The sequence below is a fragment of the Emys orbicularis genome, chromosome 18 (assembly GCF_028017835.1).
Source record: "Emys orbicularis isolate rEmyOrb1 chromosome 18, rEmyOrb1.hap1, whole genome shotgun sequence".
Taxonomy (NCBI): Eukaryota; Metazoa; Chordata; order Testudines; family Emydidae; genus Emys; species Emys orbicularis.
Genome location: NC_088700.1, coordinates 6,203,808 through 6,275,896, shown reverse-complemented (window position 1 = coordinate 6,275,896; position 72,089 = coordinate 6,203,808). Strand labels below are relative to the sequence as shown.

General features: G+C 43.8%; 1 protein-coding gene across 1 annotated transcript; it reads left to right on the top strand.

The window, feature by feature from the left end:
- Positions 1-40,784: 40,784 nt before the first annotated feature.
- UBAC1 (UBA domain containing 1) lies at positions 40,785-70,942 on the top strand. The gene is made up of 10 exons (XM_065418922.1): positions 40,785-40,922; positions 50,740-50,860; positions 55,325-55,398; positions 58,334-58,441; positions 60,247-60,349; positions 61,808-61,916; positions 63,445-63,676; positions 67,033-67,119; positions 68,165-68,303; positions 70,827-70,942. Exons 1-10 carry the CDS (start codon positions 40,785-40,787, stop codon positions 70,940-70,942), a joined length of 1,227 nt encoding a protein of 408 aa, XP_065274994.1.
- The last annotated feature ends 1,147 nt before the right edge of the window (positions 70,943-72,089 follow it).

Below are 72,089 nucleotides of genomic sequence, written 5' to 3'. Positions count from 1 at the left end.
AAACACCCACAGATCCGCGCAGCGTCAGCACTTTCTGCCAAGATCCTCTAATCCTTCGACAGCTTTCTTTGCAGCTTGGCTGGCGTGAGCTGCTGGAGCCGGACTAGCACCAACACGGGCTCCTGATTCTTCTGGCAGCGATGAACAGTGCAGAGATCAGGCTGGCTGGAAGAATGGTCGGGGGGGGGGAAGGGGTGTTTACTGGGGAGACCAATCCCTCCCACCCACTCATGCCCTTCAGGAATCCTGTGCAAGGTCACGAATGCAGATGGGTTTGAAGTCCTGGTACTGGGTCACTTGCTAAGCTGGGCCAACCAGAAAGAAGCTGCATGTCCCAGGAATGAGCAAGGAGCCAGACTCTGGGCAGGTGCCACGCTGTCCGCTGGAGAGTTCATTTGTCTTAAGGAGGAAGAAGCACACAGAAGTCCCAGTGCATTGTGGCCCAGTGGAGTTAGTTCTCTGAGGGTCTGTAACTCTAGGCTGTGCAAGTCCCTGGCCTCCCAGTCCTTTGCTGTCTGTGCTGCTTACTCCCACAGCCAGCATCAAACCAGCAGGGCCAGGGCTAAGTGCTTCCCCTTCCACCTCTCCCTACTTCTATCCAACACTCCTGCTCAGCAGCCCACCCCTCTCTGCGCTGTCTTCACCTCATTTCTGCCCGGGCATGTGTAACAAGGAGATGCAGATGGAGCAAGCTTTGGAACTGGACTGTCCGTGAGTGCCCATGAAATCCTTGTGCTAAGGCATAAGAACATAAGAACGGCCATACTGGGTCAGACCAAAGGTCCATCTAGCCCAGTATCCTGTCTGCCGACAGCGCCCAATGCCAGGTGCTCCAGAGGGAATGAACAGAACAGGTAATCATCAAGTAATCCATCCCCTGTCGCTCGTTCCCAGCTTCTGGCAAACAGAGGCTAGGGACACCATCCCCGTCCATCCTGGCTAATAGCCATTGATGGACCTATCCTCCATGAACGTATCTAGTTCTTTTTTTAACCCTGTTATAGCCTTGGCCTTCACAACATCCTCTGGCATAGAGTTCCACAGGTTGACTGTGCATTGTGTGAAAAAATACTTCCTTTTGTGTGGGGATGTAAAGTTCCATGAGAGGGTAAGGGTCACGATGGGACACTTGCCTGGCAATAAATCATGGCCTTATGTAAGGCCCCCTGGTGGTTATATAAGATGAGGCCTTATGTAAGGCCCCCTGGTGGTTATATAAGATGAGGCCTTATGTAAGGAACAATTGAACCAATCGGTGTGGGGCTATACATGTGGTGAGCACATGATTCTCCTTCTTGTCCAATCGGTGGATGGGTGATTGTAGCCTAATTGTGTTGTGTAATGTTTAGAAAGACTATAAAAGAAAGCTTGTAATAAACAGATTCAGAGTTCAGCTTGCAACCACATTGGTCGTGTGCTTTGTCCGCGCCGCATGAGACCCCACAAATGGTGACCCCGACGTGATTCGGCTTGGACATCGAGGCAGCCGATTAAAGCCTAAGAAAGAAAAGGAAGGTACTGAAGATGAAAATGAGGAAACTTCCAAAAGCAATAATGCAGAGAGGAAGAAGAAGAAGAAAAAGCATGAGAGGAATAATACAGCTCGGGTGGAAAGAAATGGAAATGGTAATCATAATGAAGAAGAAAAACAAACACATATAAAGAAACAAAAACGTAAACATACAGAAGAACCTTACACCAGAACAAAAAGAATGAAATATATAAAAACATCTGAAAAGTGAGAATGCAGCCATGGAAACTGAAGAAATTGGGGATGCAGATAAAGACTGTCCAAATTCTCCTATCACGTGTGCAAACACAGCCGACTGAAGCGTTCGGTGAGAAAAGGCGGAGGTGGCAGCCGCGGCAGGAGGTACCGGAGGATACCGGCTCCTGGTCGTCCGAGAGAGACGTTCGTGAGCTCACAGGTGAGCGGCTGCATTCCATAAAATGGGCTCTGCTTTGTCTGCAGAGGAGGAGATGGTGCATGATTTTATTACGCATCGCTGAAAAAAAAAAAGGGAGAGAAGCTTCCCTCTGACGCGTTGTCCCGATTGCTGAAATGGGGACAAAGACGCGGGTTTTTGTTATACCAGCAACTTATGAAGTGTATCTTGTAACAAATTTAATGGGTGCTGACTTGAATAACATTGTAAAGTGCCAGAAGCTAACAGATGACCATATACAGTTTCACCAACCTGTTTGCCCCGAAGCCTCCGGCATACTCATCTGATGTTTCCACCCTGCGACATGCTTCGAACAATATCCCGGGCGGCTCAGGCCCCCCGGACCCCGTAAGGCGTTGGCACGAACTTATTAGGGAAGCCCATATAGATGGGAAATTTGCGCCCGAGGCTTATCCAGTAGTGACACCGGACCTGCACTTATTGTTTGTCACAGCCTAGACACCTAATAATGCTGTACTTCCTTATTTAAGAAAAAGGGGGGAGGTGTGGGGATGTAAAGTTCCATAAGAGGGTAAGGGTCACGATGGGACACTTGCCTGGCAATAAATCATGGCCTTATGTAAGGCCCCCTGGTGGTTATATAAGATGAGGCCTTATGTAAGGAACAATTGAACCAATCGGTGTGGGGCTATACATGTGGTGAGCACATGATTCTCCTTCTTGTCCAATCGGTGGATGGGTGATTGTAGCCTAATTGTGTTGTGTAATGTTTAGAAAGACTATAAAAGAAAGCTTGTAATAAACAGATTCAGAGTTCAGCTTGCAACCACATTCGTCGTGTGCTTTGTCCGCGCCGCATTAGACCCCACACTTTTGTTTGTTTTAAACATTACATTTCAGTTGATGACCCCTAGTTTTTGTATTATGAGGAGGAGTAAACAACACTTCCTTATTTACTTTCTCCACACCAGTCATGATTTTATAGACCTCTATCATATCCCCCCTTAGTCATTTCTTTTCCAAGCTGAAAAATCCCAGACTTATTAATATCTCCTCATATGGCAGCCGTTCCATACCCCTATTAATTTTTGTTGGCCTTTTCTGAACCTTTTCCAATTCCAATATCTTTTTTGAGATTGGGCAACCTATGGATTTATGGATAGAGGCAATATGATATTTTCTGTCTTATTATCTATCCCTTTCTTAATGATTCCCAACATTCTGTTCACTTTTTTGACTGCCACTGCACATCGCATGGATGTTTTCAGAGAACTATCCACAATGACTCCATCTCTTTCTTGAGTGGGAACAGCTAATTTAGATCCCATCATTTTATATGTATAGTTGAGATTATGTTTTCCAATGTGCATTACTTTGCATTTATCAACATTGAATTTCATCTGCCATTTTGTTGCCCAATCACCCAGTTTTGAGAGATCCTTTTGTAGCTCTTTGCAGTCTGCTTGGGACTTAACTATCTTGAGTAGTTTTGTATTAGCTGCAAATTTTGCCACCTCACTCTTTACCCCTTTTTCCAGATCATTTATGGATACGTTGAACAGGACTCGTCCCAGTACAGACCTCTGGTGGACACCACTATTTATCTCTCTCCATTCGGAAAACTGAGCATTTATTCCTACCTTTTGTTTCCTATCTTTTAACCCATCACCAATCCATGAGAGGACCTTCCTTCTTACCCCATGACAGCTTACTTTGCTTAAGAGCCTTTGGTGAGGGACCTTGTCAAAGGCTTTCTGAAAATCTAAGTACACTATATCCACTGGATCCCCCTTGTCCACATGCTTGTTGACCCCCTCAGAGAATTCTAGTAGATTGGTGAGGCATGATTTCCGTTTACAAAAAACATGTTGACTCTTCCCCAACAAATTATGTTCATCTATGTGTCTGACAATTTTGTGCTTTACTATAGTTTCAGCAAGTTTGCCCGGTACTGAAGTCAGGCTTACTGGCCTGTAATTGCCAGGATCACCTCTGGAGCCCTTTTTAAAAATTGGTGTCACATTAGCTAACCTCCGGTCATTTGGTACAGAAGCTGATTTAAATGATAGGTTGCAGACTACAGTTAGTAATTCTGCAATTTCACATTTGAGTTCCTTCAGAACTCTTGGGTGAATGCCATCTGGTCCTGGTGTCTTATTACCATTTAGTTTATCAATTTGTTCCAAAACCTCCTCTAATGACACCTCAATCTGGGACAGTTCCTCAGATTTGTCACCTAAAAAGAATGGCTCACATTTGGAGATCTCCCTCACATCCTCAGCCGTGAAGACCGATGCAAAGAATTCATTTAGTTTCTCTGCAATGGTCATACTGTGCTTGAGTATCTCAATATAATATATGGAGATATACACCTATCTCATAGAACTGGGAGGGACCCATAAAGGTCATCAAGTCCAGCCCCCTGCCTTCACTAGCAGGACCAAGTACTGATTTTGCCCCAGATCCCTAAGTGACCCCCTCAAGGATTGAACTTACAACCCTGGGTTTAGCAGGCCAATGCTCAAAGGACTGAGCTATTCCCCCTTCTTGATCATCCAGTGGCCCCATTGATTGTTTAGCAGGCTTCCTGCTTCTGATGTACTTAAAAAAAAATTGCTATTACTTTTTGAGTCTTTGGCAGCAGCCCTTTCAGTGCGTCTCCCTAGGTGGTGGGTAGCTGTGCCTAAGATCGCCGCGGGGTATCTTTAAAGGTGTTTGTATGTGGTGCCTGTGACTGGAGACAGAGTGTCAGAAGCTGCCAGCATGCCAGTGTCGGCTCTGTCTTACTCTTGCGTACTTAGTCCTGATACCATTTATTGGCACCACAATTCTATTGCATGCAGTGGGCCAGATCCACCCTACTGACATGGGGGGGGGGCGGGGGCGGGGATTTGCACCTCTTGCTATCCATAGGGAACGCTGCATCAGTGAGAGCATCACCCTGAGGTTCCACACAGTTTAAAATTTGCTTCAAGCTCCATCAGCGTCCTGCTGGTGGAGGCTGCCCTCTAAAACCGCTCATCTCCATCCCGGCCCCACCTTCTCCCAGCCAGTCTGGGCCCATCCCTCCCAGGCCAGGATGGCTCATGCTGGCCAGATGGCTCATGCTGGCCAGCTGCAGAGGAGGTTACACAATACACAATTTAAGCGAATTTACCATCATGAACCAGGGAATGCATCCGTGTCTGCAAATCGCTCACCATATTTGCTGTGTGTCCAGTATCCAGCTGGCAGGTTATGGCACATGCCACTTGCCAAGAGCAAAGAAAACCTCTCCAGCTGCATCACTAAACCCATTAGTGGTCAGAGGCAAAGTGGAATGAAATATTGCATTTTACTGTCTAGTTATAACCACACGGGGCAATTTTTCAAGGGGCTGAGGGAGTCTGACTTTAATGCGATAATAGTTCTTCACAAGGAGAGCTCAGAATGTATCACATGGTCACGGGAACCTAAAGGGACGTTTAAAACATAACCTAGGAAGCCACGTTAAGGTAAAGCAGCTGCATAGTACAGGTTTCAGAGTAGCAGCCGTGTTAGTCTGTATCCGCAAAAAGAACAGGAGGACTTGTGGCACCTTAGAGACTAACACATTTATTTGAGCATAAGCTTTCATGGGCTACAGCCCACTTCTTCGGATGCATAGAATGGAACATACAGTACGAAATACAATATATATACATACAGAGAACATGAAAAGGTGGAAGTTGCCATACCAACTCTAAGAGGCTAATGAATTAAGATGAGCTATTATCAGCAGGAGAAAAGTTTTTTTTTTAAATTAATTAGCCTCTTACAGTTGGTATGGCAACTTCCACCTTTTCATGTTCTCTGTATGTATATATATTTCTTACTGTATGTTCCATTCTATGCATCCGATGAAGTGGGCTGTAGCCCACGAAAGCTTATGCTCAGATAAATTTGTTAACCTCCACGGTACTATGCAGGAGTACTTGTGGCACCTTAGAGACTAAGTCAGCAAGTTAGATGGGCCACTGTGACTTGCCTTAATAGCATGCGTGCACTTTATTTAAGGGCACTTCCGAAAGCTCCCCCGTATGTGGTGAATGCTCACTTGAATCCAGCTGAGGTTATAGCACCCCCTGCTGGAAGGTTCCCATACAGCCTGGGGCAGCAGAGCAGCCACCCTGAGGTGTATCGATCTATCAGACTCACTTCCAGGTACTAGCCAGCTGAGAAGGGCGTCCATACTAGGACTTGAGGTCAATCTATTTATCTGTGGGGTTGTTCTTTCATTTGTCTGAGCAAAGCAGCTCCCCCAGGCTAGAGCGGACCACGCTGGGATTTTATTAGATCCATGTTGCACCATGCGTTTGTTCGGTAAAACCATTAAAAGCCTGCGGACATCTCCTTAAAGATCCTAGAGTCAATGGGTGAAATCCTGCCCCTGTTGAACTCAATAGCACAACTCCCAATGATTTCAGAAGGGCCAGGATTTTACCCACAGGAAAAGGTGGGACTGGTCCCTTCAGAACATTTCCAGGGCCTAGGTTTGAATAACTCCAGCAAGAGAGATTCTGCTTCTGCTTTGTGAGACTATCCTCGCAGAACGCCTGTATGATAAAACTTGGTTATTACATGGCATTTTTCATCCAAAGAATGCAAAGCACTTTACAGAGGTAAGTCAGGATTATTATCTCCTCTTCACAGGTGTGGAAACTGAGGCACAGAGTGGCGTGACTTGCCCAAGGACACATGGTAGGTTAGTGGCAGGGCTGGGACTAGATCCCAGCTCTCCTGATTCCCATTCCAGTGCCCCAACTACTGGACCTCGTGTTCAGTAGCAAGTCTTCTTTGCTCAAGTCCATCATGTTACCCTCTAGCTATTCCTTCTGAGCCCACAGTCTACAACTTGGTCTTATTCTTGAGTTGCAGACTGCTACCATATCCACTCTTAGCTGTCACTTAGCCAGGTAATATATGTTTAGCCTTTCCTCAGCAGGTCTGTATCTGCAAGCTCTTAACTATTTTTTTTATCCTAGGTGGGCAGTTATTTAAAATTTTATTAGAAAATGTTTAAAAATAGATGATACAGAGTGTTGAAACTTCAGTTATTAGTCATTGGGGGTAACATACAGAGTATAGGGGGATGTTAGTATTTTGATATTGGATAGCACATAACACATACAGTCTGCAATATCCCCAATGGGGGGGGGGGGGGATAAGGTGGATGAATCAAGGTACAGTCAGCAAGCAGTGAGGGTACATCACTCATACAGGAATTACAGGCAATCATAGGTATAAATAAGCGGGCCGGGTAATGAGGATAGGATGACCCTCATATGGTGGAGTTCAGTTCGGTTCGATGGGTTCAGGGGATAAGGTTCAACAAAGGAAGTCTTCAGGTCTCTTCCTCATTGTGGGTGCGTACTACAATCAAAAATCAGAATCATGAGCTCAGCTGGAAAACCCAGAAAAGCCACATGGACAAGAGACTGTAGGTAAGTGTCAGTCTTCCACATATTGCACTGGCCTTGCTGAATTTGAAAATACCATGTTGCTTTTCCTGCTGCATGGCACAAGGATGATGCACACATGATTAACATGATGCTGGTACTTAAATTCATGCTTATTTTAAAAGTGCCTACAGAATTTTAAAAAAAATTAACCCCCTCCCCAAATTCCTTTATCCACTTATCACACTAAAACTAAACTAAGATACTATCATTCTTGAAAGGCCCCTATTGTATTTACCTGTTATGCATTGATTAATGAGCTTCCAAGTCATTCAGTAATTTGTTTGTACAGGTGTTAGAATGCTTTGTTTATAGCTGACAAAGAAGATCCAAACCCAAAGTTTCTGGCTTTAGGTCTATTAGTTTTAATTCTGTATTTTACAGGGGGTAGGAGGAGAGGGGGGGTAGGAATTGATTTGCTTGATTTAGTGGTATTAATGAAGCATCTGACCATAGATCTCCGGCAGTGATATTAAACTTGCCGTGATAATTCCCCAGACTCCAAACTTTTCAAATGAGTTTTTTGCCATTTAAAATTAATAATTGTTCTGTCTAGAACAAGGATAATTAAATGCCTGCTCATCCTCATTATCGTCAGCCTTGTGATTTGTTGTTTTCTCTGTAATAAAATTAACCAGTTTAACTAATGGATGCCAAAACTTGATCATTAGATCTGAGCAAATAATTTGCAAAAACGAATTTACCCATTGGCTTTGCCGGTTTTTTTTTACTTGCTTAGGGCTAAATTGAGGCTTAGCCATAAGCCCCAGATAAAGGGCAGCGCATTGTTGTTCTGCTCCAGGACCAGGCCAGGAACCAGATTGTGACTCCAAGAACTCAATGACAGGAGTGTGGATGCTGATTCCAAAAACTCCATAGTGCAGCATATGTCACGTCACTACATGGCATGTCCCTTTTCGTGCCTGACCCAACTCCCACTGAAGCCAATAGAAAGATTCCCATTGACTTTAATAGACGTTGGACCTGGCCCCTCGATTGACGTCAGTTGCTCACGTCCATTCCGTATACCACTGTCCATCTAGGGTTTTTTTTTTTTTTACACAACACATTATTCACCTATGGAATTATTATAAAGGGTATTTTCCCCTCCTTACAAGGAGGAAGTTTGTTAAACAAAGTTGCAGCCGGCTGGTTTTACTGTGGTGGGCTGATTGGATGATGGAGGTAAACTGCAAGCACTGGCTCTAATCTAATGGAGGCAAGAGATAGAACAACTAATACTTCCACATCAATGCCAATATTTAGGAACAAAGTCATATTTCTTAACCACTGTGCTTGCATTTATGTTTGGAGAAGAACCATTCAAAATCTGACAGTGACCTTGGATTGATATCGCACCTTTCATCCAAATAGATTTTCATCCAAAGTCCTTTACAGATGAGGGCCCCGATTCAGCAAAGCACTAAAGCACATGCTTAGCTTTAAGCTTAAAGTCAATGAGGTGTAAGCACATGCTGCTTAAATGCATTGCTGAGTAGGGGCCTGTTTCTCAACCTTTTTGTGCTGGTGACCCACTTTGGACTTAAAAAAAAAATTGTGACCGCCTTATATTAAGACTTGAAAAAATGTTGACCCCCAACCTTAAATATCATTAAGTAAATTAGGAATAATACTGGCCCATCAGTGTTAATAAACTAATATTTCAAACCTATGCAAATATAGTGAGTAATTGCAGTTCCTATACATTTTTATGTTAGCAGAGATTGTGTCATTAATAGTAGTAGTCTTCCCGCAATCATGTGAGCTCACTGCTGCTTCCTGTCCAGACAATGTTTGTTGTTTTTCGCTGCTAGCAAATAGTGTATGTGCATTTTTCTTCTTGCACAATGGATACACTTTTAGAGAGAGCTCAAGCAAGTACTTCACAGAATGAAGGCGCGAGGAAGGCAAAATGCAGCAAATACGACTGCTGCTATTTAATGGACGGCCTTACAACAATCGAAAATAAACCTTGTTGTGTTGTGTGCCGTGAAGTGCTAAGTGCCGAAAGCATGAAACCTTCGAAATTCATTCGGCATTTGGAAAGGAAACATCCGCAGTTAAAGAACAAGCCTCTTGAGCTCTTTAAGAGACATTTGAACAGCTTGAATAGCTGTCGAATACAAGTAATGTCAGTAAGAATGCTCATGAAGCTTCAGATCTCGTGTTGCCCAAACATGTAAGGCACATACAATAGCTGAGAATCTCAGACTTCCTGCAGCACAAGACATGGTTACATGCATGGTTGGCCAGGAAGAGGCCAATAAGCTTCAAGCTATTCCTTTATCAAATGATACAGTTTTGAGGCGTATGAATGAAATGGCTGCTGACGTTCATGAGCAGTTGAAAGCAAAGCTACAAATGGTGTGAATTCCTAGCTGTTCAGTTAGAACAGGCTCACCACAGTTCTTAGCTTTCGTTCGATATAATTCAGAGGCTCCAGTTGAGGAAAACATGCTCTTCTGTAAAGCGCGGCCTAGCCACATGACTGGTGAATGGGTGTTTAACATGTTTGTTGAAGCTGCCGAATATTTTGAAATCGATTGGGGAAAATGCATTGCTATCTGCAGTGACCGTGCCAAAGCAAGGACAGGCAAGAACAGCGGGCTTGTTGCAAGTTTAGAAACAATTATGCCGCCTGCAATGTGGATCTATTGCTTCTTACATCAGCAAGCACTCGCTGCAAAAGGAATGCCTTCTGGGTTGCGTCAGGTCCTCGATGAGTCTGTAGAATTTGTGAATTACATAAAACGCAGCTTGCCTGTTTGCAGCTTTCTGTGATGAAATGGTGACTTCATAAAAGTCTTCTCTTGCACATTGAAGTGAGGTGGCTCTCCCGGGGAAAAGTGTTAAGCAGACTTTTTCAATTGGGAGCTGAAAAACTTACGTTCCTACCGCATCAAGGGTCTCCTTTTGCTAAATTGTTCAGCGACCCATCATGGCTCTTCAGCTGGCTTACTTAGCAGACGTCTTCAGTCATCTGAATGAGTAGAAGATGAGTTTTCAAGGATGACACAAAAACATAACGGTGTTGGGAGAGCCTTTGGAAAGAAGCTTGGAGCCTGGTCCGCTCGGCTTCAGAGCGGAAACTTTGAGTCATTTCCTCTGAGTTGCAAGTTCATGAAATTGATTGACAAGAGGGAGAAACAATTAAAAACCATTATGATTGAACATATATTTGAACTTAAAAAGCAGCTCCGGGATTACTTCCCGCCTGACAACGAAGAATTGGGCAAGAGGTAGCTAATTAATCTGTTTGCCAAACTTACAGGAAGCCTGCAAGATAAACTGATCGAGCTTTCATCTGATAAAACACTTCAGTGTTCATTTCGTTCAGAAGGCAGGTGCACATTTTGGATGGCACAGAAGCATTAGTATCCTGAAGCTTTGAAAGTTTTGATCCCCTTCACAACTTGTGGGATTCTCATAGATGGTTGCAATGAAATACGTTATCTGTGGAGAGTAACCCACTGCTGAGTGTTTCTTCAGTTCAATCCAACATAAAAAAAATTAGCTGGTACAAAACAAGCACAAGTGTCTCATTGAGGGACTCTGTAAGACTCGTAATTTGTAGCTAATTAATCTGTTTGCCAAACTTACAGGAAGCCTGCAAGATAAACTGATCGAGCTTTCATCTGATAAAACACTTCAGTGTTCATTTCGTTCAGAAGGCAGGTGCACATTTTGGATGGCACAGAAGCATTAGTATCCTGAAGCTTTGAAAGTTTTGATCCCCTTCACAACTTGTGGGATTCTCATAGATGGTTGCAATGAAATACGTTATCTGTGGAGAGTAACCCACTGCTGAGTGTTTCTTCAGTTCAATCCAACATAAAAAAAATTAGCTGGTACAAAACAAGCACAAGTGTCTCATTGAGGGACTCTGTAAGACTCGTAATTTGTAAAAAGTGAACCCATAGTTTGTTTCTGTGTAAAAATAAACTTTGATCTGGTACACAGATGTGCCTTCACTTGTGACCCCCCCCCAACCCGTCCCACGACCCCCCAACACCCAGGTTGAGAGACACTAGCCCTAATCCAAAACTCATTGAAACAATGGAAAGATTCCTATGGACTTCAGTGATCTCTGGATCAGTCCATATGGGTCAGTGGGTCTCCATGTGGGGGTAAAGATCTGCATGCGTGTATCTACTATAGCATCGGAGCCCATATATCTAAGTCTCTATCTACAGAGATTACTGCAGTGTTAACAAGCAGGCAATAAAGATGGGTATCCTGCAAATCCATTATTGTTTCTCATGATAGTGTTTCACATCTTCATGCCCACTCATCCTTGCATATTATTTGCTGCTGTTATCAACATGAATGAACTCTCGAGCCATTACAGCTATAATTAGCACGGTACATGCCAACAGGCCGCGTGTAATAGAATACGCCGCACTAGCTGGGGACTGCACAGCGATTACAGCGTTGCAAAGCCCAGCACTTTCTGCTCACTGGGGGTTGTATTGTTTTCAGTTAATGTTTAAAAAGTGCTTTGCCGATGAAAAGTGCTCTCGGTCAGATCCTGATACCCTTACATGGAGAAGCATTTTAATCCCCAAGTAGATCTGTTCACTTCAGTGGGACAACTGGTGAACTAAGGTTCTAATCACCAGGAGCAATGGTAAAGTATCACAATCGACCCCTGTATAAGTGCTAATAATAATTATTATTTTAACCATTACTATCCAGATAGTCAAACTCAGGCTTGAGAGAGGAAGGACAGTCCAGCGGTTAGGGCACTAGCCAGGGACTTGGGATACCCTGGTTTAATTCCCTGCTCTGTCACAGACTCTGTGTGTGACAGTGAGCAAGTCACTTAGACTCTCTGTGCCTCAGTTTCCCACCTGTAAACTGCTGATAATAGCACTGCCCACCTCACATCGGTGTTGTGAGGATAAATACATTAAAGATTGAGCAGTGCTTAGATATTCCAGTGATGAGGACCAGATAAATATCTAAGATAGACAGGTTTCATGGATGAATTCATCCTTGCTGTAACTCCATCAAATTCAACAGAGTTACAGCAGAGATGAATCTGGTGCCTTTGATCTAGAAAGTGTTTAAACTTGCTTAACTACCCCCTAGAGTGTAAACACCTCCACTGCACACTGCAGAGCCCTGTTGCATGGTCTCTGTGTGGTATTTTCACTGAGGTCAAGAGGGTCTCCTTGAGCGGAGTGAGCATGGAATATGCATTAGGAATCAGTGCTGTGAACTGGAGAGGAGAAATGTGTCTGTAATGAAGATTTGAAAGTATAAAATCATGGAGTAAATTGTCCAAAGGGGAGGGTCACCCTTCAGCATTCTGTTTATCACACTGACATCCTCACACTGAGAACTGCACGGCAGATCTCCTGTGCACCAGGAGAGAGAAGCATTCTGCTGGATTTATGAGTTCCTAGCTTTTCATAGCATGCAGCAATTAGAAGGAAGGAGAGATTAAATTAGCACTCCTGAATCACTCTCACTGGATATGATTGAACTAAATAAGATTAGTGAAATAATTCTATCCACTTTAGGGTTCTGTGGTTACTCTTCGTTCATGCACAGTGTGCTAAAAACAGGGGACATATTTTATACTTATCCACCAAAAATCCCTGGCGTAACTCACTGATTTCAGTGGAGTTACCCTAAGGATGAATTTGTCCCACTTATGACCTGGTATCAATCAGCATGGGCTTTCATAGGGCCAGCAAAAGACACCTCCTTAATCCGTGGACTGTCCCTCTGCCAACTCGCAATGTCATGTGCAAGCAATGAAGGTGCAAGTGCTCTTCAAAAAATTATCTGAAGGATTATTATATTGTGAAGTGTAAGGCTTCTAAAGACAGGGTCACTGCCATTCACCCCCAGGTAGAACCTATATCCTCCTAGCATCACATCCTCCACAGAGATGAATAAGCAACATATTGTTAAATTTTGGTGTGTCTCAGTTACAGATGATGTTCTTCTGCTTAGCAATTAGTTAGCTCTGATGATTCTCTGAGCAATCAGTGCTGCTGTTCACTTCTCTTTCTTGACGATTTTTGCAAGCAGTCCTGCAACCAGCCAACCTCTGGTTTCCATTTGAATTGCATCATGAATTTTGCATTGCGTCTGACACTTCAGCCAGGAAGACTGACATAAGGAAGGCAAACCTAGCCCACAGTGATCAAAATGGCAGAAATTAACCAGAGGAGCAACATGCCCTAGGCACAGTCACTGAACAGGACTGAGATGCCTACAGCACAGCCAGATAATGTTTTCCAGTAGCAAACTCCTGGGTAAGTAAAGAAAAACTTAGCAAGAGAACTTTTTAAAAAGGCCACAGGTAAAACACAATTGGTTTACGGAAACTATCTTGTATGTTTCAAAGTTTTTCGAAATTTCACCTACTGGGCCTGACTTTTCCTGCAGTACCAGGGTGTAATCTGTACTTGACTTCATCGGAGTTAGTCCTGATTTACACCCGTTTAAATGAATCCATCAGTGAATCACTATGAATATGAAGCAAGGGCTATAGATTTAGTTTTGTATCTTTCAAGAGTTGGCCTATGGTATCTTTGATGAAGTGTTACCAGATTAGTAACCAAAGCTAGCAAGTCACTTCCTCACTTTTCTTGAGATACTTAAATTTTAAAAATTTATAATTCTATGTATTTAATTATTTTATATATAATTTCTAAGAAAAGAGATTCCCTAAAAGGACTTTTCACACATGGGGAGCATGAGATCAGTTGCTCATCAGCTGACCCTTTGTAGGGTTATCAATAGATTAGGAATGCTCACGAGAAGTGACAATTACTCTTAAATAAATTCCAAAAGACGATATGTAAATACTCTAAACTTGGCAAATATCTAGGGGAGGGGGACATTAAAATAATGAGCTAACAAAAGAAATTTGGTCAGGCACAGTCTTTTAACAGGAATGGACTTTAAAATTGTGGTTATTAGCACTGTTTCATTGCATAAGCAGTTAAAGAAGCTTCAGAAGGTGATGCAATTAATTTTTAAGTTTATATTACACATTAGAACACAAGGGGCCATTAACAAGGCAGTGATATTAAATTTAATGTACTTGGAAAATTGGACAGTGTGTCTCTCCCTACTGAGTATATTCCCAGGTGGCAGACAGGGGAAATAACGATAGAGGTATATCTCATCATGTCAAACAGGAGTAATGGCCATTAGTCTATGTTTGAGGGACAGGCGAACATAACTTTGTAGGGAAGATATTAGTCATCCACGAACAGTAGGTGCACATATGGGAAATTGTTAAAATACCATCAGATGGATGAGAATTCCCAGGCACCATAAAAAATAGAAGGTGGAGCAATGGGCCAATTGCATCATTGGACAACCATGCAAGGAGAGGAAAGTAAGAGATACAAAGACATCCCACTGAAATATTGCAATCTCCTCGGGTGTTCCTTCACTAATGGGAAAAAAGAGGAGTTCTCACCTCCTGTTACCTAACACGAGGCAAAGCCCTAATAATGACAAGGCAGTTTGTAGCTTTCACAAGTGGAAGCAGGTGGAGGTAAAGCCTATGGGGGACCCTGGGTTTACTTCAGTCTGCCAACTCACAGTAAATTCCAACTGCCTTGTCTTCACTTGGATTTTATGTTGTGTTAGTTACCATGTGTTAACTAATATGAGCTAAGAACACAGCTTTTTTCACAGTGAAGACAAGGCCCTAATCACATAATGAGACTTCAGGTCTGAAGCAGACAAGAACAAAAGATACGTGGTTGTGAGTGGGCTTGTTAGAATAGCGGAAGGATCAACAGGGAGCAGAAGGACTGAGGTAATCTCCTGCAAGAAGACAGAAAGCAGAACATGGAGATGCAGAAGATCTCATGCTGAAATAATCCTGGTAGCTTTCTGACTGCTGCTACTTATTCTGGCGCCTGTGCTAGAAATCACCTCCCTTAAGCAAACCCCCTGCTTTAAATACAGCACCCTAAAATGTTCTCTGTGCTCCCCAATGTTTGATCATTAAACACCAACTCAACCAGGCAACACATTTTTCTTCCCTGATCCCTTGTTTGAGTGATGGTTGCAGACAACTTTTGCTGCATTGAACAAGTAGGTTCATTGATCGGTTAGTTCAGCCCTGCATGGGATCAAGGGGAGGTGGGATGCAGGATCCAGTCAAATCGAACAGTTGAGACGTGAAACCACCCATCCATGAGATGAAAGGTAACTTAGAAAGTCCTTTGAAAAGCAGACCAGAAGGGTGGTCTCGTGTAGACCAATGGCTGTGAGCAGAGTATCGGAGGAAGTGTAGCAGGATTATGGAAAAGACAATATTTAATGAGCTGAGTGCAATAGTGAGAGATGTGGGGGAGAGAGAGAGAGATTGCTAAAAACACAGCTATGCACGGCTCTTAGGGAAAAGATAAAGGAGGATGTCTGAAAGTAGAGCATCAATATAATTCAGACCCTCCTGAGGGAATATATAGTTACACAAAGAGAAAGCGGCTGGTAATGAGCTAGTGTGGCTCTCCCTCCAGGAAAGTGACAGAACACAACCTGTTGATCGTTGATCCGCATCCAGAGGGGGGTAGCAGGGTTCACTGACTGTCGGGAGCAGGGATCTCAGTCTCAGGTCAGGTGTGGGGAAAGAGATGGAAGGTGTTGGCCATGCAAGCAGAAAGGAAAAGGCTGTAAAGGTGTCACGGAAGGCCCCTGGATCAGGTGGGCGGTATGGCTCACATGTGGAGGGGATGGGCATGGCGAGCTGCTGTTCTCCATTCCAGATGTGGGTTCTTTTCCCTGGAACTGAATGCATATATGGCCATAAGAATCTTCCTCTGCAGAGTGCTGGAGGAGAGGGCTCATCTGTCTATGGACAAGGTTTGGACGATCCAAACTCCCTGCACCCAGGGATTTGTGCAGGAGGCAAGGCATCTGTTAGCTGCTGTTCTCCATTCCAGATGTGGGTTCTTTTCCCTGGAACTGAATGCATATATGGCCATAAGAATCTTCCTCTGCAGACTCTTTGTGCAGAACTCTGGAGAACAATGGGAGCTCCAGAATGTAGCCCCGGACTTGCCAATCATTTTGCGATCATTGCAGAGGGGACATGTTGGCCAACTGCTCTACAAACATTTGTTGCACTAGTGCTTGCAAACCTGCAAGACGAGGTGGACTCTGTCAACCAAAGGGAAGGGATGACTCCAGTGCCTAGAGTACCATAGAGACAAGTGTAATCACTCAGAACTGGAGTGGTGCGGGAGCCAGTGCCCTGGAGTTTCCCACGGGTGCTTTTTTCAAGGGGATGAAAAATCTCTCTTTGCCTCAGGCCACTTAGTAGTTCTCACACAGGTAGATGAAAGTGTTGAACTCAGGGATGGCCAGCCGAATTCTATGTTTGCTCACACTCCTGTAAATCCTGAGTAACTCCGCGGGTATCAACTGAGGTACTCCAGATTCGCAGAGGAGTGGGAATGACAATGGAATCTGGCCTTGAGACTCCACAGTTCCGTGCCCCCACTCTAGAAGGCTAACAGGTGACATTGTGTTAAGGGGAATAATGACAAGAACCGAACCTCTCAGCCCCAAGTCTGCACCGCAGCAAATGAGATTCAGATGAATATAAGGAGAGTCTGAAGTGTCTCCTACCTATAACTTTAAATTAAAAAAGCAATGTACTGTTTATTGGTTCTTCCAAGTGTCTCTGGAGTGGCAGGCTCATAAAGATCATATTATAGTAGAAGTCATTATGCAAAGAGTTTACTATATATACATTTCTAAATGCTTCAGCAAACAGCAGCCTACTTACAAGCAGAGAAGGATAACTGGTTCGTTTGGGGTAACAAATGATCCTTGATTTGATTTTAAATGCAATGACAGCAAAATTTATTTCTTATTTAATCACTTTCCTGAGCTGTTGAGGATGCGATGGTATTAAACTGCACAATGCAGTATATGACTACTGAATCAGTTGAAATAGGCATAAGAATATATTATGTTTATAGGGTAGAAAAAGATTGTACAGCAATGCATATAACGAAAATGGGTATTTTTGTCATTTATACAGTAGCTTATATCATTATTTCTTCCTGCTTCCAATTTTTCGGTAATAAAAATACAGGGGATGTGATTCTCTTTGCATTACAGACAAACCATCTTGATTCTTTATTAAATATTTTTATTAATCCGAAGTACCACAAAGCTTTTGAACAGATAAATCAGGCTCTGAATAGTCATTTCCCCTCTGCTATGGCTCTATAAAGTGGATTCATTTATGAGTGCGCAATACCAGAAAAGAAGGCTTCCATATTCATGAATATACTCCCCTATGTTCTTTTTTTTTATATCCCTGTGTACTATGCAGAAGTGCTAGTGCTAACGAGATAGCTGTTCCCCAAAATAATATAGATCTTGGTAATCTGTTCCATAATCCCTCCCTGGTTTTGGGTCCAGTTTAATTAGGAATTACTGTACAGATATCATTCAAACAGCCCTTACTTTGAGAATGCAGTTGCTTTTTATGGGCTTCCATGGCTGGAAATATTGCTCTGTCTTTCAATGCAGCAATCCTGAGTACTGATGGGAATGAAAAACCTTTGTCTTCTGACTGAACATCAGAGACAGTCTAATCTACATAGCCTTGTGCTGCAAAGGAGCCTCGGTAATGCGGGGCCATATCCTGCACCGATTTTCACCCCCTCGCTACTTCACTGGAGCAAAGAGGTAAGTAAGTCAGCACTGAAACGGCCCTTCAGGGACGTGTTAATGCTGGAGTCATTCCAGTAGGGACTACAGCCCCATTCAGTTCCACCGTGGGCTGTGTTGTACTCAACTGTATATATCATAAGCAGAAAGGTGGCCAATAAAGGGTCCCTCATCATCTGGAAGGATGTTTTCTTCAGGCCGCCGATCCCATCTCTATAGCCCTGCCCTATGGCGTGTGGCACACAGGTATTTTATTAGAGATGATCCAAAGCATTTGTGCAGGATTCCGAGACGTTGACACAGAGTGGGTGAGTAGGTGCAGTGTGTTTCCACAGAATCATGTGCAGCGGAGATGGGAAACATTCATGGGCTCAGCTAATCCATCCACGTAAGCAGTGCACGATTGTTCCCTCTGTTGTCTTCTTTCCTGCTGTCTGCAGGTTGGAGTGACTGCAGTAATTTGCAGATGGATTTATTTGCAGAGAAATCGCTTGTATCCTGATGTAGGGGCAACCTTCCCAAGGAATATTTTTTGAAACTATCTGCCTTGTGGTGCCATTTGGTATAGTCCAAAGGCACAATGTTCAGAAACAGCCTCATAAAAGAGGTACAGGGGGTAAAAGATCTATCTCTCCGGGAGGCTTGGCTTAGCAGTATCCAGGAAGATGTATGAATTCCATCTGAAGTAGGAAATTCACACCCCCCCACCAGCACTCTCCTCAATTTTAAACACTAAGGGCTAAAACAAACTTCAGGTAAGGGTAACAGTGAATCTCAGAAAGGAATTTGCCTTTGAGCACAGCTTTAAATGACCCAAGCAATGGAACTTTCACCACTTTCATTTGTGTACCACTATTCAGCCTAATACCACTTGGCATTCGGACACTTCCTCTGATGCTCACCCTAAATTCTGCATGTATCACTACTAATTTCCTGCTAAGGGCATTGGACATAGTTTTGGCTATACGGGTCCCTTTAAATACCATGCAGAAGGCACTTAATCTTACAAACATTACTTAGCATAAAAGAGACTGTGTCTTGGTGGAAGTTTTAGGCTCCACTGTCCTGATCTCATTTCCCTTTCACATTGCCCTCTGCCTTTGCTTGTTCTCACCAGCCACACCTGTGTCATAGGTTCACCATATTTCCATGAGTTGCCTCCTAAGTTACAAGACTGCCCAGGGAGGAGAGCTGGGCAAAAATTTTTGGATGAATATTTTATGCACTGAAAAATTCTGTTGCAGGTCAACCAAAACTATTCGTGAATCTGGGTTGAATTTCACTGAAGAGTTTCCACTGGAAAAAAATGGGAAAAAGTATTTAAAATGTTTAAAAAACGTTTTGACTTTTCATTTTGAAATGACTTTTCATTTCAAAACGTAGCTAGATTTTCTTTTAAAAGAACCCAACAAAATAAAGGGTAAATAAACATCTGAAACAAACTGAAAAAAACTAGTTTTGGGTCAAATGAAACATTTTGTTTGACCCCAAATGAATTTGTTTTGGATTGGCCGCAGAATTGAAAAATCAGTGAAAATTCACTCCGCTCTACTAGGGAGTTCTTTCAATGAAAGTTTAACTCAGCAGCACTCAGCCTTTAACAGCTGCTGAGTCATTAGTCATCAAAGAAAGCTGCAGAGAGTCACAAAGTAATTAAACCTATTTAAAATACAGCCAGGTGTGTAAACAAGTTTATTCTATTTTAACAGTTAATACCCAAATTAAATGGACTCAATGAAGGTTACAGTAGAATCGATGTTATTTAGGCTCCTTGGGAGACCTGGCATTTTGGAGTCTGGCTCTGTTAATGTTTACACAAACCACTAATCTGTCTGATTTCTTTTCACTTGCTGTTTTCCCCTGAGGCAGCTGCCATATTGACATCCATGTCAGAAAGACGCAGAACTTATTGGTTTTGCTTCATAACGGGTGCAATGCTCCTCGCTGACTTGTGAAGGTTTCCGCGATCTCTGCACCAAGGGGATTTGAGTTCAACTTACAATTTTAATGCAGCAGCTGACTAACACGTGTTTGCTTTTTAGAAACAAGAATTGCAGAGTTCAGCTAAAGACAGCATTCCTCAGGGAACTCTCGACTGCAGCTGGCGGGATGGCCGTCCCCTCTCACCAAGTGTGATAAGCTCAGCCAGTCTAAGGCTTTGTCTACACTGGCACTTCATCGGCAAAACTTTTGTCGTTCAGGGGTGTTAAAAAAACACACCCCCCCCGAACAACAGAAGTTTTACTGATGAAAAGCACCAGTGTGAACAGCGCTTTGTCGGCAGGAGCGCTCTCCTGCGGACAAAGCCGCTGCCGCTCGTGGGGTGTGTGTGTGTGTGGCATTTTTTTGTTGGCAGGAGAGTGCCTTTTAGCGGCATGGCTGTAGCGGCACGGCCATATAGCTAAAAGCCTCGTCGTGTACCATAGCCTAAGACCCCAAAGCTGCACCATGTTACTTATACTGCCTGGGGCCTTTTGCAATGAACCTGAAATTATGCAACGTAATTTAGGGTAACACAGACAGACCCTGGTCGTCGGCGGGTGGGATCAAACCTGGGATCTGTGGAGCTTAGTGCATGAGCCTCTACTGCATGAGCTAAAAGCCAGCTGAGTATTAGCTAAGGTGTAGAGCAGACTCGTTTTCTCTCTCTCTCTCTCTCTCTCTCTCTCTCTCTCTCTCAGTGGTTTCAGTGCCACTAGATGGGACAGAACACCACACCCAGAAGGGGTGTGGGTTACATTAGCACCTTGAACTTCATGCTTCTCCATATAGAAGAGTGCTGGAAAATATGCTTGTGTGGTGGATTTAGCCATATGACTCTCTTTCTGTTCACTGCACCTTTACATTTCTACTGTCTGCAGAAAGCCATTCGGTTTTTGTACAGCACCTAGCGTAATGGGGTCCCGGTCCATGACTGGTGCTTCTAGGTGCTCCCACAATACAAATTAATTATAATAATATTGTGTTTAGATGCCACCTACTATGGAGGAGTCAGACATGGTGCAGTCTCTTACAGAGAACTCCTGTTCACTCTTAATTTGCTTTTCTCTTAACATAAAATAAAGGGGAATATAGAAAAGAAAGCATCTGGATGGCAAAACATAACAGGCCGGCTCCACAGCTGATTTAAACTGGCATCTTTCCACTGATTTTGTTAGAGTTTTGCTGATCTCACACCAGCTGCGGCTCAAAACCAGCATCTTCCAGTTTCAACTAAAGGTGTGTAGAGTTGAAAAGAGCTTGAACGGACTCCAGCTGGTTCAAGTTTGGTGAGAAAGCCCAAAACTAGATGTGCAGCCATATTCTGATAACACAATTGAGAAGCACCATACTCCATGAAGGGGTCCATTCATTTCAGTCAGGAGGAAGGTACTGAGAGGCTACATATAGCACCAGATCAAGAACCACTGGTTGAAAATCACTGGGTTTGTTACAGAAAGGAAGCAGTGCTATGCTATGGTGCATCTTCATGTGTGTTGTGGGATTCAGCATTCAGCACTGGGGAGATAACTGATAGGCCAGCAAATAAATATACATTCTACCACCATAAAATCACAGCTGTCCCCGGACATGAATTTTTCTCTAGTTTTAGTGCTGGCATAAAACTAAATTATGATGCTTGTCAGCATTAACACAAATGTTCATCTCCGTCCTCCCCATCAAAAGCACGTCAGCCAATGGTTCTGCTTTATTGGCTGGTGAGACCTAAGAGAATAGAACATGAGGAGGAGAGTTGGATCAACCCATATGTTTTTGAAATCATGGGAGAGAAAAGGTTCTTAGCCATGTAATTGTAGAATGCTACTTTGTCTCTTATAGCCTGGTGTCTACTGGAAGCATTGGTACCTGTATTTCTACCCGTAATGAATTCCCATCCATTGTATGGGAATAGGTATGTCAGCTGTAGCAATGTGAGCATTGTTTATGCTGGATATTTTCCCAATGCAACATTGTAACCATCCTTGAATACTCATAAATGGATGAACTGAGCAGCATGATGGTTCTGTACATCAGAGGTAAGTATGGCTACCTCCAGCCTAGAGATTCGTTTACAGTCCCTTTCACTCCAAGCTTTCAAAGCGCTTTGAAAACATCAATCAATGGGAGATTCATCTCCCCATAGAAAGGTGGGTGAGTATCATTATCCCCATTTTACAGATGGGAAAACAGAGGCACAATGAAATTAAGCTCAGATTTTCCAAATTTCCCTTTAACTCTGGTGCCTCAACTCTTGGGGTCCCAACTTTAGAGACTGAGGGTCTGATTTGCACAGGTGTTGAGCTGCCACAGCTCCCACTGACTCAGCAGGAACTGCAGGGGCTCATTCCCTGTTAGTATATAGACGTGTTTGTTAGCTTGAGATAGAATTTGGGGTTTGATTTTTGATACATTTATATCCTTACTAATATGTGTGAACAAAGACACTGTGTGTTGCTTCTGCCTAACAAGATGGGCTTTATAGCACAATGAGAAGAGATAAGGAAGAGAGTTAGCGTTGCTGGGTGTGATGGGAGTTTAATACACGAGTGTGCACTGCCTCAACTCCTGTCTCAAGGCAAGGTCAAGCAACAAGTTGGGAGGTGCAAAGGGGGATGGAGGGGAGGCATAAGAAACACTAGAAAATCAGAGAAAAGGTGACCCTGGTTGGTACATAACCTCACTCCTTAGCCCTTCCATGGGGCACAAAAGAGGTGGTACTGAAGCCCCCAGGCTCACGACCCTCCAAAAGAGAACATGACCATAAATTGTAAGGGGTGGTGCCAGGGGCATGCACTACAGGTATGATTATGCCTGCTAAGAAAGAGGAGAGGGACAGGGAAAGCTCTGAGGCGTACTGAGCTATGGACATGCTTGCGATTAACCCCAATAAACATCACATTGCCTGCACTTCAGACTCTGGTCTTCTGCTTTCTGCCTGCGTGACAAGAACCAAGGGAGGGCGAGGGGAAAGCCATAACGTTCCCCCCTGAAATCAGTCCCTGGTTTTCTAAAACAAGTTACACTCCTGGGTTGCTGAAGTTGCGTGCACCGCACTCCAATGGAGGGCAAGCTGTGCAGTCCACTAGGTTTCCACCCATTGAATGGAGAAACTTTTGTCCACCCCTCTAAGGGTTCCATATGATTTCCACTGGCAGGTGCAGTTTTGAAGAGACACTCAGCACATTCTTCCCAGTCATTGCTGTTCCTGTCTGGTCTGTGCTGCACAAGGGAGGTGACAGCTGCTTTCAGATATAGCCCTGCCTTCAGCCCTCTCTCAGGGGCTGTAGGGACTCCTTGCTTCTGCTGGGATAGACCCAAGAAAGAATCTAGCCTGCTGCGTGAAAGGCAACAAGAGATCTTTGGATGAAAGATGCTGTTGTTAAGGCAAATTGTTATTAGTGTAAAGTGCCCTCCATTCCTTTTTCAGGACAAAAAATGTTATTTAAATACCTGCTTGGAAAGGACCAAAAGCATTTTCTACCTTTTCAAAATAACATTCAAGGAAATCGGCAGCTAGCGATTGTAATTGAGATGGATGACAAGGTGTCTGACTTCCCCCAAAGCATTTCAAGCAACGTACTTGAGAAGAATATGAAGTGCTGCTGCTCTCTAAAGATCGCCACACTGTGGCTAAATTATTAATGACTAGGAACGATTTCATATTTAATCTACAGACTATTAATTACACCACAGAAGAGCAACACACCATCCCGAAAGCCCCTCTCACAAACTGAATAATTTAGTGATGGCCCATATTTTAACCTGATGTCAAGGAAGACAGTGACACACACCCCTTCCATGAATAAACTGATGGCATTTTGGATGGAGATTAATGTCCCAAAGGTAAATGATTTTGAGGACTTTAAAGCATTCTCAAGAGCTGGTGGTGCCCAGTTCCCAGGTGAGCTCTGGCTTCAAAACAGCTATTGTCTAACTGGTCTCTTGAAGTGGATCTCAGAGAAGTTCATCAGGAGGCATAGATGGACTCTTGGGTTATCGAGTCATTTCCTCTTGGCCAGCACAGGAGAAGCTCTCCAATGGCAGAGATTGGAGCAGCTTTGCTCATATCCGTGGTGCCGGGTTAGTTTATGCCAGCTGGGAATTTAGCCAAGTCTGTTCCTGATGCTGTGTATGAGTCAAGTGATGGGCTAGGGAGACTGCTCTGCAGGTTGATTTAGTGAAGGAAAAGACCCAGTGGGCCCAAACCGGGGAGGTACTCCATGTCTCCCTTGCAAAGCCATGAATATCCTCAGTTCCCATTGAAGTCAATGGGGAATTGAGACTGCTCAATATCTTGCAGGAGCTGTTCAGTGTCTAGCAGGGCTCAGGGCCATTGCTGGCTGACAATCAAGGGAGCGGACTGGGTGTGCACTGCCAAGTGGGAAATCTGGATTCAAGTGGCGGCCTTGTGGCTTTGTGCCCCAGACCAGCAGGTCTCTAAATCAGCTGTTCTCATACCGTGGTCCCGGGACATCTTGCTGGTGGTCTGCAGAGAGCTGGTCACATAGTGCTGGCTCTCCTCCTTGCTTCCAGCTCCCGAATTGTACCGATGGGCAGCTAAAAACACGCAAAATACTCTCCTAGCATCGCTTCTCCGCAAGAGCAATGGCTGCCGTCACCACGGGGACGGCACGCAGTCACCAGTGGGAGGGGCGGCGGTCTGAGCTATCAGTTCTACTAGCTTATCAAGCCGCTGACTCCTGCTTCCACTCTGCCGATGGCCCTCGTCTGTCTGGGGGTTTGGATCACCTGCTCGTCCGCTTCTCCCTCCAGCCTCTCTGTGCTCTCTCCCATGCTGCCCCTCTCCGCCCCCATCCCTGGTTCTCCAAACCTGTCTTCACTGGCGTGCCCGCAGGTCACTCCTGTCTGGCACCGGTGAGCGGGGCCAGTGGCTCTTCTGTTCATTCTGTTGCTGTACCCAGCCTTCCCACCCTGTTTGCCTGATTTGTCCCCCTGTCTGTCAGGTAGATGGGAACACCCTGCAGCCAGGACTGTCTTCTTTGTTACATGACTGTGCAGCACCCTGATCCTTGACAGGGGTTCCTCGGTGCTCCCCCAAATAACAACCTATAGACTAGGCTGCCTAATAAAGACCCACTTGGCCCACACATCATGTTTCCCTCATGGGTTTGACAGCTGCCTGTGACCAGCAGCCTGAGAAGAGACTGCAGCAGGGAGGTGGGGGAAGGGTGCTAAGTATCTCCGGTTGCTGTCAGCTAAAGAGAGAGAGAGAGCAACCCACTCAGTGATCTGCAGCAGGTCAACAGCTTGGCAAAGCACCAACTGCACAGGGTGTTCCAGCTGAGCGGAGCTGTATTTATATGCAGAGAGGCTACTGGAGCAGTGGAGAGCGAGGGCTGAGTGTTCACAAGCACTCCCTCAAAACACAGGCTTTGCTCACCTCATCTCAGTAGCCGGCATGGGGCTGCTCTTTGGGTAGCCTGAGACGGGCAAAGCCAGTCCAGATTCATGGTGCATTTGCAATAAACAGTGAAACGGGAGGTGTGGGGGTGGTGGTTCTGTATTGCTTTGATCTGTGCTGCCCCAGAGCTGGTTCAAGCACCCGTTGGGCATTGCAAAGACCAGGCCGCGCTCTAGCTTACATTGTAGCTCTCAGAACTACAGTCAGAGAGTTTAAGGCCAGCTAGGCTGAGCTCCTGTATATCACAGGCCACTGCCCCCACCCAGCACCCTCACGCTAAACCCAACAACCAGAGAGAGACCCAAGTATCAGCCCGCAGGAGACTAGCCTATGACGTGCCACAGGCAGAGAAGAGGAGGAGCCGAGAGGCACCAGGGAGCCTGAGACCCCAGCAATGGCAGGGAAATGATGAAGTGAGAGAGACCCAGATAATCCTGGTGAGTGTCCCCCCACTCTCCCGCTGCTGTAGAAGGCGAAAAACCCCCAAGGTCCCTGCCAATCTGACGTGGGGGGGAATATTCCTGCCCAACCCACCCAGGACGATCAGACCCTGCGCTTGTGAGCAAGAGCCAGGCAACCTAGTGCCTGAGAGAGAGAATGCTCAGGGCCATCTTAGAGCTCTGGCCCACCCCACCCAATGGCCCATATCCAGCCAGGCATGGGCATCCCTGATGCTTCAGAGGAAGGAGATAAAAAATCTCTCCCAGAATACACAGCGCGGGGGGTGGGGGGGGAGAGCCCTTCCTGACACTGCAGATGGCCAGCTGAAATGCTTACTCAGACCTCACTTTCCTGGTACCCAGTGTGGTGCAGGCCTTTCCTCACAACATCCCTCCTCCCCAAAACAAGAGGCAATGTTTACCCTGCCCCCGCACACTCATCCCGTTTCCCTTGGAGTACTAGTATCCTCCCTGGCAGCACTGGGAGAGAGGCCTGGTCAGGATGGGATGGAGACCTTATTGCACGAGCTTCCCTACTTCTGCTAGCATCTCTGAACAGCAGCTGTGTGGACTCCCTTCCATCCTCGTCAGCCCAGCCTCAGCACGGTTGCTGCAGAGCTCCCACGTGCCTCATGCTGGTAAGACCAGAGGGCTGGGCACCCTTTAGGATTGGGCAAATGGGAGTGTTACCTGAGCAGAGGCTTTTGGTGTAATCTGATTGATCGCCTTGTCCAGGCTCTGTGTGTGCTGTGTAAATGCTACAGCTGTTGTTTTTTTTTACAGATGTTAACTTGTCCGCCGTTAGTGTTAAGCTCGCTGATCACTATTACGGTGATTCTAGGAATGATCATTAAAACATGCAATGGGCTGTTTAATAATAATGCTTAGAGCATGCAGTTTGCTTCACATTATGGGGAAGTTTAAGCATAAGCCCAATTAAGTCCCTGAATATGCCCAGTTGTGCAAACTACAGGCTCCCCTGGAGTTTGGCATTCTGCTAGCAAGCCACTTCTATCCCGAAGCCAAATTAAAATCCTATTGTGCTGCTGCTGTTCATATTTCATGCTCTTGTTTCCAACAATTAAATTGTGACATTTAGCCAAACTTTATGAGGAAACAAGACCGCCTCCTTTACCAGCTGAGAGGAGAATTCCAATAATCAACCTCCTGTGTGGCTCCTAGACACTATGGTGATGGTCACAATACAAACTGCAGTTGTCTGGATTAGGTAAAATGATGGAGAAGGGGGGTGGGGAGTCTACAGAACAATTGTAAGCTTTTTCTTTTTTGTTTCTTTTTTTTCCCAGATATAAATCATTGCACCAGATCCTCAGCTGGTGGAAATCAGCGTCGTTCTACTGAAGTCAATAGAGCGAAGCTCATTTACACCAGGTCAGAATCTAGCCCCAAATGTATTTTCTCCTGCTCTTTAAAAGCAAAAATGTTAATACTAATACTTCTGACTTACATTGCTGTACAAACACTCAGGACCTGGTTCTGCCACCCTTCCTCACCTTGAGAAGGTGCTTACTCCCTGAGTAGCTCATTGATTGCTAATTTGTCCTACCAGCCCCCACACCCCAAGTTCCTGTGAGCTAGGGTTATTAATCCATTTGGGAGTTTTTCTTTCTCTTTCAGGTAAATTTGATGCTGGTGAAAAATAACAGAATGGCAGCTCTGGAGAGAGAATTCCTCTGTAGCCAAAGACAATGTATAGCCTAGGCAGCAGCAGTGCAAGCTATCCCATGCCACCTTGCTCGGCCTCACTCCTGGCCTGGATGGAGGAAACCCCTAAGTAGGTGAGAGGGGTCCTGCGCCTCTCTCTGACCCATTGAATCCGTGGCCTCTCTGCTGAGACAGTTGGGCTGGTGGAGCGTGGTGACGTGGATACACGGCTACAGACAAGGTCTGAAAACCACAAAGCCCATGTCGCTAAGCAGCCACCAGACGGAAATAACTTTTGGTCCCAACCATCCTGTACTGGATGGCAGCTGGCGAGATAGACGGGAAAGTGCTGGTCACAGTCCCCTGTGCTATCCAGACTCCTTTCTAACCCTTGTGTTTCCACATGCAACAGTGAGTCTGGGGTGGAAAGATGGGAGTTCAAGCAACATCCTGCAGTACTTTGTATTTCCCCTTTCAAGCCTGACATGTCTGGGGCTAGATCTGATCTCACTTGCAAGGCAGGAGTAATCTGTGGCAGTCAGCAAGATTCATACAGTCATAGAGTTTAAGGCCACAAGGGACCAGGGGCGGCTCTAGCACGGCAGGCTGCCGAATTGCTGCCGAATCCGCGGGACTGGGGACCTCCCGCAGGCAAGCCGCCGAAGGCTGCCTGACTGCCGCCCTCGCAGGGACCGGCAGGGCGCCCCCCGCGGCTTGCCACCTCAGGCACGTGCTTGGAGCGCTGGTGCCTGGAGCCGCCGCTGCAAGGGACTAACTGACCATTCAGTACTTGGCTACACTTGCGAGTTACAGCGCAATAAAGCAGCCCCGGGCGCACTAGCTCATTCCCTGTCCACACTGGCAAGGCACGTAGAGCGCTCTGACTCCGCAGCTACAGCGCTGCTGGTTCTCCACCTCGGCGAGTGGAATGACATTTGCTGCGCCCCCGCTGGAGCGCCGCGGCGCCAGTGTGAACGAGGTGTTGCTTTACTGCGCTCTGATCAGCCTCCGGAAACGTCCCATAATCCCCTTAAGTCAAGTGGCCACTCTTGTCATTGTTGTGAAATCGACTGCAGGAATGATCCTGCTTTGAGCAGGGGGTTGGACTAGATACCTCCTGAGGTCCCTTCCAACCCTGATATTCTATGATCTATAATTTAATGCGGGAATGCTGTTTGAAAGCTCTTTTTCCTTATCAGCTCCAAGGAAAAAGCAAACATTTACTGTTTGCTTTGAGTGAGTGAGAGAGAGGCGGGGGGGGGGGAGGTCTGAATTTACCCCCAAAACCCACTCTCTCTCCGCCCACATACACACAACACACTCCCTGCCACACTTCACCCCACCCCCTACCCCATTTGAAAGCACATTGCAGTCACTTGCATGCTGGGATAGTTGCCCATAATGCACCGCTCCCAATGCCGCTGCAAGTGCCGCAAATGTGGCCACACCAGTGCGCAAGCAGCTGTCAGTGTGGACAGACTGCAGCGCTTTCCCTACTGCGCTCTCCGAAGGCGGGTTTAACTCACAGCGCTCTACATCTGCAAGTGTAGCCATGCCCCTAACACCTGCACACTTGTAATTGTAATCAGGTAGCCCCATGTTTCTTCTGATCACATTGAAGCAAGCCTCCTCCAAGCACACAAAAAAAAGTGTTTAGGTATGGCACAAGGGGTGTCACAGAGGGCCCGGACTCCAAGTCATAGGCTTGCAAAGGCTACCTGATTCCTCTTGCATGTTTTTAACTAGATGCCAGCTGTTCTTTAAACAATCTCTTCCTAAGGTAATAAGGCACACTGCTGAAAGGAGCTTCTCTCGGATGAGAAGGGCAGAAATTGATATAAAATGATCTGTATTGCCTGGAATTCTGACTAGATAAAACCAGATTGGGGGAAGGGGGAAAACAAGCTTGTTTAAAAAAGAAATGACTATTTGGTCACTGCTTAAAAGTTGGTACTTAGAAATTCCATGAATTTTAAAATAAAGACATCATGAGATTTGAACATTCTTTGAATACACACAAAGTGCAGTATCTAATACCTTCCTTGCCAATTAAAGAGCTGTGCTGGGAAGCAGAGTATGTTAAGTATTATACTGATAGAGTAGTTAAACAGGATAATAGAACTGTGTTTGTAAGGGTTGGAATCAAGGTATAGAGACCATACATAAACAAGGTCATTACCAACCATGGTAAGCAGAGAGAGAGAATTTCATGAATATCTCCACAAAAGGCTTCGTATATTTATAACAACCCGGCGAAATGGTTTGGAACACAGTCAGAGGGCTTTCAGAATGATTCTGGGAGTTAAATATCACTGCACAAATATGTTTTACATCACTACAACCATAAAGCCAGCTTCTAGGGGCTCTGAGCCAAAGTGAGGCTGGAGCCTAGAGTTTTGCACCCCTTCATTGATTAACCAGAACGGGAGATGGCAAACGGTTTTGGGCAGAGCACAATGAAGGCAAATAAAAAAGGGTTTTGAGACAATGGGTGTAAAAATAATTGTATAATCATCATGCTGATTCTTTATTTGCATTATGCTAGCACACACAGGTCACTTGTGACCCCATTGTGCTGAGCACTACACAAAGTCATACAACTACAGCTGCTTGAAAATTTTCTCAAGGAATGTTTTTCCCTGGGAAAATGCTAGTTCATCAAAACCAAATTTTTCCATGGGATTTTCAATGAAATTTCATTTTGGAATAAAAAGTGTTTTGATAAGATTGAAGCAGAACACTTTGACCTCAGTCAAATGGAATACTTATTTTCAAAGGACATTTATTTGGAAATAATTTTTTTTATATTATTGCTTATTGTTATGTTGTTTTAAAAAGTCCGAACTGGAAAAAAAAGGTTTTGATTTTGTTTATATGGAATGTCTTGATTGACCCAAAATGAGATTTTTTTTCAAAGATCTTCTTTCGTGAGACATTTTGATTTGGTTTTGGTTCTTGTTCCAGTTCGGAATGGAAACAAATTTTGAACCGTTGGGATGTCCCAGGGGATAGAAATTCCAAGTTTTGACCAGCTCTAGTCACAACATCTGTAATGATATCTCAGATACATAGGAGCTAGATCCTCAGTGGAGGATTTATATAAGCTGAGGATCTGGATCACAAGAATCTCCCAGAAGGAACCATTCTGATCATCTGGTCCAACCTACTACATTACACAGGCCAGAGAATCTCACCCAGTGGTTCCCTTATCAAGCCCCTAAGATTCTTGATGGATTTTTTTCTGCCTGGGGGCTCCCTGCCTCCTCCATGTGCAAACAGAGCCACAGACTGAAATGAACATGGTTTTTGTGTGTGTGTAAGTTTCAGTCTACTGTTCTCTGTCAGGTGGAGTAGAAAAACAGAGGAAGGAGGGGAGCAAGAGAGGATGGGCAGAGGAACTTATTCTTTAGCATGTAGGAGAGCAGCAGACAGAGGGATGCAAATGTCAGGAACCTCCATGGCTGGAAATCACATAGAAGGAATGAATTGGTGAGTCCACCCTCTTGATATTACCAAGTAAAGATCAACCGCTAGTGGAAACATGCCCTGCTTCCCAAGCTGAGATGTAAAGTTAAGAGCAAATGAAATTCATGTCCCTGCCCCATGTTGTAGCTGATGAAGATGACAAAAAAGACAGACTTTTCCAGATGGTTTGAAATGTACATCAAAAATGGAGAAATTAATCTGGGCACTTTCCACTCACCCATGTGTCTTTAACGGACTAACCTCGCAGCCAAATGAGAGGGTTCCTGTAAGACTCAGGACAGATAGAGGGTATAAATAAAGTTCACAGCCAATCAATGGAGGCTGCTGATACCTGAAGGCGGGTAGAATCTCCTTCAGGATAGGGAGCAGACAGGACTCAGCAGTAATGAATATAGAGTAGATTCCTTCTTGAGGCTGCTGGGCCCAGGCAGATCCTGTGGTTCTCTCTGGTTCCTTTTGTTACAACACAGGGTCACTGAGAAGTCATATAAGAAACTGCTGACTACATGACAGCAGTGTACAAAGATGCTGCTCAAATCCAATGTACCAATGGTAATGCATATGATTCAAAACAGCATAGTCAGAGCAACCCTGCATGCCCCGAGAAGCCACCTCTGCAAGGAATTCAGACTCCATGTAAAGTAATTGCAAGAGATCACCATCCAAAGCATATTTATTGCTTTAATTTCAATAAATAGGTATTTTGTATTTACGAAAACTTTACTCTGCAACTGCTGCAAAATCTGAAACGAAGCGATACAGAAGCAGTTGGAGCACTATCCATAATAAAATGCTAATTGCAATTCATAAATTATATTGGGCTGCACAGGACTATTGAGGAGCCCTGAATGAAATGTAGTGTTCAATTTATCCTATGCATGCTGCCAACTTTGCTGCCAGCCTCCTCCATGTCCCCCTGTGTTATTTTGTCATTTCTGTACTATCACCAATTCATCACAAAGGCAACTGAACCCTCCGATGTCCACCCCTCCCGGTGACTGTGTCCTCGCTACTCTATGACTTCTAAATTAAATTGTCAAAACATATTACGGAGAAAAATATTGTGAAGGGAAAGTTCTTTACCCCTTTATCCCATCCGAGGAGCGAATCTGTTTGATTGGAGGAAGACAAATTTGCTTCATTATCCTTTCCACTAGCATATTTCTTCACTCAAAGCCATCAGGAAAGATACTCCGTGCTGAAGTCTTGAAATAAATGATGATCTTCCTGCGGTAGGTGTGTATGCCACAAAGACCCTTGGCAATGGATCCTCTGTTCTTTGCAAACAACTTTCACTTCAGACCTGCCAAACTCACTACACCAAACACATATCTTGCCGGGTATTTAGCCATAAGGGATATCATGGGAGGTGTCTACAGAAAGCTCATAACTTGTCAAAACTCATAATCATACCAAGATGTATGTACGGGTAATATTTAAGGAACAGTGTGTTTATATTCACGGTATGTTTTCTGGACTTGGAGTTGATGGTCATGGCCCAGTCATGCCACGGGGAGTTGTCACTCTGCCCTGTCTGGCCCATGATGCAATATAAGGTTCAATTGCTTAGCCTTTTGCAATACTAACACATTGAATGGGAAACCATCAGAGGCCACGACAAAGAGTCGAAACCACTTAACGGTAAAATAGAAACATTGCAGCAAGACAGGATTCGCCCTGTTTGAGAATCGAAACAATAAACTGTTTCAGTATCACAGAGTGAGGGGAAGGATGCTCTGGATCCATTCACTGAGGAAACCCTCAGTGGGGAGCAGGGATGAGAGGGGACATTCATGGATGCTTGGATCCTGGATTGTCTGAAATCAGCCAGCTCTTCAAAAGACTGAACTTTCAGGGGAAAATCAGTTGTATTAGATAGGAAAGGAACCACTGATAAGTGTAGACCCAGATTCACGTTCTATGTTTTGTTTTGCATTGTTGTGACCACTTGTTTCCACCATTCTCTCCTCTTTCTAGTTATTTCTTTCTTAAATAAATCTACTTTTCCTTTACCGTAGGTGGTCACAAGTGATGTGTGGTTCGCAGGAGTGGGGGCTTATGGTGAAACTGGTAAATTGGGGCACACTGCACCTTTGGGGACAAAGGATCTGGAAGTTCTGTGAGTAGCCAGTGACAGGGGCTGGATATCACGGGGGGTGATTCAAAGAGATTCAGGGATTGTTAACCTGGCAAGGCAAGGGAAAGGCTGGCCTAGCCCAGAGGAGTGTGCTTGAGTGGCTGAAGGGCTGGCAGTGTCAGGGAGCTGATGCTGAGCTACTACAAGCAACACTCCCTCTTGCTGGAGGTGGGCGGGGGCGAGAGGGCACGAGAAAGGAGCCAATTCTCACCCATGCATAGACTCACTATAAGCCCCTTGATGGAAATGCCTCGCACATGGGGGAGTCCCCAGCTGGTTCCTACACTGCCCTTCTTGGAGCATCTGGAACAGAGGGTATGTCGGGAAAGGGAGCAGCCATAGCAAAATGCACGCTAGGTATCATCAGCCAGTTTGTCATCTCTAGGGGACCAGAAACAGTTTGCAGATGTTAGAGCAGCCCTAACGCTGCTCTGACCTGTACTTGGCACCATGAAGAGAATAAGGGAGGCATAACCAACTCCCTGACAGCTCCCCTCCTCTCTGTTGGGACCATCGTAAGGTAACATCAGAGAATCTGTCCCAAGATGTGTAGCAATTATGGCCTGGATACCCATTGAGAAGCACATGGCATAGCTCAAGAGGGGGTTGCAAAGGTGGGTGGTCTTTGCACTCCCCTCTGTACATGTCTGGTCCTTTGATGTAATTTAGAGCAGCCCCCAGGCCAAATCCAAGTCACATTAAATCAACAGAAGCTTTGCAACTTTCTTTGGTGAGATTAGTATTTGGCCCAGTCTCTGAAATCAAGGAGATTCTTGCTGCTGGAAGCAATCACCTAAAATAATTGAGCCAGAGACATAAAATGGCAGATGTGAGTTCTCAAAGGAAAAAAGACTTTGGTTTCCACCTTTCGTCATTCAGACATTTGGTTTTTTAAGTATGGCATATTGGTAATAAAAAGCAGGTAGCACACTGTGCACTGTTTGGCTTTGGATGATATTAACATAATAAACATATTATATATTTATTCTGCTAAAGGGCAAATAAAGCAGGTAATGTCCCTCCTTTAAGCAGACTATTTTTAAATGCTCACAGTTCTTTAGCCTTTATGATGCATTATCCATCAGTAGCCAAATTGCCCTGTATTTGCAACTTTATGGGCACATTTTATCAAGCAAACAGGGGCTGCACTCAAAGCATGGAAATAAACCATTCAGCTTCAGTTTGATATATAATGTTCATGTGCAAAACATGCCCAGAAAAAATCCTTTTCTCTGCTGCGGTTCCACACTCCTCTCCAAACGCGCCTTAGCCCTTGTGAAGAAGGGGCTATGTTCACTTGAAGTTGTTTGATATGAGATGTTGTTCTAGGATAAATGTTGTTAAGTGAAATTGTATGATGGGGTATGTTGTTGGCCGAACCCTAGAAGAACATATGCCGCAGGGTGCCCGGAGACAGAGGCTCCGAGTCCGGGATGCAAGCTCCAGCCCAGTTCTCATTTGGAACTTTGGGGAGTTGAATTTGAAGGGTGGTCGGCTGGCTCCTGAGAAGAGAGGGAGCAGGATCACAGAGGGGGTTAGGGAGCTAAACTGTGATCAGGAATGGAACCACTGCCAGGCTTTTATCAGCTTAGACTTTCCCTTTAGGAGAAGGAAGTAGAAGGGTAACCGCTCACTACTGTTATGTTTAATCTGGTTACATACAAGTTGAGCAGTTTTTAAACCCAGAAGACAGAGGCATAGTAAATCAGTGGGGTTTTGAAGAGAGCCATAAGAACGGCCATACTGGGTCAGACCAATGATCCATCTAGCCCAGTATCCTGTCTTCTGACAATGGCCAGTGCCAGGTGCCCCAGAGGGAATGAACAGAACAGGTAATCATCAAGTGATTCATGCCCCGTTCCCAGCTTCGGGCCCTTGAAATACAGTTAGGAAAAGCAGCCAGAATCACCCGATAGCCACAGGAAAGTGTCCTGAGAGGAAGCTTAGAAGTGTAAACGACTGTACTGGTGACCCAGAGACACCGGTGTTGAAAAAGGTGTGTGCCAAGGAAGGGCTGGGTCATCACAGTCCAGCACCAATGGTTGTGTCAAAGTCTACACAGCTTAGACTGGCGTAGAGCTCACTGCTGAATTTAGCCAATTGTGGAAAACGCCAGAGTGTTTCATTGTTTTTAAACATCTCCTAACAAAATATACTGGTTCCTCCTGGCTTAGGTGAGAGGAGCTGCGAGGACCTCAGCTAGCTGCATTGTTCATTCAGAATCCAAATTTTCATCTTGTCCCAGGACTGTGGAACCCATACAAGTCCCATTGAAGAAATAATAATAGTAAAGATAAGAAAAGTATGACTGCTGGTTCCTTTTGGGAGGGAGATTGATTCTATTGCTGGCAACCACAACAGGCCTGGCAAAGGCTGAGCCACAGCAGCAGGTGTGCACAGACGTGTAATTGCGGGAATGCTTTACGTTAGTAGAAAGTAGGTGTGAAGGGTCGGGTCCCAGCCTAATGGAAGAACATCAAGGTGCCCGGGAAGTCTTGGGAACCAAAGGGCTAATCTACCACCCATTGAAGTCAATGGGAAAACTGAAACTGACTTCAGTAGGAAATGGATCAAGGTCCAAATGTGCTGTGATGAGTAAACTGCTACGGGTGGGGGAGTGGGGCATGTGTTTCAGCACCATGGAGAGGGGCAGTGAAACATACACAAAACTTCAAACTCCCCCCCCCACCCCCCCCCCCCCTGAAAAGAAAATATAAATGAGCTCCTTCTGCTAAGAATTGCCCAGGTAAAAGCACCAGGCTGAACCACAAGCAAAACCACAAAGTGCTTTTGTATCTATTATTATTTGGTTATTTGACTTGTATCGATGAGCAGAGACAGTCTCTAATGAGAAAGGATTTCTGGCACTGTCAGCCAAGGGTGAAGGGTGGTTAGCCTGGGAATGGGAAGGAGGGATATAATACTGCAATGTCACAGCCCTTCCTTTCTTCTGATTTTAGATCTCTTTTGTTATTCCATTAATAATGGAGGGGATCCCTGTCAATAGATGTGAAGGTAAAACCAGGCAGCACATTCAAATAGCGGATGGGGTAAAGTAATGGTCTTTTATATGGGAAGACGATCTATTCATCAACTGGAAGGCTCTTGCAGTCTCTCCCCAGAGTTGATGGTAGGTAGCAGGGGATCATCTAAGGGGAAATTTGCTCCCTCTTGTGGTCTGTTAAAGCCGAGATCTCAGAGGCTTTAGGATGGTGTGCAAGATGTATTTGCTTAATTTCACTTTGTAACTAGGGCTAATAGCTGGGTGGGTATTTATTGGCTTGAGGGACATGACAGTAGTGGGGAACAACTAGTTAATTTTGGTTGCCAATCAAGTTTGTTTGAATTTCTATAAATTTACCCACATATTTTCATTATGCATGTGATACAGAATACAGTAGAACCCCTATTTTATGAACTAATTGGGGACTGAGGAGTTCATAAAATTTAAAAGTTCATAAAATTGAACATCTCCAAATTTCAGCAGGTAGGGTACGTACATTGCACTATGATACACTACATTAGACACTTCAAGATTCTACCGTGGAAAAAGGTATGATGTAAGTGCAGCATGTATTATTTTTTTTATAATTGTATTTATTTATGATGATGATCTTGAGATGGGAGTCAGGCGGAGTGAAGATGGAATAAAACGGTGTAAAGACTGCTTTGGCCATAATCTTTTCAAGACAAGACCATATCATCCTAAATATACACCAGTTGTTTAGCATTCTGATTTTTGCTACAATCATCTTCACCCTACTATGTATATATTATGACACTCAGGGACATGGCGGGGCATGATTGTAGCAAAATTGTCTTCAAAAGAAATAAATAATAATAATGAATAATGATGAATAATAAAATCCCTAGCTCTTAGTGCATTTCATCAGTTGAGCTGAAAGAACTGGTACAGGTTTGGTGTGCAATCAGAAATGGGGTGCACCAAAGTCAGTAGCCATGTGCCTGCATACAATTGGGGAGATACAATAGGCCTTTCAAAATTATTGACCAGACCCCTTACCTTGAGAAAAAATGTTCAGTGCACAAACCCACCAAGCCACTAGGAGTGTTTGGATTTATTTTTTCCAGAAAGCTTCATCTGCCTGTCAGCCACACTTTATATTTCCAGTAATCCTGCTTTCCTTAAAAAAAAATCCTAAATACAGTTTATTGTCTCCCCCCAATGGCCAAATTGAAAACTTCCTGTAAAGTCCCACAACTTCCAGGGGGTTTGTAGAAGTAGATGCCCAAATGTTGATAAAAGTTGATAAGGTTCCCAGGGCCGGCTCCAGGCACCAGCCTACCAAGCATGTGCTTGGGGCGGCACCTGGAGGGGGGCGGCACTCAGGGTTGGAGTTTTTTTGTTTTGTTTTTTAAACATACTGGGGCTGTTGGGGCGCCCGGCGGCGCTCCAGACCGAGAGCGGGGCTGCGACTGGGCTCGCCGCCCTCCCCCAGCGCTCCGGCCGGCCGGGGAGAGCGGGGCCACGGCCGGGCTCGCCACCGTCCCCTCGGCGCTCCAGCCGGCCGGGGAGAGCGGGGCCGCGGCCGGGCTCTCCGCCCTCCCCCCGGCGCTCCGGCCGGCCGGGGAGAGCGGGCCCGCGGCCAGGCTCGCTGCCCTCCTCCCGGTGCTCCGGCCGGTCGGGGAGAGCGGGGCCGCGGCTGGGCTTGGCGCCCTCCCCTGCCGTGCTCCCCGCCGGGGGGCGGGGGGCGGCAGGAGGCTTTTTTGTCTGGGGCGGCAAAAAAGCCAGAGCCGGCCCTGAAGGTGCCACAAGTACTCCTCTTCTTTTTGTGGATACAGACTAACACGGCTGCTACTCTGAAACCTGATAAAAGATCTAGTTACCTATACATCAGGGTTTTTTAAAACAGGAAACCGATGTGCCTACTGAAATGGAAGAACACAAAAATAATATCCATTATTGCACAGTGTTTCAAAGCTACTGTTTTCAGACTTTTACCCATCTCTGGGAATATCACAGTGCAAATGTAAGGTATAATTAACAATAATTTCAAAAAGAAAGAATTGACTGTACATTTCCTATGTTTGTCTCATACTCCTCATCTTTTTATTTTTTCATTTAATAACCTACATGTGTTTCTAAATTGTCTTTTCTTCTTAAATTGATCTGATGTCAATTGATTTAAGATAACATTTTTTCTAGCTTTATGTATTTAGCCATGTATTTCCTTTAAACTGCTTAGATGTGTTTAGAGCATAATTTAGCTCAATTTAGCATATTTTTTTTCATCATCTGGAAAATGTTCTTTTTTGTTTATCTAATCCATCATCTATCTGCCTATCCAGGCATTTATATTCATAGAATCATAGAATCATAGAATATCAGGGTTGGAAGGGACCTCAGGAGGTCATCTAGTCCAACCCCCTGCTCAAAGCAGGACCAATTCCCAACTAAATCATCCCAGCCAGGGCTTTGTCAAGCTGGGCCTTAAAAACCTCCAAGGAAGGAGACTCCACCACCTCCCTAGGTAACGCATTCCAGTGCTTCACCACCCTCCTAGTGAAATAGTGTTTCCTAATATCCAACCTAGACCTCCCCCACTGCAACTTGAGACCATTGCTCCTTGTTCTGTCATCTGCCACCATTGAGAACAGCCGAGTTCCATCCTCTTTGGAACCCCCCTTCAGGTAGTTGTAGGCTGCTATCAAATCCCCCCTCATTCTTCTCTTCTGGAGACTAAACAATCCCAGTTCCCTCAGCCTCTCCTCATAAGTCATGCACTCCAGACCCCTAATCATTTTTGTTGCCCTCTGCTGGACTCTTTCCAATTTTTCCACATCCTTCTTGTAGTGTGGGGCCCAAAACTGGACACAGTATTGAGCCCATCACCATAGTATCTGATTACCTAAGGACAGGTTATTTTGTTCTGGGAGTCTGTAAGAACCAAAACTTCAGAAAATATATGGTAATTGAGTAATAAAAAGGAAGGGTGATGTTTGAACATTTATAACATCTAGCTGCTATACAGAATTCACAGATCACAACATCCTGCATCCTTCAGAAAGGAAGATAAGTATCTGTCTACATAAGGTACGTATCCAGCCCCCATTATTGTAATATCTTAGTGCCTCACATTTTTTAAAAGTGTATCTGTCCTTACAACAGCCCTGTGAAGCTTGGAAGTATTGTTTTATTTGCAGGTGCGGACCAGAGGCACAGAGAGACTAAGTGAGCTGCCCGGATCACACACAAAGTACATGGTGGAGCAAGGAATTCAACTGCACTCTCCAAAGTCTCAGGCTAGAGCCCTAGCCACTGAACTACCCTGCCTCTCTGTCTGTCCATTCTACAGATGGGGAAACAGAGGCACAAACAGGTGAAATTACTTGTTCTGAAATTACAGAGACTCTTTTACCACCTTCATTACAAAACATGGTCAAGTGGAATTCTCCTAAAATGACATCATCTCTTTTATTCATACATCAACAAGAGGAAGACTAGAAGACTCAAAGGGCTGAGTGTTAGGGTATCTCTGACACCTAAGTCCCAGCTTTGAACCCAGCCCATTAGTGGTAGGGTGGCTGCCTGTGGGACTTTGTCTTGTAGTTGTGAGAGGAAAAAAGGCTGAGAGAGCTAGAATAGACAGATTACAGTGGGTTATTTCCTAACCAGGACTACAACTCCCATAATGCACTTGTGGTTTATTTTTTTCTAACAGAGACTACTACTCCAACAATGCACTTGGGCTTCATTTCCTGACTAGGACTACAATTCCCATAATGCATGTAGGGTTTTTTCCTAATAGGGCCTACTACTCCCATAATGCACTTGGCCCGTTTAATTTCCTGGCAGGGACTACAAATCCCACCATGCACTTGCAATTCACTTGGAAGCCCCTTGTATTCAGAGAGGATATGCAATTCCCACAATGCACTTTGTTTGAGGCGAGTACAACCCCCACAATGCCCTGGGACTGCAACTGTTTATAATGCACCATGCCCTTTTCTGGGTGCGGGCTTCAAGTCCCATCAGAAACCAGGAGGTTTCCCTCCTCCCTCCCCACCTCAGGTAAAAAACTACAGCTCCCAGAGTGCACCGGGCTTCCTTCTGGAGTAAGGTTCTCAATTTTAGTTGGCCATATTCCTGGAGGTTTCATCACATGACATAATCTTGAATTAAAAGTCATCTTTAACGCCTGGAGGGTTGACAACTGGAGAGGGAGGAACCTACAGCTCCCAACAGGAACCTAGGCTCGCACTTCCGGAGTGGTGTCAAACTCTGGCAGGCCGCTGAGGGCAGAGAAAACTACAAGTCCCAGCATGCAGGGCGTCTTCCACTTCCGGTGTTGTGTGACACGCCCGCAGGCCGCTGAGGGCAGAGAAAACTACAAGTCCCAGCATGCAGCGCGGCCCCCCTTACTTCCAGTGCTGTGCGGCTGGCGGAGGCCCCGGCGGGGACCGCGAGCTCACGCAAGGCGGCTGTGACAGGAGCTGCCGCTGGAGCCTAGGGCGTGTGTGAGGCGGGGGCCGCTGAGCGAGGAGCCGGGCCCGGGCCCTGCTCCCCTCCCCGGGCAGCCGGCCGCAGGGGCCGCTGGAGCAGCAGCCATGGCCGCGGGCTGGTGAGGGCGGCCGGGCGCGATGTTCGTGCAGGAGGAGAAGATCTTCGCCGGGCGGGTGCTGCGGCTCCATGTCTGCTCCATGGAGGGCGCGGAGTGGCTGGAGGAGGTGCCCGAGGACACGACGGTGGAGAAGCTCAAGGAGCGGTGCTTGAAACATGTAAGGGAAACCCTCCTCCCCCCCCCCCGGGCCGCTCTTCCCCCCCCCCCCCCCGCAGGGGAGTCGGGGCCCTGGGTATTTATAGACCCTCTGCAGGCTCTCTGGGGGGGGTCTGCAGAGCATTGGCAATAGGCCCCGAGTGTGCCCGGGGGGCGGGGAGCTTCAGTACCATCCACCCCCCACTGTCTGTAGCCAGCCGGGGGGGCGGAGCTCATAGTGCCCTCTGCCTCTTTCCCCACCCCAAAAAAGAAAAAAGAACAGGAGTACTTGTGGCACCTTAGAGACTAACAAATTTATTAGAGCATAAGCTTTCGTGGGCTACAGCCCACTTCTTCGGATGCATATAGAGTGACCTACAACCCACCTCTTCGGATGCATATAGAAGAAGTGGGTTGTAGCCCACGAAAGCTTATGCTCTAATAAATTTGTTAGTCTCTAAGGTGCCACAAGTACTCCTGTTCTTTTTACGGATACAGACTAACACGGCTGCTACTCTGAAACCAAAAAAGAAAAGCTCCCTTGACTGTATTTAGTGGGGGGGTCCTGCATTAAATACACTTTGACTGTAGTTAATTGTTGCACGTCCTTGGTGGTGGTGCGGGGCTTGTAATAAGTACGTGCCTAGGGGGTGCCATTAAAATCTTGAGGCTTCATACACTATTTGACCTCTGAGCCTGCTGGCCCAGGTAAATACTGCAGTTGGTAGTAAATATTTCAGATTTTGTATGTCCCTCTTCCCCCCCCCCTCCCCTCCCCCCATGTCCTATATATAGAGTTGTTTTCCATTCCGGCTCCCTCTTTGCTATGTTTAGCAAAGTGCAGATCTGAAAGACCTTTAATTGTCCCCCCAAAATTGAGGCATGGTGCTTTTCAGCCTATGAGATGAACACCTGCTTCAGAAAGTTATGAGTTCATGGGGGGCGGAGAATGGAGTTAATATGGGAATTGCTCCGCAACCTTTAACTACAGGAGTTAGGATTCATGGGACCCCTAGATTACATATTTCTAGCTCTTATACTCACAATATTGTATGGGTTGGCAGATGCACCTTGTGAGAAATTGCCGAAGTGGTTTTGGATGATTCCCTACAAGCAACTGCAATATTTGTTCCTTGGTTTTCTGTATTTTCAGAACAAACATAAAGAACAGGGGTAATAACTACAAGTTCTTTGAACTTGACAGTGGGGTACTACTTTCTCAGAAGATTACTACCTACTACATCACTACTGCTTAATTGGTGCAGTAATGTTGTGGGTTTCGTGTTCTCCTTGCCTTCAATCCATTAAGACTTTCACACGTCTCACAGTCCTTTGCCCTTTAGGAAACTGATTGCACTGAAGAGAGAATATGTAAAGGTGCCATTGGATGAAATTTGGCTGAAACAGGGTTTCTTCGTTCTGGTTTGCTTATTTACCATGCGTCTTGTTGGTGACAGGGTCTGGGTCTGTTGTTCATCAAGTAAATGGGTCAGTTTGTTGGTGGGTCTATTGGACTGAAATTCTAAGCTTGTAATGACTGTTCTATTTTTCAGTAAAATGTGACAAATACAGTAACCTATAAGTTTCAGTGGTAGTCGTGTTAGTCTGTTTCAGCAAAAAAACCGAGGAGTCCTTGTGGCACCTTAGAGACTAACTAAATTTGTTAGTCTCTAAGGTGCCACAAGGACTCCTCGTTTTTTTTACAGTAACCTATAGGATCTCAGTACGTGAGACTGTTACCATGGTTTGCCCCAGAAGATGCAATTCCTGGGCCAAGACAGCATGTTCAAGTTGTCTGAGCCAGGAACTCCTGAGTTCTAACCTTGACTCTGACACTAAATGGCTGTGTAACTGAAAATGGGGCGGAGGGGGAGGGAGTAAGTCCTTGCCTGTTTCTCAGAGGAGTAAAGGATATTGGCTTGCAAAGCACTTCTCCTCTTCAAAATGTTATAGAAATGTGAAGCTTTGTGTCTCTTATTAATAATATATATATATATATACACACACGATATGAGAGCAAGCAGTTATACCAGAATTCTATAATTATGTTTACACTTTATATTGCTTACATAACTTTAAGTAAAGGGTTTTGTCTCTTAGGCCTGGTCTACACTAACCCCCAAATTCGAACTAAGGTACGCAACTTCAGCTACGTGAATAACGTAGCTGAAGTCGACATACCTTAGTTCGAACTTACCGCGGTTCAGACGCGGTCCACACGCGGCAGGCAGGCTCCCCGTCGACTCCGCGGTACTCCTCTCGCCGAGCTGGAGTACCGCAGTCGACGGCGAGCGCTTCCGGGATCGATTTATCGCGTCCAGACCAGATGCGATAAATCGAACCCGGAACTTCGATTGCCAGCCGTCGAACTACCGCGGTAGTGTAGACCTGGCCTTAGATGTGTAGTGATTCCATTCCAGTAAGGGTGGCCAATGAGCTAAATATAGTACACAGAAATTTTATAATGTGCCCCCTCACTGTTTTATTTTAAAATATGGAACCCCTGGAAGCTACAGGTTTCAGCATGCATATTTCAACTTGATGCAAAGGGTCATCTGCTCAGCTCATAGCATGCTAGGACCTGTAGTCTCTGTATTTGGAGAACAGCTTCATTTTATCCAGGGTGGGTGTGGCCCTTGGTAAGGTACCAGTGCAACCTTTGGTTGGGAAAATTAGGGTGCCTCTGCATTATAGAATAGGTGTGGAACTACCACATCCTGCAGAGCTCATGGAGAATTATCATGTTGCTATCCTTATTCAGCCCAACTGAGTGATTAAGCACAAGAGTGGTGTGAGGATTGCCAAGCAGAGGGGCACAATGATTGCATGCGTAAGTGCAGATCTGAAAGACCTTTAATTTTCAGGAAGCCTAATTGAAGAAGTGCTTATAGGTAATGTGAGTCGGGGCAGAAGACAATTGATAACTAGGCAGTGGTGTTTCATCTCATTCTGTCTGCTTCTTAGTGGTAATGGTGTGGATTTGCATAACCATTATGGATAATATATAACCTTATGAAGAGGAAAAATGGAAATGGAAAAATCTTGTCTAGTGATCACAAGCATATTGTAATGAATCTTGGTAGCACCTTCAGATAACTGATGCAGCCACCTCTAATGTGATGCTAATTAATCTGTTCCCCAAAGCCCCTGCAAGCACTATTGCTGTGAGTAGTAGAAAGTAACATTCATTATGTAGTCCTACTTTGGATAAGGAAAGGAGGCATTCCATTTCTCCCCCCTTTTCCCCTCCAGTAGCTTCCAAAAGGTCACTGAGCTCCAAAGTTGTCATTAAGTATCCTGATGTCTTTTCCTAACTAATTCTGCACTCAGCTCTTTATCCCTAATTATCTTTACTCTTGGAGGGGTTTCTGTTGCAAGTGTTTGTGCCAACAAAAGAGAAGCATTTCCCCCCAGTTATCTGTGAACCAAGGCCCCACTCCAACAAGCTGCTCTGTGTGGGAAAATGCCTGCCCTTGTGTGGAGCCCTTCAAACTTCAGTGGGGTCTTGGTGCCATGGTCTACCTGCACACAACATCTTGCAAGATGAGGACCCAAATTTGCCCAGTTCTGGTTTTGAAATTGGCAGTATTTAAAGAGATTTTTTGAAAGGTCTGTTCAACCACACACAAGTGGGCATAATTACATTGCACTTGAGCAGTTGGTAAGTTGGCAGTTCAGGAAATGATACTATAATTGGTGCAGACATTTTGGAATAATTCCTATGAGCAGATGTTAAGCAAAGAGTAGGGTACACGAGTCTAACATGGGGGATTTGTCACTTTGAAGAGGTGAACAATATCTTCATCATTGTGACGGATCCCAAAGGGTTGTAGCCTACTTGCAGGTCAAGCTCCTCCCAGATCAGTCTCTAGCTAAATCCTTAAGGTGGTCTGGCTGGATGTTCAGTCTTTGTCCACCATATGTCTGGTGGCGTGATAGGAAGAGACAATGGCACGCTGCAACCAGATGGCCCTGGAGTCAGATTGTAGGTGTGTAGTGCAAATTTTAACAACCCACACACTGTTGCTGTAACTAGAAAAGCAAAACAACAGAATTTCAAACAAAAAATTGTTGAAAGTAAAAAACACACAAACTCTCAGCAATATCTTCTTGTCTACCAAGGAAAATAGCAATGCAAGCAAATATTAAGGTTGCATATCCACAATTTTGCATACTCTAAACAAAAAATTAAAGATTAACTGCAGCCCTTGGATTCCTAGCAAGATGCCAGTATGATACCAATAGTTGCAAAGCTCTGTAGTTTAGTCTAAGCTATCTCTCCTAGAGTTATCAGCCCCATATTCTTTCACAGAAGAGTCTTAATCCAAGGATTTGTAAAAGTAGCATCCCTATGGTGTTCAGAGATCAAACGAATCACTGATGGTCTCTTCTCGTGCATTTTGGGTACCTCGTTAGATCAATTTTAGGAGCTTCTGATTGATCCTAGATTCTAATGCAGTCTTTGGCTTTAGATCAGCAGTTAACATGCTGAAGGACTAGTTGTAAGTCACTGGTATGCAAAGCAGAGCTAAAACAATCTCACTGCAGCCCTGTTGATGTGTTAGAGGTGTTCAGAAATAATTTAAATCAGGAGCTGAAGGCTTGTGATAAAACTGGTGCATTTTGATGTATAAGAAGAACATAAGAACGGCCATGCTGGGTCACACCAAAGGTCCATCCAGCCCAGTATCCTGTCTGCCGACCATGGCCAATGCCAGGTGCCCCAGAGGGAGTTAACCTAACAGGTAATGATCAAGTGATCTCTCTCCTGCCATCCATCTCCACCCTCTGACAAACAGAGGCTAGGGACACCATTCCTTATCCATCCTGGCTAATAGCCATTAATGGACTTAACCTCCATGAATTTATCCAGTTCTCTTTTAAACCCTGTTATAGTCCTAGCCTTCACAACCTCCTCAGGCAAGGAGTTCCACAGGTTGACTGTGCGCTTTGTGAAGAAGAACTTCCTTTTATTTGTTTTAAACCTGTTGCCCATTAATTTCATTTGGTGGCCCCTAGTTCTTATATTATGGGAACAAGTAAATAACTTTTCCTTCTTCACTTTCTCCACACCATTCATGATTTTATATACCTCTATCATATCCCACCTTAGTCTCCTCTTTTCCAATCTGAAAAGTCCTAGCTTCTTCAGTCCCTCCTCATATGGGACCCATTCCAAACCCCTAATCATTTTAGTTGCCCTTCTCTGAACTTTTTCTAATGCCAGTATATCTTTTTTGAGATGAGGAGACCACATCTGTACGCAGTATTCAAGATGTGGGTGTACCATGGATTTATATAAAGGCAATAAGATATTCTCCGTCTTATTCTCTATCCCTTTTGTAATGATTCCTAACATCCTGTTTGCTTTTTTGACTGCCGCTGCACACTGCGTGGACGACTTCAGAGAACTATCCACGATGACTCCAAGATCTCTTTCCTGATTAGTTGTAGCTAAAATAGCCCCCATCATATTGTATGTATAGTTGGAGTTATTTTTTCCAATGTGCATTACTTTACATTTATCCACATTAAATTTTATTTGCCATTTTGTTACCCAGTCACTTAGTTTTGTGAGATCTTTTTGAAGTTCTTCACAGTCTGCTTTGGTCTTAACTTTCTTGAGCAGTTTAGTATCGTCTGCAAACTTTGCCACCTTACTGTTTACCCCTTTCTCCAGATCATTCATGAATAAGTTGAATAGGATTGGACCGAGGACTTCCCCTTGGGGAACACCACTAGTTACCCCTCCCCATTCTGAAAATTTACCATTTATTCCTACCCTTTGTTCCCTGTCTTTTAACCAGTTCTCAGTTCATGAAAGGATCTTTCCTCTTATCCCATGACAACTTAATTTACGTATGCGCCTTTGGTGAGGGACCTTGTCAAAGGCTTTCTGGAAATCTAAGTACACTATGTCCACTGGATCCCCCTTGTCCACATGTTTGTTGACCCCTTTGAAGAACTCTAATCGATTAGTAAGACATGATTTCCCTTTACAGAAACCATGTAGACTTTTGCCCAACAATTGATGTTCTTCTATGTGTCTGACTATTTTATTCTTTACTATTGTTTCAACTAATTTGCCCGGTACTGATGTTAGATCACCTCTAGAGCCCTTTTTAAATATTGGCGTTACATTAGCTATCTTCCAGTCATTGGGTACAGAAGCTGATTTAAAGGACAGGTTACAAACTATAGTTTACAAGTTTACCATAGTTTTACAAGTATAAGTAAAGGAACAAACAGTTGAGCTCTCTAATGACCACACGGAATGCAGGGCAGGTGGCGAGATCATGGATTCTAAAAGCACTCTGAAAACCCTGAGTTAGATTAATACTAATGTTTACAAAGTACCAAAGAACCCATTGAAGTCGATGGTAAATACCTTCTTTTAGAAGGGAAAGACACTTGCAGAGAACAGAGTAAAAATGCTTAGATAAAAATGTATATTGAAAATAATCTCATTCAGAAAGTTCTGTTTTCATTTTTGTGAGCAAGATTGTGGTTAAGTGTTTTGCTTGCCCTCAGTGAGTTGCCTGGGTGAGATGAGCGACTTTATCAATCTTGTGGCTTCAGTGATTTTAGTTTCTCCCTTTCCAACATTTCAACTGTTACATTCCCTGTTTCCCCTGGAACAAATGAGAAGCCTCTAGATGCACTGATGTAATGTTATTCTGGGAGTCTGTCACTGTGGGTCACTGAACCATTCTCACGTGAAGATGAGCCCGTTCAAGCTGTGGATGGATTCGTATTTTGTGTCGCAATGCTAAAATAGCCAAGCAGGGTAAAACGCCAAGCTCCTTTCTAAAGCTTCACTGGGCTACATACATTCAGAGGCTAGATGCTTACATGTGCTGAGTTTACCAAAAGCTTAATCCTGTGCAGTCTTTCTTTGATACCTGGACAAAAAGGGCCAGATCCTCAGCTGGTGTAGATCAGCAGAGCTCCATTGACTTCAGTGGAATTTTGCCGATTTACGCCTGCGGTGGGCCTGATGCACAGTCTTAATTTATATACTGGGTGCTAGGGAACGGTTTTCCTTAATCTAATCAGATTTTTTTCCGAGAAAGAGGAGAATCCCTGGTTTTGTGTCAGGCTTTGTAAGTACGCTGGCATTGCTGGGCACTGTTATAATCTAACTTCTGACAGCATTTCTACGGCAAGCCCAGGGGTTTTGAGTTTCCGGTTTCGTAATGAGAACGCAGTGACATATGCTGCAAAAATATCTTCAAATGATCCAGTACCCTACTTCTGATTTTAACAGTTGGTGCATTTCTGGACATAGAATACTAGGAGGAAAAATTAGACGTACTGTGAATATTTCTCAGATCAAGAAGAAAAGCTACAGAAAACACTGTTCAGTCTAGTGGTTTACAGCCAAAAGGGAGTCTTGAGGCTAACTCTGGTATTGATTCCATTGAGGGACCTGGGGCAAGACACAGAAATTCTTTCTATATTTGTGTTCTTCTGTACAGCAAGGAGTTCTTGTGGTGCTTGGTGTTTGCAAGTGCTGTGAGATCCTCTGACAGGTGCAATAGAGGTGCAACGTATCACTACATATGATAGTGTGTGAGCAAATAGTGATTGCTAGATTAGGCAGAAGGCTTGTGCATTTAACACTCCTTGTGAAGGAGACGCCAGCTAGCGGCATTGCAGCCTTCAGTATTGCAAGAATGTTTTAAAAGCTCAGTGTTCGTTTTCTTCAGCCTTTTAACTTGAAGGCCTAATTGCTACTATCTGAGCTGTCAATCTTTCCCCCAAGTCTCCCTTTTTTCTGTATATTGGCCCTAGTGCCCAGAGATTTCACCCCTGAGCAGTGTGATAGAATCTGCTCTTACACCAGTGTAAATCCAGTGTACGTGGTGTTTGACTGATGTACTTGAGATCAGAAACTGGCTCACTGAATGCAGATCTTCATTAACTTCTACTGTCCTCATCTCCAGTTCTTCTGGAGGAGCTGCTCAGAAATGTCATCTACTAAAAGTGAAATTGTTGGTTCGGCTTTCAAGCAATCTTCTTAGCAAATCCTTTCTCTCTGGGGCATTAGGAAATGTTTGCTTTTATTAGTGATAGAAAATTGCAAACCATCTGCATCACCCCAACCCATAGAATCGTAGGACTGGAAGGGACCTCGAGAGGTCATTTAGTTCAGTCCCCTGCACTCATGGCAGGCTTAAGTATTATCTAGACTATCCCTGGCAGGTGTTTGTCTTGCTCTTAAAAATCTCCAATGATGGAGATTCCACAACCTCCCTGGGCAATTTATTCCAGTGCTTAACCACCCTGACAGTTAGGCGGTTTTTACTAATGTCCAACCTAAACCTCCCTTTCTGCAATTTAAGCCCATTGCTTCTTGTCCTATCCTCAGAGGTTAAGGAGATCAATTTTTCTCCTTCTTCCTTGTAGCAACCTTTTACGTACTTGAAAACTGTAATCATGTCCCCTCTGTATTCTCTTCTTCAGACTAAACAAACCCAGTTTTTTCAATCTTCTCTCACAAGTCATGTTTTCTAGATCTTTATTTTTGTTCCTCGTCTCTGGACTTTCTCCAATTTGTCCACATCCTTCCTGAAATGTGGCGCCCAGAACTGGACACAATACTCCAGTTGCGACCTACTCAGCGTGGAATAGAGCGGAAGAATTTTTAGTAGTAAAGTAACAGAGAGAGAGAGAGAGAGAGAAGTTTGCTCTTGAACTGTGACTGCTCCTGGGGTGCTCAGACTGAAATGAACATAGGACATTATTTATAGCTCAAACCTATATTTCTCAGCAGTACATATTTTTTAAAAAATCCATAGAAGCTCTGAGTATGCACATTAGGGAGGCAGTGGCTGATAATCAAATGCTAACAATTCCAGTTGAGAAGCCTACCACTTTAAAGCAGCATTGGCCTTATATTTTTCATATGAAAAGTCTTAAGGGTTTTTGGACTAATTTGTCACTTTTTAAGGAGAGAGGAACAAAATTAACCCTCTCTGATCATGTTAAATTAATGGTCTCTCATTGTCATGTTTTCCGGATCACAGGATTAAATAAATTCTCATAATAAAATATTATATCTTACCAAATATTTCTACCTGACATTTCTCTTTCAGTTTTTTGAGGCCTGATCCTGTAGCTATTACATGAGTAGCCTACTGACTTCCAAAGGACCATCCATATGTGAAAGGGCTGCAGGGTTTGGGCTTTGAAGTTAGCTGTTTCAAAAAATTGTTTAGAGCATCAGTCAGGCAGCAGGAACCTAGATATTGCTTTTTTCCAGCTTTTAATTTTAAAAGCATCACTATGATAGATCTGAAATCCTCCTTTTGGATGTTTTCCCCTCACAGCCAGGGCACTTGGCTATGTGGGGGAAAAAAACCCATTTGCTTGTTCACTACCACAGTGAGTACTGTGTTACACCATGACTCAAATCTCCGTTTCTTTAGTGCACATTATACTCAGTGCATTAGCCTCTGGCATATTGTCCTACTACAGGGGTTCTCAAACTGGGGGTCAGGACCCCTCAGGAGGTCGTGAGGTTATTACATGGGGGGTCGCTAGCTGTCAGCCTCCACCCCAAACCCTGCTTTGCCGCCAGCATTTATAATGGTGTTAAATATATAAAAATGTGTTTTTAATTTATAAGGGGGGTCGCACTCAGAGGCTTGCTATGTGAAAGGGGTCACCAGGACAAAAGTTTGAGAACCACTGTCCTATTACTTAAGCTATTAAGAGACTGGTAAATGCTGGCACAGTTCAAATGTGGAAACTCCCTTCAATACGAGGTACAGTGATTCATGCAGTAGGCTTATTATTCCTGTTCTCTGATGCTTAGTATTTATTATTTTCTCTAGTGTGTACCTGGGAGCTTAGAGGATCCAAAAAGCATAACGCATCATAAATTGATCCATGCTACTTCAGAGAAGGTGCTGACAGATACAAAAACAGTCTTGGAGGAAAATATTCAAGATAAAGGTAGGAGAGCTCTGATTAAACCTCATTCATGCAATCATAGCCTGTAAGCCTAGTAACATGAGACTGTATTTAATTGTGAGGTGCATGCCAAGTTCTGACCTTAATGCCTATTCTGGGTTCTGAGACAAGGGCACTGATAAAATGGCTAAAAGGTACAGGAAATAGAACGTGTTTAGACTATCATATATGTTTTTGTTGCTTGCTGCAACATTGTTTTGTTTTTTTAAAGAAATAAAAACATGAATTATATACAGTAGTTGAGCCAGTAGATTAAATGATTTTTTTATTTTGTAAATCTGTTTTAACACAAACAAAAAAAGGAACTAGAGTTGTAATCAGATAAGTCTAATAGATTCATACAATGCACAGCATTTACCCTTTGCAATTGTGTTTGAGGATGGTAAACACAAATTAGACCATTATGAATACCACCCCATGCATACTTTTATTTTGAATTGGCTTTTGGATATTTGATAGGGCTGTAAAGCGATTAAAAAATTAATTTTGTTTGATCGCGCTGTTAAACAATAATAGAATACCAATTTTTAAAATATTTTTGGATGTTTTCTACATTTTCAAATATATTGATTTCAATTACAACACAGAATACAAAGTGTACAGTGCTTGCTTTATATTTATTTTTGATTACAAGCATTTGCACTGTAAAAAACCAAAAGAAATAGTATTTTTCAGTTCACCTAATACAAGTACTGTAGTGCAATCTCTTTATCACGAAAGTTGAACTTACAAATGTAGAATTATGTAGAAAAGAACCTGCACTCAAAAATAAAACAATGTAAAATTTTAGAGGCTGTGAGTCCACTCAGTCCTACTTCAGCCAATCACTCAGACAAACAAGTTTGTTTACATTTGCAAGAGATAATGCTGCCCACTTCTTGTTTACAATGTCACCTGAAAGTGAGAACAGGCGTTCACATGGCACTGTTGTAGCTGGTATCGCAAGATATTTACGTGCCAGATGCGCTAAAGAGTCATGTGTCCCTTCATGCTTCAACCACCATTCCAGGAGACATGCGTCCATGGTGATGATGGGTTCTGCTTGATAACAATCCCAAGCAGTGCGGACCGATGCACATTCATTTTCATTATCTGAGTCAGATGCCACCAGCAGAAGGTTGATTTACTTTTTTGGTGGTTTAGGTTCTGTAGTTTCCGCATGAGAGTGTTGCTTTTTTAAAACTTCTGAAAACATGCTTCACACCTCATCCCTCTCAGATTTTAGAAGGCACTTCAGATTCTTAAACCTTGGGTTGAGTGCTGTAGCTATGTTTAGAAATCTCACATTGGTACCTTCTTTGCGTTTTGTCAAATCTGCAGTGAAAGTGTTCTTAAAACGAACAACATGTGCTGGGTCGTCATCTTAGACTGCTATAACATGAAATATATGGCAGAATGCGGGTAAAACACAGAGCAGGGGACATACTGAACACCTTGGGGGGAAATTGTAACAAATTTAATTAACGCATTATTCTTTTAACGAGCATCATCAGCATGGAAGCATGTCCTGTGGAATGGTGGCTGAAGCATGAAGGGGCATACAAATGTTTAGCATATCTGGCACGCAAATATCTTGAAATGCCGGCTACAAAAGTGCCATGCAAATGCCTGTTCTCACTTTCTGGTGACATTGTAAATCAGAAGAGGGCAGTATTATATCCTGTAAATGTAAACAAACTTGTTTGTCTGAGTGATTGGTTGAACAAGAAGTAGGACTGAGTGGACTTGTAAGCTGTGAAGTTTTACATTGTTTTGTTTTTGAGTGTAGTTATGTAACAAAAAAACCTACATTTGTAAGTTGCACTTCCACAACAAAGAGATTGCACTACATCATTTGTATGAGTTGAATTGAAAAATACTATTTCTTTTATCATTTTTACAGTGCAAATATTTGTAATAAAAAATATACACTTTGATTTCAGTTACAACCCAGAATACAATATATATGAAAATGTAGAAAAACATTCAAAATATTTAATAAATTTCAATTGGTATTCTATCGTTTAACAGTGCGATTAATTGCGATTAACTCAAAAAAATTAATCACGATTAAAAAAATTAATTGCGTGAGTTAACTGCGATTAATTGACAGCCCTAATATTTGGCTATAAGTAAATAAAAATAATAGATTTTAAAAAAAGAAAGAAACCACCTTTATCAGATCAGGTCTCCAAGTCAAATAGTGGGGTTGTGTTGCTTTCTGAAGTTTTTATTTCAGCGTCTCAGTTTTATAGCGCTGTAGGCTTACGGTGTGCTTTGCAGGTGTAGATCAGAATGGATACCTAGTATAACTCCGCTGGTTATAGTGGAATTGCTCCAGGTGTGTGTTTAGCCTGTAGAATTAAAATGCAAAAAGGCTTAATGTGAGACAAAGGCAGGTCTAAAGGTTAGAGTAGTCAGGTAACTGGGTTCTATTTATATTGGGCACATACATTTTCAGAAACTCCCATTAATTTAGGCCTCAACATGCCTGTCTCCCCAGCCCCCCTTCCTGTAAATTGATATATTAATGACCTACATCACAGGGGTACTGGAGACTTAATTAAGCCAATGGATTTAAAGAAGAAGATTTGGAAGAAAGGTTCTTTTTGTAAGTGCAAAATATTTGTATGAAAAGCCTAAAGGGAAAGCATGTAATGTGACCTGAGATCTTTCAGACTTACCTTTATCTGTCAAGAAGATTTGCTCCAGTTATAGCCATTGGTGGGCAGTCACCGGGGCAGACACCTAGTCTAAGCAGAGCGAGCTGCTCTAAGCTGCCATTTGCACCTCAAGTAGGGGTAAGCTTCACCGTTGCAGGTAGTGGCTTTACATGCATAGACTAGGGGTTTGCACTGGTGCAGCTATACAGGTGGCTGGCTACTCATGGCTATAATTAGGGCAAATCCCCAGGGTAGAGAACACCATAGGTGGTTTGGCTCTAGGTTTTCTTTCCAGCCTCTGGTTTGGCAGGGAACTCATTGCTACTGTAGTCTTGTGGTGGAGCAGTTGTTGTCACTTTTGCAAACAGCACAATCCATTTTAGGGGAGTTGGGGCCACAAGGAGCTCCTTTCCTGGGGCAGGGGGGAGGCGGGGAGCAAAACTAGGGATAAGCGGGTTTAACATGTAGATGAAGTGTAACTAATGATGAACCATGTTCTGAATTCTGTTAGAACTGTAGATCCAGGATAAAACCGTTGTTTAACTGATGTCAGAATTTGGCTGCAAAGGTCTGACTTTTTAACTGCACATATTAAAATAAGCCATTTCCCAGCAATATCTCAGATGATTACAACTGAAAGGATTGTTCAGATCTAACTTTTCAGCATTTTATTTACTCTTTGTACATCACTCCACCTGACCCATAGACCAGTCAGTTTAACTTTGTCCAGTGATTTCATTGTCAGTTTAATTTTTTGACTTTTATGCCCTAATATAGAGATGCAGCAGTTGGATTGCTTGCACTAGCATAATGCTGGAGTGCATGAGTTGCAAACAGAGAAGGAGAATGTTTCTATCCAAAAACGGTTAAATCTGGAAAATCCCTGAAACTGTGCAAAGAATGCAAACAAAACCCCATTTCTATTAAAACCTTCATTTTACAATTTCTAATGTGACTGATGTTGCAACCACATGCAATCTCTCTGGGGACTGTATTGTATTTATCACTGGGGGGCAGGGATTGTATGCAACTCCAGTGGGGAGGGTTGTCACAGCTCCTTCAGGAACCAAACACAGGAAGGGGTGACTTAGGTGAAACCCCTTTGGAGAGGTGCCACCCTCTGGGACGGCTGGTACATACTGGTGCAAAGTGGATTTCCAGAGACCAACAAAGAAAGGGTTTGGGGCATAAAAAAGCTGTGTTTAAACTGGCTCGGGCCTTCTTTCTGGTCCAGCAAATGGACAGGACCTTCTGTCCAAGGGCCCCAACCCTCGTTGAAGGGTTGGGAAGATTTTGGCCCCATAAGAGTGATGGGTGACCTCTGGTAAGCTTTTTGCATGCATATAGGAAATTTCATTGTTTTTTTTGTTTTGTTTTACTCTGTAATGCTTTTACCTCAAGAATAAAGGTGCTAGCTCAGAAAGAGCTGAGCAGTACCTTGTAACTGCTGGCATTATGCTGTTCATGGCCCTCGGGGGGAGAGAGCAATGCACAGGGGCTGCTGGCAAAGTCTGTCAGGCAAACTGGCTTGCAGGGTCATCACAGTGGATGGTGGGGGGGCTATGCAGCCTTAAAACCCAAGTCGGCAGGGAGAGAAATACATGTCTCTGCTTAAGAGAGGTGCATCTGGGAGCTGGAAGCTCTCAGTGGGTGTCCTCGAGGGACCAAGCAGGGGGAATACAGGAGCAATTAGCCCAAAACCGACATCCTTCATTTTACAGTTTGTAAATTTTTCGTTCTAAATTGCCTGACTGTGGCCCATTGCATGTTATGTCTAACATATTCCAGTATCTTCTCTTTCTAGATGTCTTGTTGTTGGTAAAGAAGCGAGCTCCCCCTCCGCCTCCCAAAATGGCAGAAGTATCAGCAGAGGAAAAAGTAAGTTCAGAAGATTTGTATGTTTGTCTAGTTTGCATTTTCCCCCTTTTATTAACAATTTGGAAAAGCGTAGCTGTGGGTGTTCACTATTTATTTATGGAGGCAAATGCATCCATTTAATTAAAGATTAAATAAATTAATTTCAGGAGGATTCATGTTCCTTTGAAACTTCCCAGAGAACACCATAAGCACTGGAACTGTAAACTAACAGTAATGTTTGCCTCAAACAGGATAGATATGCTCTGTGGAAATGCTATAAGGTTGATCTTTGAATGTCTAATAACAGAATAAAACTATTATTTTAGGTTGTGCCATGTTGTACCTTCAGATAGATCTGCCCTTTAGAAAGTTGTCTAGCTGCTCTAATTTCTGTCTTTAGCTACACCTGGTCTCTGGCCCTGTAACCAGGTCTCTAGGAGTTTGTCTACACTGGAGCTGGGAGCCAGCCAAAATAGCTGTGGGGATGTTGCAGCACCAGCAGGGAGCTCGGATCCAGGGGGTAGAATCCACACAGCTATTTTTTAGCGGATTAAATAATAATATAATGTATATGGAGATATACCTATCTCATAGAACTGAAAGGGACCCTGAAGGGTCATCCAGTCCAGCCCCCTGCCTTCACTAGCAGGACCAAGTACTGATTTTGCCCCAGATCCCTAAGTGGCCCCCTCGAGGATTGAACTCTCAACCCTGGGTTTAGCAGGCCAATGCTCAAACCACTGAGCTATCCCTCCCCCCAGCAAGCACCACTAGCACCAGTCTGTCGGCTGGAGCTGGAGGGCTGGCTCCCAGCTCCAGTGTAGACATACTCTGGGGCACAAGCATTGGCCCTGCTAGAACTTCAACTTTATCTCCAACTGGGATAACAGTGGGTTGCTTTTTCCCCCCCTCGGGGTGTAATTGTTATTACAGTGGGTCCACGTTCTCCAAAAGGACATTTCTGCCCAGGTGGTGCTGTAGCTGCCATCATCTGCAGATGTACGGAGCTGTGCCTTTGCTTGTCCTTGTGATTTGCTGGAGGTCTCTGCTTGTATGTGCAAACCTGTTTTTCTCTTCTGCCATTTGCTTCCTGTAGGTATCTGTATTTCCCTGTGCACTGCCCCTCTGGGGTCTTGCTGTGCTGCGTGTCACACACTCTTTCCTCTGTGCATCTGTGTCTTTGGACTTCAAGCCTTCCATTTTTGGACTGTATGTTGAAAATTTGGAGCTAGTTTAGGGCACTGTATTTACAAACAATGCAGCGCTTTCAGTATTAAATGGCACATAAGGTGTTCACACAACTCACATCTCCCTATTAATTTTGAACAGAAGACAGATACGTTTGAAGAGAGTGCCCTACAGGGAAGGAACATTGTGACGGGTTTGGGCCCTTTGGGGTGTCACCTGAGGTGCTGGGATTAGCCCACTGAGTTAGCCTATCCTGCCAACTACGCCACTGTAACTGTGGCTCAGTGGGCCACAGCTGAGGATGCTAAATTCAGAACAAAGTGCTGAGAAATAGGGCAAATATAACCCAAATCTGCTGGTGATTCTTTCATAAGCTATACCAAACCAGCCACAAAAGTAAACTCCTGTTTCACCACACTGGTTAACAAGAAGTCCTAAAAGCAGTTTCCTTGGGCATTCCAGTTCTTGTATCACCACCAAAAACACTGGATTCAGAGTGGTTCTTTACAACCAGTCTCATCAAATGAAAGGTTCTTCTGATCCCAAATGACCAGCCACACACCCAGGTCAATGTATAGCTTAGATCTTACCCAAAAATCATGCTGATGCAAATCCCTTAGAATTAAAAATCTAAAGGTTTATTTATAAATAGAAAGAAAGAAAGGTGAGAGTTAAAATTGGTTAAAATAATCAAATACATACAGTAATTGCAAAGTTCTTGGTTCAGGCTTGTAGCAGTGATGGAATAAACGGCTGGCTTAAGTCAAGTCTCTGGAATATATCTACAGCTTGGATGGGTCACTCAGTCCTTTGTTCAGAACTTCAGTTTATAGCAAAGTTCCTCCAGAGGTAAGAAGCAGGATTGAAGACCAAATGGAGGTGTTTCCAGGGCCTTTTATAGCTTTTGCTATGTGGAGGGCATCCCATTGTTCTTACTGTGGAAAATTACAGCAACAAGATGGAGTTTGGAGTCACATGGGCAAGTTCCATGTCCGTGCATTTCGCCTAGTCACAGCAGGAAATTGCATTAAATGTAGATGGTCGTCTCCCATGGTCCATTGTCAGTTAAATGTTCTTTTGATGGGCCACTCATTGGAGGGACTATTCAAATTATGTGCTGGCTAGCTACCTTGTGGGCGTTACCCCAGGAGCAAACACTTGAAATCCAAGTATAGAGACAATACTTATAACTTCAAATACAAAAATGCAGACAGATAGCGTAACCATAACCAGCAAATCATAACCTTTTCATAGACACCTCACTTGACAACCTTTGTACAAGATTTTCTGCAAATATATAACAGTGGTTGCAACAATGATCTGTATGGTCATGTTTTAATCAGATAATGTCACAAACATATCATAGTGGTTAGAGCATGGGACTGGGAATGGAGACTCCTGGTTTCTATTTCCTGCCACTGTGTGGCCTTTGAGTCAGGTCCCTCCTCTCTGTGCCTCAGTTTCCCCATCTGCAAAATGGGGATAGTTAAGTGAAAAGCACTATGTGGCCCTGTGGAGAATGTGGGAAAACTGATTTATTTTTATGAAAAATGTGACACAGCAAGTCTGATTTGGCCCTGTGATTACAAAGGATTAGTGCTATTAACCAATTGCACTGCTAGTCAATTCCCTTAGTCACAAGTTACTTTACATCACTTGCTTGCCTACAAGAGAATATGAAATCAGTGGGCTATAGCATAATTTTTATTACTGTATTTCAGTGGGTAACAAATGACAAAATCTGACCATGCTTCCTTTTCTTGGTTAGAGGAAGCAGGAACAGAAAGCTCCCGATAAGGATGCTATTCTCAAAGCAACAGCAAATCTGCCCTCTCGCAATGTAGATCGCACTGTGGCCCACCACAACATGAGGGATGTAAGTATGGTGCTTTTTATCTCATTTAATTTACATGCTAAATCTAGATTTCCTCCCTGATTTAACCCTTCTCTGCCACATCCATAGGTTAGTTCATCTTGTCTTGAAGACTTCACTGAAACTTGGGCCTATTGCTTATTTCTTTTGAAATAAGTGAAAATGTATGGTCCATGTCTCAGGTTAAAAATAATACATTGGGCGGGGGGAAACGTGCTTAATATACCAGTAGCATAGGTAATTTAAAACTGAACTTTAACAATCAAATTAAGGTTTTCCCTGTTTATGCTGTGTTTTACTTCTTGCATTTCTCACTGAATGATAAAGCCTAGGCACTTTCAGATTCTAATGCACTAGCACAGCAGTGCAAAGTTTGGTTGGAAATACTGCCGAGGAATGTGTTGTTTGTTGTTTTTAAAGAGAAGTATGATCTTCATTCCCTGGTTTTAGGGCATTCTCTCATACATGGTCATAATAGTGAAACTGCCCTATACCTGTACAAAATATTTACCCATTTTGTTCCATGTTTTTCACCAAAGGAATTTAAAAAAAAAAAAAACGTACCTGATCTTTTGTCTTAGTGGCTACCTACATGGTTCTAATAAAGATCTTAATTAAAAGACCAGTGTGATTATAAACTGTTCCCCGCAGAAAATAAACTTTAATTCCAAGTTTCTACTGCATTCTGGGTTACATTAAGGTTCCATTTGTAAAGGATTAATGAATACTTAATAGAAGTTTTAATAAATGGGTTAATCAAATGTTAGTCAAAAAGGTCAGTAGGTTGCTTATAACCATCTATAATGCCTCATGCTGATATGCTTATAACACCTCACATACTTAAAGGGTTAATAACATAATACATCTATTGATCATTAAGGTTCCATTTATAAATAGTTTATAAAGTGTGACTGCATTTTGTTTGCATAAAAATGTTGATTATACGTGGAGTTTGAGGCAGTTAGTTTTCCTCTTGTCTCTATTTTCAAAGTTTAAAAATGCCCCAGCACTGTGCAGCTTTCAAAATGCTGAAGGACCTTGTGAGTATGTGTTCAATGTGTGTTCAACAGATAGTGTGATTTGCTTCTTCAGGTTTGATACTGCCATGTGCATGAAGTAGCAAAGCCCTATGTGCAGAGTACATGCTGTTAAATAGTCAATAAATAAAATATTGAATTTTTATTTTTTTCTTAAAGAAAAGTCAAACGTCCCTAGCACTTACTATTAATTAAAATGAAGCCTGGAAAACTTAACATGTTTAGTGAGCAACTTGCCCTGTTGTATAAGGGATACACTAAAAATATTTCCAGATGAAGGAAGGGAAGCGTGAGACATCGGTATGACAAGTCTCAGAAGAAGCTGGTTGTAGGAAGAAAATGACACTAGCCAAGTGTCTTTCATCCCTTTATAGAAACAGGAGTCCCCAGGCCTCAAAGGAACTCCACAGCATCTGACCAGAGGCCCACTGACTTCTGTCTGCCCACACAAAGCTCCTTACAGGGCTGGGACCCTGTTTCCAGTAAGAAATAAGCTTTCTGAGCTAGTGTCATTTTCTTATGGGACTAAAAGCAATGGAAGAAAGAAACAACCCTTCCTGCATGGCAATTCTTGCTCTGTATAGCACTCCACGGGAAACATGCCAACAGATTTTTGATAGGCTAAACACAGTGAAAGCAAAGCCATAATAAAGCAACTTTCTCTACAGGGGGCAAGGGCATAGCGTACAGACTCTAACAATAGATGTATTAAGTGAAGATGGCTATTGGTAGCTTCCTAGCTAAATGTTTTGACAGTTTCCTTTCTTGCAGTTCCAGACAGAGCTCCGGAAGATCTTAGTTTCACTTATAGAAGTTGCACAGAAATTGCTAGCACTGAACCCAGATGCAGTTGAACTATTTAAGAAGGCAAATGGTAAGAACGTGTCCCCAATGTGTTTTATGGAGCCATGTTTTGACTAGTCTTGTCAAGAAGTACCCAAAATGTTTATTCATCCTATTACAAAATGCCTGTAGCCATACCCACCTTGTGCTGTGATTCCTTCTTATCTCCCAAGCTAAGCAGAGGTGGGATGGGTCAATACATCAGTGGGACTCTTCTGAGGAATACTCAGGTGCAGAGGAAGGAAGTGCTGTTGGATATTCAGTAGGTAACACTCTTCCCTCTTACTAATCAGTCTCAATTTGATGGCTTATTTTTAAAAAGATGCCTGTCCTATACTTAGGGCCCTACCAAATTCATGGCTGTGAAAAACGTGTCATGGACTGTGAAATCTGATCTCGCCCATGAAATCTTGCTAGTGTAGGGAAGGGACAGGCCTGGAGCCTCTTACCATGCGCTGGTCTCCAGATGCTGGGGAGGGACGGGATTTCCTCTTCCCCTGCAGGGACCGCTCCTGGGACCGGGTCAGACCCATCTCTGGGAACCTCCCCCTGCTGCAGGTAGCTCCGCAGAATTCTCATTGAATTGAATTGGGGAGGATTTCATCCCTTGTGTATTGGTTTTTGTTTGAAAAGCACTTTGGGATGAGAGGTACCATGTAAATGTAAAATTATTCCTAGTACAGTATAACTACTGGAAAACTTCACTCAAACTGCAGCTCTAGGGGTGGTGAGGAATGGTTTAGGGTGTAGGGCACTAAAAGGGTATGTCTACACTGCAAAAAAAACAAAACAAAATATGTTCTTAACTCCAGTTGGCTAACCTGTGTTAGCTTACTGGGGTTAAATAGCAGTGAAGACTTGGTAACTTGTCTTTTAACTTGGGTTAGCAGCTAGAGGTAAAGGCTATAGAGGACCATAGGGTTGAACTCAAACTGCTAACCTAAATTGCCATGTCTTCAGGGCTATTTTAACCCAGATTAAGAACACCTTTTTTTTAGTGTAGACCTACCCTAAGAGTTAGGATTAAATAGAGAAAAGGGAAAATGTAGGGTGAATATAATGGAAAACTTCCTGACTCTGGGATTTATTAGGGCCTGATCCCACCACATTTCTTTCTCTCTCTCTCTCATAATTCTTCAACGTGTCTCATAGAAGTCAGCAGCACTGCTTGTTTGCGTAAGGACTGCTCATGTCTAAATGCTTGAAAGCTCAGTCCCGAGTGGAATAGAACGTTACGGGTAGTGAGGAAACCCACTCCCCATCATTTGAGACATTGAACACTGTTCTTGACAAAGCCCTGGGAACAATCCAGCGTTAGCTGAGCTAACGGGGTTAAACTAGAAGACTTAATAGGTTTTTCTCTCACTTTCTGATTTGCTAGGGTGGGAAAGGGAAGACTAAGGATTCAAACTTAGCAGATAACTTTCCAGATGGAGCAGGGACTTATTTTGGCATGAAATCCTAACCTGAATCTGTTTTTTGTCTGTAGCCCTGTTGGATGAGGATGAGGAAGACAGAGTGGATGAAATAGCCCTGCGCCAGCTTACAGAAATGGGGTTTCCAGAGAGCCGAGCTGTCAAAGCCCTTCGGTTAAACCAGTGAGTATACGCAGCACTCAGCGTACAGGATTGCTAATTACTGCGATAACTGGTGCATATTATTATTTGGATAATAATGCATTTGCTGTAAACCACCTCTTGGGACACCTAATCCAAGACGGGGCAAAGCACTAGCACAGGGAACAACCCTGCTCAGGGTAGAAGTCCATATGGGTGGGGAGTGGGTGTCAAGTGAGAGAACCTTACTCTGCTGCTGACTGTGCTGGACTTGTTCTGAGAATAAATGGGGGTCTCTGTATTTGGCATCATTCATGAGTATTAAATTCACACTCTCAATTTAAAAAGAAAAAAACAGACCCAATCCTTAAACTGCAGAAGAAACATTTCACGCTGACTTCTAAAACCATTTTAAATTATTCATTTCTGTCCCCACATCCAAACAGTGATACCAAGGGCTGTTCCTTTCTTCTTAGGTTATAAAATTACTTGTGTGACTGTGCCAATCCCATCTCTGGATTTTTCCTTTCTCTGCTTTCCCCAGGGCACAAATGGGGGAGTGATATGCTGGTACTATCCCAAGCTTCACCTACTTCAGATACCAAAATGACATGAGACACAGCAGATTATGCAGAGGTTCAAAATATGATCACAGTGATCTCCTTGGGCTTGGCTCCTTTTCAGTGGAGTTCAAATGCTCATAGGCTCTGCTTGGTGGGGCTCAGATGCTCTTTTGGGCTCCAGGGATAAGTGTGGGGGGAAAGAAGGGGTGATGCTCACCCAAGCACCAAAATGAGCTGTCACTCACGGTAAATTGTGTGTGATGTGCTTGCTCCTCTCCTTATTTGCATGCTTTGATTGACAGTGAAACAGTTCCCAGTGTTGACATTTTAAATGATAGTCACTGGGTATTGGACTTAATACTCCATAGAAATGAACGGGGCAGTTCACCTCTCTGGGCTATGGTTTCAGATTCTGTGGAAACTTGGGCAGACATCACATTGTTAATTGCAAAGCGAGAGTTTCTTCTGACCTGTAAGGGGAAGAGTGACTTTCTGTGTTTTGAAATGGAAGCAAAACCATGTTTAAAAATGCTAGATTGCTGCTTCAGCTCATCTTGAACCCTGGCTTTCCTCTATCTCCACCTCACCTCACCTCTCCTTTCACTATTAGCTCAGGAGAAATCAGTTTTGTGGTGTCCGTGGTATTTCAGGAACATCCTGATACAAACTAGCTAGGGATGCTGAAAGTCCTAGGAACAAAAGCCAAACCTGTGTGGGATGATGATTTACTCATTGAGTCGGTCTCCCCTGCAGCTTGGGAGTAAGCCTCCCAGACTCCATTGGCTTGAGTGTAGACGTTGCTGCTCGGGCTCTCAAGCCCAACTGATCCCCTGGTCTGAGCTCAGGTGGCTAGCCAGTGTCTCTGCTGGAGCCACAGTGTCCACACTGTGAAGCTAGTTGGAGTCTGTCTAGCTGGGCTCGGAGGCTCGCTCTGAACTGCAGAGTAGAACATACCTGTTGAGCTTTGCTGACTCCCCATAATGGTTTCCATTGACTTTGTGTCTCAGTATGTCAGTGACGCAGGCCATGGAGTGGTTGATAGAACACGCGGATGACCCCACGGTTGATGCACCGCTTCCAGGTCAGACCTCCTTAGAAGCTGCCTCTGAAGTGGGTGCTTCCTCTGCTGGAGCAATTGCTGGTCCTAGTTTGGAAGCTGGTGGGGAAGAGCCCAAGGATGAGCTGACGGAAATATTCAAGAAGATCCGCAGGAAAAGAGAATTTCGTCCTGACCCACGAGTATGTCTTGTCTGTCTTTTACTCTTTACCCAACAAATGTAATATGAAGGAAACCACGGGGACACAGTGGACTGCAAATAACCATGTTTACTAACTATATGCAGCATGTCAGGTCTGGATACCTATATACACTGCTGCTCTGGGTGGGTTCTGGAGGCTTTTAAACACAGAAGATATTGAGGACCATTAGAGGACTCTTAAAATATTTAAAAGGATACCACCCAGTACCTATATGCTACAGTCTCTAACACAGGTGCATCTAAATTACCAGTGTTGTTAGGTCTGCCCCAGTGTTGGGGCTAATCTCTTGATGTAGCTGTTTGTAATCATGATTTGCTCCCACCACTAAAGCCAAGGAAATAATGTAGTTGTGTGTATTGGTGAAGAAGCACCATAGGATATTAATTATGCTGCCCTGAGGACTCTTACCATAGAAGGGTACAAAAGAGCATTTAAGCTGAATCTTGAAGAGTTTGCAGAAGTGACGGTGAAACATCTCCAAGTTGTTTATCTGAACTATTATAAATATCATGCATAGAAAATTTATCCCTGTTCAGAACAACTTGTGTGATTATTTCCCCTTAAACTCACCAGGAGGTGCTGTTTAGAATTCAAGATAGATCTGCTTTTACCACTAAAGGTTTCCTGAGACTTTGACAAGATCCATCAACAACTTAATAGCTAATGTTAAGACACGAGTAAAATTACTTACGTCTGAAAAAGACCTTTTAAAATATTCAGATACACAGTTCTAAATATTTAATGCACACCAGAACTAAATCTAATTACTAGAACTCGCAAATGCACGTGACAGCATGTGTTTTATTGCCAGAAAACTACAAGCCTTGGATATGGAGCATGAAGTACAAGTTTTAAAATCCTGTCTCCCATCCCCAGCATCCCAGTTATCTGGCTCCATACCACATCCTGGCTGTGTTCTCATGATTTGCATGGCTGCATTTCTGTTGCACCAGTGGAAATTCAGATTAACTTCAGTGAACTCTAGATTTTCACCAGTGTAGTTAAGAACAGAATTTGGCTTACAAACTCTCCTTTCTGCTTCCCTTTAAATCTGCAGTTGTTCCCTTGGGGCTTGCCTCCTCTCTAATATTTCACGACACATTTCAGATTCTGCCTGCTCATTTCTTACCTTTTTCATTCCGCCGTTTAGTAGTCTAATCTAAATCATGAATATTACAGGCAATTAACCTTCTTAAAAAGACCAAGCTAAATACACTTGTCGTCTTGCCAGTCTATATTTCAACTGTGCCCACCATTTAATGTCCCAGTCACTAAATAACCTGGATCCAATTTGTCTGTTTGTAAATTTTCTTTCTGTGCATGAGGAAGGTCACCTGTATATGAAATCTCAATTTGCCTACATTGCAATGAAATAATGTAGTGATGGAAAGTGGACTAGTTCCAGATCAGTGTTTAGGAATCATTATTTGTGTAGCACCATAACATCTGGAGTATTTGGCTTTGTAAGAACAGTTAGTAAAGGAAGCTTTTAACCACAGGAGTGAAATCCTGGCCTCACTGAAGTTAATGGGAGTTTTTCCCTGGGTGGATCCAGGTTTTTATCCTTAGGATAGAATCCTGGGTTCCTCTTGCCTAGGGCAGACTAGATGGTGGCTGGGTTTCCTACGATAACTGTTGCCAATAGATCTAAGTACCTTTCTACTTTTCTGAGTTGCATACAAATAGGAAACAGGAATAAAACTATCCCATCTCTAGATACAGAAATGAAAACCAAAATATCTGAAGAGGAGTACGATGGGATATTAGAAATGACTGATGCAGACAGCAGCCTTCCTTGTCCTTATTCCAAGGCTTGTGTTGAACCTGAAGGAAACCGTGGGCTACAACCAAATGCTGCTTAGTTACACAGCTGGAACTCATGGAAGTCAACCTGATTTGACCCTGTGTAACTGAGAGCAAAATCTAACCCTGCAAATGCCTAGTGGTAAGGGGGAAATGGAAGTAAGTTGATTCAAAGCAAGTAACTTCTGTCCTTCAGTACAAAACAAGTTACTTTCAAAACTGGATGTGAGAGTTAAAGCAAACTGTTCCATTTGACATGTGGTTTAGACTTTAACCTACTTCTTAAGAGACTCTCTAGCCTGGCTTCTGACCCATCACAACCCTCTCCTAAATGTCACATTGCCCAATCTAAAATTAGTGCCACAGCCTGCAAATGGCACATGTACTATAACTGAACTCCTAACGCTGTGAAAACCTCATTTAAAAAGAAGGCATTCTGATATTAACACGTCCTGATACAAGCAGCTAAGGTGTGTGACCAGAGAAGAGCAAGAAAGGGAAAATAACTAGTTCTTCCAGTGCTTGTTTGATTTGTAGGAGCTAGGTATGGGGAAGTTCACCTCTTGCATGCTGGGGGCTGCATTTCCTTATATATAATTTTACATTGGTGCTGCTGTGTTTGTCCAGATGTTCCGTGTAAGTAGTAGGTGCAAGGGTGGAGACTGCTGCCAGATTACCAGCAAAGAGAGAGGCTTCTAGTGAGAGGAATCTGTTCCCCCTCTGAGTCCCAAGGATATTGGCGTGGAACAATATTATAACGAGGGATCATTCAATCATTTCTCTTTCACCTGTGCATTGGAACAGTGCAGTAATACTTAGTACTCTTAATCTTCAAACAGCTCTGCAAACATTTTTCCTCACAATGCGCTAGTGAGATAGGTAGGTCTGAGTGCTCTTACTGATGAGGGGGAGGGAAAACAGGCAATGGAGATGAGTGAATTGCTCATGGTCACAGAAGGAATGTGTGTTAGACATGGGAGTTCCTGCTTCCCATCCCATCCTGCTTTTTTAGAGCCAAATCCTGCTCCTGGTGATGTAAGCGGGATTTTTGACACTTATTTTAATAGAAGCAGGATTTGGCTGCTGCTATTTTATTATTATTCACTTTTATTACAGTAGTGTCTAAGGACTCCAGTCATGGATCAGGGCCTGGTTGTGCCATTGGATTGGAAACAGGCTACTTATAGCCAGATGGTAGACCTTTAAAATCTCTTGAATCTTTGCTTGCCAACAGTTTGCACTCAATAAAAGCTTTTTAGGAAATAAAATAGTCAAAAGGGAATATATTCGGCTATATTGTCCTCTGTCACACAGAAAATCCCATTGGCTCCTCTAGTGAGGAGAATCTGACTTAATAAAGCCAGTTGGGATTCTTAAAACCGGGACCATCGCCTTCTGCTCCTTTGCTGTAGTGGAGAAGGAAGAGCTTTTCTACAGAAGGAGAAGGGATACGATTCATTCCTTGTGTGTGTTGTAGCTGCCATGGGCCAAGCTAAATGCTGCGTGTAATAAGCTGTGTGTTTCTGATTTAGGCTGTCATTGCCTTGATGGAGATGGGCTTTGATGAAAAAGAAGTGATAGATGCACTCAGAGTAAACAACAACCAGCAAAACGCAGCTGTGAGTATCCTGTTATTTTCATTCCTAATTGCTATGATGATCATTTGCTCAGTTGAGAATTCTTGATCGCTGAACCGGATGGCGCTTGGTCATATTTTTAATTCAAACTAGCCCCATTTTACATGGCCTTGCTCTTCATATTCCAGCCCTAGCAGTTATTGGAGTTGAAGCAAACATGATTAAATATTGTGCATCTTTGAAACTAGCTACCTACACCACTGGAAAGCAGTCACTTCTGGGCTGGAGAGTGGCAGTCAGCCAGCATCCTGCACAGTGTTGAGAGAACTGCTTGCAGAGTGGAAATGTTGAGATGGAGAACTTTTGCCAGGGACATGGGAATTGGTTTTTGAGGTTCTCATCTGAAGGAACATTTCTCTCTCTTCCCCCCTTCCCCCCCCCCCCCCCCCAGAGTTGACCACGCTGGGATTTTGAGATGTGCTCCTGACAGTTAGCTCAGTGAGCCTGCCCTCCAGCTTTGGATTTGGGAATCCTGGAGGGTTCTGGTGTAGGAGGATGACAGTCCTGGAACAAGCTGTAGATTTCCAATGTGATCTACAGAATGTCACCTCATGTGGGTTTGAAAGCCAGAAATCACTTTTACTGCTGTATCAGGCTCTAGTCCAGCTCCCGCTGGAGTAATGGGAGCCTTGCAGTTGACTTGGAGCAGGACCTAAGTGAATAGGACCTTACGGGGGAGGGATAGCTCAGTGGTTTGAGCATTGGCCTGCTAAACCCAGGGTTGTGAGTTCAATCCTTGAGGGGGCCACTTAGGGATCTGGGGCAAAAATCAGTACTTGGTCCAGCTAATGAAGGCAGGGGGCTGGACTCGATGACCTTTCAAGGACCCTTCCAGTTCTAGGAGATAGGAATAGCAGTTAATGTGTTAATAGATACATGGTTTAGTCTTTCAAATTGCATGCAGGGATGATAAACTTTGTCTAGGATGTTCTATCTTGTGCCTTATTTACATGCAGGATTGAAGTCTCACGAGCTTGCATTTTAATGGAACTAATTATAAACTTGTCATGCCTGCTGACTTTTACAGTGTGAATGGCTGCTGGGAGACAGAAAGCCATCTCCAGAGGATTTAGATAAGGGAATTGACACCACTAGCCCTCTCTTTCAAGCCATCCTAGAAAACCCAGTGGTACAGTTAGGGCTAACGAACCCTAAAACGCTGTTAGGTAAGTACTGTCCTGGCTTCTGACAAAGAAGCATTGCTTCCACAGTTGCTGACAATCAGAAAATACTCTATTTAAATAAAGCTAAGTGAATAGATGGGGGAGGGTGCAGCCTGACAGCTTGCTTTGTAGTGCTGATGCCATGTGCGCAACAGGGGCTTGGGAACAATCCTGGGGCTGTCAGATACGACACTGAATCTCTGATTTCAACCTGCAACCATCTAGAATGTCATGGCTGCTGGCTAGAGTAATCATGTGGATCTAGGAGACTCGGCGCACCCAACTTGGCCAGAGTTTGGCAGGGAAAATGTAGATCTCTGCTTGGTATCCTGGGGTCCTTAGCTGCAAAAAGTGTGGAAGAGAATGCATTCTGTAGTACAGCTCACTGTAGATTGAAGTCTGCTCATTACTCAGAGGGCAGTGGTTGGCTGAGTTTAACTGAACTGAAAGCTGCCAGCTAAGGACTTCTGTGTGTGTCCTGCCAAGGCTGAAATAACAGCTATGGACACATGCTTCACCCTTTTTGGAGGTTTGCGCTGTAGAGCATCTGTGTTATCTCGGTCAAAAAGCATCTGTGGCTGGGAAAGCCACATCACTAATGAGCCCAAAAGAGACTGAAATGTAAATCTGTGGTTGGTGGGTTGCTCTGAGGAAACTCCACACAGGGAGATATTTAGTACGGAGATATTTGGCCTTTCTGCAATATATAAACATGCTTAATCTTTGGCCTCAGTTTTACCCAGACTTTTTATTTAAAGGCATGTTTTAAAACATAGATTGCATATGAATTCCTTTGCAGTGGATCTTTTGAACACTTGCGTTTACTGTGAAGTTTCATGGCTTTTAAATAATGCAGGAGCAGAACCTGCCCACCCTGATTTCTAAACAAGTGGCATCTTCATTTCAGAGGGAGGGTTCCATGCTGCAGCGCAGGATATAAAAATAGAAAATGAAATGTCATTGTACACATGTATAAAGCTTGGATGAGCATCGAGCACGTACTGTAGCTAATGATACCTCGGCTTATTGCCAGTGTCATGCATTTTAACATGAATATTTGCATTGAATTAGAAAATACCTAGTTATGAAAAAAAGATCAAAAGTCCTTCTTTAGTTCAATATATTTTTAATCTCTCGCTTCTCCCCAAAAGAGGAGGAAGCATGGTCTAGTGGTCGAAGCATGAGAGCTATATTTTATTCTCAGTTCTGCCAGAGACCTGCTTTGTGACCTTAGCAAAGTATTTATAGTCTGGCATTCAGAGGTGTTGAGTACCTACAGCTCTTGTTGACTTTATTGGGAGCTGTGGGTGCTTATCACCTTTGGAAAATTGGACCATTAACCTCTATGCCAGAGTTTGCCAGACTCTGTTATGTAAATTGTTACACTGACCTTTAGGTGACTTCTGAAAAGGTCAGACTTGTGTTGTGTGTGTGTGTGTGTGTGTGTGTGTGTGTGTGTGTGTGTGTGTGTGGCCCGTGAGTGAGTTCCAAATGTCAGCATTCTAACTCAGTGGGAAGCTAGATGTCTGTCGGACCCATGTCCCAAGCATCTGTAAACTATTGGATCGAATGTTCTTGTTTCTTGCCGTTTTTGCAACCCAAATCTTGCAGCAATGTGCTAGTGCATGAGAACTACAAAGTGGCACTGACTTGTCTGTGCATCATCCAAGCTGAGTGAAATGCAAAATAAGTTAAAATAAACAGTCAAAAGTAATAAGTGGAATAATCTTGGGGTTGTTTGACACAGGTAAAGAGAACTATTTTTAGCCATTTGGGCCTAGGTCATCCTTCCAAAATCTACAAATGGAGGGGACTCTTCCCCCAGCACACACCATGGAAGTTGGGGTCTACTGTTTCCATGGCAGCATGCATGCCCTTGACTCCAGTCCAAGGTGAGAGGGCAGCGATTAGGCTGGTGGAGGAAGGAGCTTGCTGGCTGGTGGGATAACACACATTATTCTCCTTGTAGCCCCAGAGAACTTTTCCAGGAAAGAAGGATTGTCTTGTGGCCAAGGCACTTGACTGGGACTCAAGAGATTATAGTTCACTTCCTGGCTCTGCCCTGGGCTCCCTGTGCAACCTAGGGGCATGCCTCTGTGCCTTAGTTTTACCACCTGTAAAATGGGGCTAATGCTTTACCTCACAGGGGCGTTGGGAGAGTAAACTCATTGCTGGAGGCATTGAGGTCCTGTGGTGATGGGCGCCGTAGGAGTACCTAGGTAGAACATAACACAGCTGGCTTTTGTACTATCTCCTTCTCGTCCCCCCAGTAGCCACAGCCAGGAGGGGTCGCTGGCAGTGCTGCTCCAGTGCAGTTGTGTTGCCAGGAAGCTTGGGGTGGGGAGAAGGCCTCTGTGTGGGTGGCTCTGGCGTTCCAAGATCTGTCCTGACCGAGTTGTGGTGATCAAAGCAAGTCGTGATTTCTACTGCAATTTAAACCTTTTATTTTGTAAAACATCCAAAATACTCAATATTTGCCAAATAAAACATCATGAACTGAGTTTTGCCACCTCCTTTTCTCGGCAGCCTTTGAAGATATGCTTGAAAACCCCTTAAACAGCACTCAGTGGATGAACGATCCAGAGACGGGACCTGTCATGCTACAGATCTCTCGAATCTTCCAGACGCTGAACCGCACGTAGAGGGGAATGCCGATCCACTGTGCCACTTCTTGCTGTCTCTAGCTTCATGTTTCCTGAACAAGAGGGAACATAGATTTTTTTTTGGGGGGGTGGGAGGGAAATGGAGGGGGGTCTGAGGGAAGAAGGTAGCGGAGGAAGCAAAATATCTTTTTGTTGTTTGGATAGGCACCTCTCAAATAAGAGTGTGTGTAGTTATGGCCATCCTGAAGTTAATAGCCTTGTGGATTTAGTGTTAGTGGAAGAGGTTTGAAGACTTGTTCTGGGTTTTTTTTTGCTTTCAGGTGGTAGGTTGAAAATGAAATATATATCCAAATTCAGGAACAAGCTTTGTGAACACAACTGAGCATCTGATTGGCGGAGAAAGTAATATGATGACATTGCCTCATGTTTCAATCTTCTTGCTCAAAAGGCCTATGACAGCAGTTTTACTAGCCGGTGGTTATAGCATCTGGCTAGTGTTTACAAAAGGTCACTGACCACTATCATAGGATAGTAATCATACCGTTCATCTCTATACAGTGTTAATTTATGTCTATATCAAAATACAAAATGCTTTTTAAATTGACACTTAGGAATTTGTTTTTTAAAATAAGTCCAAATGTTGAGAGAACATGTTTTTATCCAGACTTGTCTGTCTTGCATTCTAATTTAAACAGAATAATTCATAGATGGAATTTCTTTAATTAATAAATAGCGTTACTCTTTCCTATTTATTTTTTGCGTTAGTGTTGTTCCAGTCCTGCAGGGCTCATACATTTGCAGATCTCACTCAACTAGATTAAAGTATCTCCTTTCACAAAAATGTAACTTGCCATTCCAGCACTTTTGGTTCTCAAGTGCTACAGTTCAGAGGTTTGTCCTGTTTTAACAGATCTTAGTTTGAAAGGTGACCTGTTTCCATGCAGTTTTCCATTTCTGAATGTATATTTTAGGAAAGGAGTTCTGTGTTGCAGGCATCTTTCTTTTCAAACTCTGCTTGCAATGCCAAAAGCCATGAACTTGCTTGGATTTTAATTGAACGATCACCTGCAAAATGAAACAAGAATCCATACAAAAATATTTAGGTTTGTGTCCTGTTTTTGCTTGCTTGCTTGTCTAAAACACACTTGAAATGATTGCCCTCTTCCAAATAAGGAATTTTCCCCTA

Coding starts and splice junctions, on each gene's coding strand:
- UBAC1 (XM_065418922.1), top strand. CDS start 40,785: ATGTTCGTGCAGGAGGAGAAGATCTTCGCCGGGCGGGTGCTGCGGCTC. Junction 55,399..58,333: donor AAGTATCAGCAGAGGAAAAA/GTAAGTTCAGAA, acceptor TTTCTTGGTTAG/AGGAAGCAGGAACAGAAAGC. Junction 61,917..63,444: donor AAAGCCCTTCGGTTAAACCA/GTGAGTATACGC, acceptor TTTGTGTCTCAG/TATGTCAGTGACGCAGGCCA.